The sequence below is a fragment of the Hordeum vulgare genome, chromosome 2H (assembly GCF_904849725.1).
Source record: "Hordeum vulgare subsp. vulgare chromosome 2H, MorexV3_pseudomolecules_assembly, whole genome shotgun sequence".
NCBI lineage: Eukaryota > Viridiplantae > Streptophyta > Magnoliopsida > Poales > Poaceae > Hordeum > Hordeum vulgare.
The window spans coordinates 68,196,843-68,268,931 of NC_058519.1; the positions used below are offsets into that span (position 1 = coordinate 68,196,843).

The window sequence follows — 72,089 nt, forward strand, 5'->3', positions numbered from 1 at the left end:
CAAGCTTAACCCGAGTGTTCCGCGTGCGCAACTGTTTTGCACCCGTTGTATGTGAACGTTGAGTCTATCACACCCGATCATCACGTGGTGTCTCGAAACGACGAACTGTAGCAACGGTGCACAGTCGGGGAGAACACAATTTCGTCTTGAAATTTTAGTGAGAGATCACCTCATAATGCTACCGTCATTCTAAGCAAAATAAGGTGCAAAAAAGGATTAACATCACATGCAATTCATAAGTGACATGATATGGCCATCATCACGTGCTTCTTGATCTCCATCACCAAAGCACCGGCACGATCTTCTTGTCACCGGCGTCACACCATGATCTCCATCAACGTGTCGCCATCGGGGTTGTCGTGCTACTCATGCTATTACTACTAAAGCTACGTCCTAGCAAAATAGTAAACGCATCTGCAAGCACAAACGTTAGTTATAAAGACAACCCTATGGCTCCTGCCGGTTGCCGTACCATCGACGTGCAAGTCGATATTAACTATTACAACATGATCATCTCATACATCCAATATGTCACATCACATCATTGGCCATATCACATCACAATCATACCCTGCAAAAACAAGTTAGACGTCCTCTAATTTTGTTGTTGCATGTTTTACGTGGTGACCAAGGGTATCTAGTAGGATCGCATCTTACTTACGCAAACACCACAACGGAGATATATGAGTTGCTATTTAACCTCATCCAAGGACCTCCTTGGTCAAATCCGATTCAACTAAAGTTGGAGAAACCGTCACTTGCCAGTCATCTTTGAGCAAAGGGGGTTACTCGTAACGATGAAACCAGTCTCTCGTAAGCGTACGAGTAATGTCGGTCCAAGCCGCTTCAATCCAACAATACCGCGGAATCAAGAAAAGACTAAGGAGGGCAGCAAAACGCACATCACCGCCCACAAAAACTTTTGTGTTCTACTCGAGAAGACATCTACGCATGAACCTAGCTCATGATGCCACTGTTGGGGAACGTCGCATGAGAAACAAAAAATTTCCTACGCGCACGAAGACCTATCATGGTGATGTCCATCTACGAGAGGGGATGAGTGATCTACGTACCCTTGTAGATCGTACAGCAGAAGCGTTAGAGAACGCGGTTGATGTAGTGGAACGTCCTCACGTCCCTCGATCCGCCCCGCGAACAATCCCGCGATCAGTCCCGCGATCTAGTACCGAACGGACGGCACCTCCGCGTTCAGCACACGTACAGCTCGACGATGATCTCGGCCTTCTTGATCCAGCAAGAGAGACGGAGAGGTAGAAGAGTTCTCCGGCAGCGTGACGGCGCTCCGGAGGTTGGTGATGATCTTGTCTCAGCAGGGCTCCGCCCGAGCTCCGCAGAAACGCGATCTAGAGGAAAAAACTATGGAGGTATGTGGTCGGGCAGCCGTGAGAAAGTCGTCTCAAATCTGCCCTAAAAGCCCCATATATATAGGAGGAGGGAGGGGGACCTTGCCTTGGGGTCCAAGGGACTCCCAAGGGGTCGGCCGAGCCAAGGGGGGGAGGACTCCCCCCCCAAACCGAGTTGGACTTGGTTTGGTGGGAGGAGTCCCCCTCCCTTCCCACTTCTTCCCTCTTTTTTTTCTTTTCCTTTGATTTTCTTCTCTTGGCGCATAGGCCCCTTTGGGGCTATCCCACCAGCCCACTAAGGGCTGGTGTGTCTCCCCAAAGCCTATGGGCTTCCCCGGGGTGGGTTGCCCCCCCCCCCCCCCCGGTGAACTCCCGGAACCCATTCGTCATTCCCGGTACATTCCCGCTAACTCCGAAAACCTTCCGGTAATCAAATGAGGTCATCCTATATATCAATCTTCGTTTCCGGACCATTTCGGAAACCCTCGTGACGTCCGTGATCTCATCCGGGACTCCGAACAACATTCGGTAACCAACCATATAACTCAAATACGCATAAAACAACGTCGAACCTTAAGTGTGCAGACCCTGCGGGTTCGAGAACTATGTAGATATGACCGGAGAGACTCCTCGGTCAATATCCAATAGCGGGACCTGGATGCCCGTATTGGATCCTACATATTCTATGAAGATCTTATCGTTTGAACCTCAGTGCCAAGGATTTGTATAATCCCGTATGTCATTCCCTTTGTCCTTCGGTATGTTACTTGCCCGAGATTCGATCGTCAGTATCCGCATACCTATTTCAATCTCGTTTACCGACAAGTCTCTTTACTCTTTCCGTAATACAAGATCCGGCAACTTACACTAAGTTACATTGCTTGCAAGGCTTGTGAGTGATGTTGTATTACCGAGTGGGCCCCGAGATACCTCTCCGTCACACGGAGTGACAAATCCCAGTCTCGATCTATACTAACTCAACGAACACCTTCGGAGATACCTGTAGAGCATCTTTATAGTCACCCAGTTACGTTGCGACGTTTGATACACACAAAGCATTCCTCCGGTGTCCGTGAGTTATATGATCTCATGGTCATAGGAACAAATACTTGACACGCAGAAAACAGTAGCAACAAAATGACACGATCAACATGCTACGTCTATTAGTTTGGGTCTAGTCCATCACATGATTCTCCTAATGATGTGATCCCGTTATCAAGTGACAACACTTGCCTATGGCCAGGAAACCTTGACCATCTTTGATCAACGAGCTAGTCAACTAGAGGCTTACTAGGGGCAGTATTTTGTCTATGTATCCACACAAGTACTGTGTTTCCAATCAATACAATTATAGCATGGATAATAAACGATTATCATGAACTAAGAAATATAATAATAACTAATTTATTATTGCCTCTAGGGCATATTTCCAACAAGGACTTGTGGCACCACCTGTTGGAAATATGCCCTAGAGACAATAATAAATTAGTTATTATTATATTTCTTTATTCGTGATAATTTTTTATTATCCATGCTATAATTGTATTGATTCCGGACCATTCCGGAAACCCTCGTGACGTCCGTGATCTCATTCGGGACTCCAAACAACATTCGGTAACCACACATATAATTGAACTATACTAAAACATCATCGAACCTTAAGTGTGCACACCCCGCGGGTTCGAGAACTATGTAGACATGACCCGAGACACTCCTCGGTCAATATCCAACAGCGGGACCTCGACGCCCATATTGGATCCTACATATTCTCCGAAGATCTTATCGGTTGAACCTCAGTGTCAAGGATTCATATAATCCCGTATGTCATTCCCTTTGTCCTTCGGTATGTTACTTGCCCGAGATTCGATCATCGGTATCCACATACCTATTTCAATCTCTTTACCGGCAAGTCTCTTTACTCGTTCCGTAATACAAGATCCTATGACTTACACTTAGTCACATTGCTTGCAAGGCTTGTGTGTGATGTTGTATTACCGAGTGGGCCCCGAGTTACCTCTCCGTCACACGGAGTGACAAATCCCAGTCTTGATCCATACTAACTCAACGGACACCTTTGGAGATACCTGTAGAGTCACCTAGTTACGTTCCGACGTTTGATGCACACAAGGTATTCCTACGGTGCCAGTGAGTTATATGATCTCATGGTCATAGGAACAAATACTTGACACGCAGAAAACAATAGCAATAAAACGACACGATCAATATGCTATGTTCATAGTTTGGGTCTAGTTCATCACATGATTCTCCTAATGATGTGATCCAGTTATCAAGTGACAAAACTTGCGTATAGTCAGAAAACCTTGACTATCATTGATCAACTGGCTGGCCAACTAGAGGCTTGCTAGGGACATTGTTTTGTATATGTATCCACACATGTATCTATGTTTTCATTCAATACAATTATAGCATGTATAATAAATGATTATCTTTAAACAGGAAATATAATAATAACTATTTATCATTGCCTCTAGGGCATATTTCCAACAGTCTCCCACTTGCACTAGATTCAATAATCTAGTCCTCACATCGCCATGCGATTTACATTGTAATAAATCTAACACCCATATAGTTCTCGTGTTGATCATGTTTTGCCCGTGGAAGAGGTTTAGTCAGTGGGTCTGCTACATTCAGATCCGTGTGTACTTTGCTGGAAGGACGTGGATGTCGCCTAGAGGGGGGGGTGAATAGTCGCTTTAAAATAATTAAGGTTTAGGCTTGAACAAATGCGGAATAAAACTAACGTTTAATTTGTCAAGCACAAAACCTACAAACAACTACGCTCACCTATGTGCACCAACAACTTATGCTAAGCAAGATAAACAACTAAGTGATAGCAAGATATATTACAATAAACAATATGTCTATCACAAAGTAAAGTGCATAAGTAAAAAGGTTCGGGTAAGAGATAACCGAGGCACGGGGAGACGATGAAGTATCCCGAAGTTCACACCCTTGCGGATGCTAATCTCCGTTGGAGCGGTGTGGAGGCACAATGCTCCCCAAGATGCCACTAAGGCCACCGTAATCTCCTCACTCCCTCGCACAATACAAGATGACGTGACTCCACTAAGGAACCCTTGAGGGCGGTCACCAAACCCGTACAAATGGCAAACCTTGGGGGCGGTCACCGAACCCGTACACGTGGCAACCCTTGGGGGCGGTTACCGGTACCCGTACAAATTGCTCGGGGCAATCTGCACAACCTAATTGGAGACCCCGACGCTTGCCCGGAGCTTCACACCACAATGATTGAGCTCTGAGACACCACCAAGCTTCTAGGACGCCAAAGCATCCACGAAGAACAATATCTAGGGTACTAACTACCAAAGGTAATAAGCTTCTCAACTTCTCACTTCCACGTATCACCGTGGAGAACTCAAACCGATGCAACTAATGCAATGGCAAGAACACACGAAGTGGTCAAGTCCCTCACACTCAAATCCCTCCACAACAACGAAAGCTATGGAGAAATATGAGAGGAAGAACAAGGAGCTCACAAAGAACTCCAAGATCTAGATCCAAGGGGTTCCCCTCACATAGAGGAGAAAGTGATTGGTGGAGATGTGGATCTAGATCTCCTCTCTCTTTTCCCTCAAGAACAAGCAAGAATCATTGGAGGGATTGAGAGTTAGCAAGCTCTAAGAATGTCAACAATGGAGGTAGAACAAGAGCTCAACAGATGGATTAGGCCAAAGGGGAAGAAGACCCCCTTTATATAGTGGGGGAAGGAATCAGACCGCTACCCCCACTTACAGCCCGAGTCCAGCGGTACTACCGCCGAGTCCAACGGTACTACCGCTGGCTCCAGCGGTACTACCGCTCACCCTCCAGCGGTACTACCGATGGCTGCAGCGGTACTACCGCTGACCCTGCAACGGTACTACCGTTGAGCCCATGGTAGCGCAAAGATACTACCGGGCCAACCACCGCCAAGAAAGTCTTCGCAAAAAGTCCGATGTAGTACAACCGCAAAGATGACGGTACTAAAGTCCTCGAGCGGTACTACCGCTGGGACAGCGGTACTACCGCCAGCTCTAGCGGTACCACCGCTAGGGCCAGCGGTACTACCGCCAACTCTAGTGGTACTACCGCTAGGGTCAGCGGTACTACCGCGCGCCACTGAAATAGCCATAACTTTCGCATACGAGCTCCGAATCGAGCAAACCCAAGCTTGTTGGATTCAGGACGACAAGAGCTATCCAAACAACGAGTTGATAGTTGTTCGTTGATCATCCTAACTTGGCTCCAATAACCACATGGTCTCAACACCTTCCTTATAGGTGAGCCGAGCATCCAACGCATCTCCAATTGTTCCTGGAACAACAAAACAAACAAAATGGTGCCCAAGCTCATTGGGACCAAAGAGTTAGAAACCAACAATACATAGGACAAACTCCACATACATATGTGCATATAGATATGAATTTGAATTTCATGCACACGTTAGCCATTTTATGACAAGGTGGAGTTTCCCCTATATATTGGGTCAAAGAAAGAAAGCATGCCAAAGGAAATACATATAGTAAATATGCATGCTCAAGGCTTTCAAGAATCCAATCAACATATAGTTGATAAGATGCCAAAAGGCAAGGTATCAAGTGATAATAAGACAGCAAATGAAAAACTATCACTTGAGGGATATCAATTAAAATATACAACAAGGAATGAGATATCCATTCACACATGCCAAATAAAAGGAAACAAGATACTAATTGAAAGAAAACAGACATGAGGTATCTAGTTTCCAAAAGAGAGCTAGGTTCCAACAAACCAAACCCTCGACAAATTTTCAAGATGGCACAAAGCATCATAAAGAGCAAGACTTGCCTCCCATCAACCCACACTTGATGGGGATCAAAAGGTTTTATGATGGGCGAATAAAGAGAGTGTTCTAAAGAAAATAGGATAGCTCCCCCAAGGGTTGTGCATTATATAGAATTTGCATTTAAATACAAAATGCACAAGATGGGATCATCACTTTATCTATATCTATAAAAACACTAGACAAGTTAAAATAGATCCACAAGAGGCAAGGAAGATAAACGAAACACAAAATCCAATGTAAAGACGATTAGCAATTCCTACCACATGATGGGAATACCAATTGTCAAGGACAAGATGTATTTTTGAAATGATACTCATTGGTAGATCGCAAATATATCCAAGATCATCTTTACCTATAAAATGCAAGCAAATGACACTTGTAGAGCAAACATGCCACCTAGGAACAAGATAATTTACAATATCAACACTAAGTGGCAATACCTCAAATGTACACATTCTCTAGGCTTGTAATATGCACATAGCATATTACTCCCCCATAACGTGATAACCCAACAATATTAACAAGTGGCAAACGAAAAACCAACAAGAGATAATTAATGGACCATTTAGAATTTGAATTTCTCATGAGTAAGACATACGACATAGAAACTAGATAATCTTGAAATATCAATACTAAGTGGTATTCCCCATGTATACACATTTATAGGATCGTGAGGTGTGCAAAGCACATCACTCCCCCATAATGAAATAATCCATTAATCTCTCACAAGAGCTAACAAAGATACAAACAAGATGCAATAAGGCTCAATACAAGACTCACATGTACATGATATGCAAACCAACATACACATACTCGATTACTCAACATAAGCTAGTTGGAACCACAACATGTACAAACACATGCAAAGTACAAAACCACAACATGCAAAGGGGCAAGCAACTAACAATGTAAACAGTTTAAGTACAAGTTACCGTAAGGCGGCACATTGGATATAAGATAGAAACTCGATAATCCCAATGACTTGGCTTGAGAAAATATGAATGATGAAGACCCCTTAATTCTTCATTATGTAACCAAGTCTCTAATGTCCTCCATAAACACCCATTGATCAAGTTTGAGCTTGTTGGTCCCCAACAACGTTGGGTCCTAAGAGGTTAGTCACAATAGGATTGGCAACCCAAATGGTGCTTTTCTTAACACCACTTTGAGTGCCAACAAACTTGGCAAACACATTGCCAACCTTATCCTTCCCAAGAGAATAGATATCATCAATAATGATTGGGTTGGATAAATTACCTCTTGTGCAAGAAGAAGCGAAGTGACCCTTCTCACGACATAAGTAGCAACATCTACCCTTTAATTTCTTCCCTATTGATTTCTCAATATGAGGAGTGTTGGCTTGGGTCTTCTTGGGAAGGGGCCTTTCTTCAACTTGTAATTGAGTATGTGAGTGCACTTGTGGCTTCTTCCCTTGTTGCTTGTGACTTTGGGGCTTCTTCTTTAGTGGGCCCTCCAGTGGTACTACCGCTGACCCTGAAGCGGTACTACCGCTGAGCCCATGGTAGCGCAAAGATACTACCGGGCCAACCATCGCCAAGAAAGACTTCGCAAAAAGTCCGATGTAGTACAACCGCAAAGATGACGGTACTAAAGTCCTAGAGCGGTACTACCGCTGACCAGGGGCGGTACTACCACTGGGATAGCGGTACTACCGCCAGCTCTAGCGGTACCACCGCTAGGGCCAGCGGTACTACCGCCAACTATAGCGGTACTACCGCTAGGGCGAGCGGTACTACTGCTAGGTCCAGCAGTAGTACTGCTCGCCACTGAAATAGCCATAACTTTCGCATACGAGCTCCGAATCGAGCAAACCCAAGCTTGTTGGATTCAGGACGACAAGAGCTATCCAAACAACGAGTTGATAGTTATTCGTTGATTATCCTAACTTGGCTACAATAACCACATGGTCTCAACACCTTCCTTATAGGTGAGCCGAGCATCCAACGCATCTCCAGTTGTTCCTGGAACAACAAAATAAACAAAATGGTGCCCAAGCTCATTGGGACCAAAGAGTTAGAAACCAACAATACATAGGACTCTATGAAACCAGCAATACATAGGAAATCTTAAGACCATGCAGATATGAAAATGCCAATGATATAGAGATGTGAGTCCTCTATGAAATGAAGAACCGGCAAAAACTCCAAACATCAAAAACATCATAGTAGATGCATATGGACTCTGTTTTCGATGAACTCGAGCTTGTCATGAAGATGACCATAAGCTCTAAAACTCACAAGGAGAAACCCCAAACAAGAACCAAGAAGTATGATGCACGGATGCAAATGGTTTGAGCTCTCATCGAACGATACGATCAAGCTACACACTTGAGAGCCCCCCTTGACAGTACAACAATCTATCCTAAACAGAAAACCTATCAAGGGCAAACCTATACCTTGCACCTCGTCCTCTTGAGCTAGATGATGATGACCTTGGCTTCCTCAAGATGGACCACCTTTCTTGATTGCGTTGGCTTGATGAAGACTAGTTGATTGCTCCCTCATACTTACTATGGGTGAGCCACTCTTTAGCATTTCTTCACAAGTCCATTGCCACCACAATGGACGGCAAGCTTCAAGCATGATATCTTCGTGCTGATCCACTTGAACTTGCACACCGCAATCTTGATGACGATCACCACTTGACGTCATCCTTCATGGGTTGTATGAGATCTTCCTCTAGACGCAAGCCCATGGAAATACACCTAACCACTACATAGAACTCTCACAAAGACCATGGGTTAGTATACAAACACGTAATGGACAATGCTTACCATACCATGGGATCACTTGATCCCTCTCGGTACATCTTGTACGCTTTGTGTGTTGATCATCTTGATTTACTCTTTGTCTGAGATCTTGATCAACCTTGTGTCTCTATGACCATTCTTTGGATAATACCTTGAATACCATCTTGGTCATCATATAAACTCCTTGAACCCAACTGATGGACTTCAAGAAGTGCCTATGGACAAATCCTATAAATATAACTTAAGGCAACCATTAGTCCATAGGAATTATCATCAATTACCAAAACCACATATGGAGATATATGCTCTAACATTTGCAAATATTCACGCCCTCTCCTTCAACGTAGTCGCGGATGAGGTTGAAACGACGTTTGATGTGTCTGGTCTTCTTGTGAAACCTTGGTTCCTTTGCTAAGGCAATGGCACCAGTGTTGTCACATAACAGATTTATTGGATTTAGTGCGCTCGGCACAACTCCTAGATCTGTCATGAACTGCTTCATCCAGACACCCTCCTTTGCTGCCTCCGAGGCAACCATGTACTCCGCTTCACATGTAGAATCTGCTACGACGCTTTGCTTGGAACTGCACCAGCTTACCGCACCCCCATTAAGAATAAATATGTATCCGGTCTGAGACTTAGAGTCATCCGGATCAGTGTCGAAGCTTGCGTCGACGTAACCTTTTACGACGAGCTCTTCGTCACCTCCATAAACGAGAAACATTTCCTTAGTCCTTTTCAGGTACTTCAGAATATTCTTGACCGCCGTCCAGTGATCCACTCCTGGATTACTCTGAAACCTGCCTGCCATACTTATGGCCAAGTTGACGTCTGGTCTAGTGCACAACATTGCATACATGATAGAACCTACGACTGAAGCATACGGGATGGAACTCATTTGTTCTCTATCTTCCGCAGTTGCTGGTCACTGAGTCTTACTCAATTGTATACCTTGTAATACCGGCAAGAACCCTTTCTTGGGCTGATCCATTTTGAACTTCTTCGAAACTTTATCAAGGTATGTGCTTTGTGAAAGTCCTATCATGCGTCTCGATCTATCCCTATAGATCTTAATGCCTAGAATGTAAGCAGCTTCTCATAGGTCCTTCATAGAGAAACTTTTATTCAAGTAATCCTTTATGCTCTCCAAAAACTCCACGTTGTTTCCAGTCAGCAATATGTCATCCACATATAATATTGGAAATGCCACAGAGCTCCCACTCACTTTCTTGTAAATACAAGATTCTCCAACCACTTGTATAAACCCAAATGCTTTGATCACCTCATCAAAGCGCTTATTCCAACTCCGAGATGCTTGCACCAGTCCATAAATGGATCGCTGGAGCTTGCACACTTTGTTAGCATTCTTTGGATCAACAAAACCTTCGGGTTGCATCATATACAACTCTTTCTTAAGAAAACCGTTAAGGAACGCCGTTTTGACATCCATCTGCCAGATTTCATAATCGAAAAACGCAGCTATTGCTAACATGATTCAGACGGACTTAAGCATCGCTACCGGTGAGAATGTCTCATCGTAGTCAACTCCTTGAACTTGTGAAAAACCCTTTGCCACAAGTCGAGCTTTATAAACGGTCACATTACCGTCTGCGTCTGTCTTCTTCTTAAAGATCCATTTGTTCTGAATAGCCTTGCGGCCTTTAGGTAGTACTTCCAAAGTCCACACTTTGTTCTCATACATGGATCCTATCTCGGACTTCATGGCCTCCAGGCATTTGTTGGAATCCAGACCCACCAATGCTTCTTCATAATTCGCAGGTTCATTGTTGTCTAACAACATAATTGATAAGACAGGATTACCGTACCACTCAGGAGCAGTACGTGATCTTGTCGACCTGCGAGGTCCGATAGGAACTTGATCCGAAGTTTCATGATCATTATCATCAACTTCCTCCTCAACCGGTGTCACAACGACACGGGTTTCCCCTTGCCCTGCGCCACCATCCAGAGGGATTAGAGGTTCGACAACCTCATCAAGTTCTATCTTCCTCCCACTCAATTCTTTCGAGAGAAACTCCTTCTCAAGAAAAGCTCCGTTTTTAGCAACAAACACTTTGCCCTCGGATTTGAGATAGAAGGTATACCCAACTGTCTCTTTTGGGTAACCTATGAAGACGCACTTTTCCGCTTTGGGTTCCAGCTTTTCAGGCTGAAGCTTTTGACATAAGCATCACACCCCCAAACTTTAAGAAACGACAATTTTGGTCTTTTTCCATACCACAGTTCGTATGGTGTCGTCTCAACGGATTTTGATGGTGCCCTATTTAGAGTGAATGCAGTTGTCTCTAATGCATAACCCAAAACGATAACGGCATATCGGTAAGAGACATCATAGATCGCACCATCTCTAACAAAGTACGATTACGAAGTTCGGACACACCATTACGCTGTGGTGTTCCACACGGTGTCAATTGTGAAACGATTCCACATTGTCTTAAGTGAGCACCAAACTCGAAACTCATATATTCACCCCCACGAGCAGACCGTAGGAACTTGATCTTCTTGTTACGATGATTTTCAACTTCACTATGAAATTGCTTGAACTTCTCAAACGTTTCAGACTTGCGCTTCATCAAGTAGAGATAACCATATCTACTAAAATCGTCGGTGAAGGTGAGAAAATATCGATATCCGCCGCGTGCCTCCACACTCATGGGACCACATGTTGGAAATATGCCCTAGAGGCAATAATAAATTAGTTATTGTTATATTTCTTTGTTCATGATAATTGTTTATTATCCATGCTATAATTGTATTGATTGGAAACTCAAATACATGTGTGGATACATAGACAAAACACTGTCCCTAGTAAGCCTCTAGTTGACTAGCTCGTTGATCAAAAGATGGTCAAGGTTTCCTAACCATAGACAAGTGTTGTCACTTGATAATGGGATCACATCATTAGGAGAATCATGTGATGGACAAGACCCAAACTATGAACGTGGCATATTGATCGTGTCGTTTTATTACTATTGTTTTCTGTGTGTCAAGTATTTGTTCCTATGACCATGAGATCATATAACTCACTGGACCGGAGGAATACCTTGTGTGCATCAAACGTCACAACGTAACTGGGTGACTATAAAGGTGTTCTACAAGTATCTCCGAAGGTGTCCGTTGAGTTAGTATGGATCAAGACTGGGATTTGTCACTCCGTGTGACGGAGAGGTATCTCGGGGCCCACTCGGTAATACAACATCACACACAAGCCTTGCAAGCAATGTGACTAAGTGTAACTCACGGGATCTTGTATTACGGAACGAGAAAAGAGACTTGCCAGTAACGAGATTGAAATAGGTATGCGGATACCGACGATCGAATGTCGGGCAAGTAACATACCGAAGGACAAAGGGAATGACATACGGGGTTATATGAATCCTTGGCACTGAGGTTCAACCTATGAGATCTTCGGAGAATATGTAGGATCCAATATGGGCATCCAGGACCCGCTATTGGATATTGACCGCAGGGTCTGCACACTTAAGGGTCTGCACTCCTCGGCCAATATCCAATAGCGGGACCTGGATGCCCATATTGGATCTGACATATTCTCCGAAGATCTTATCAGTTGAACCTGTTGGAAATATGCCCTAGAGGCAATAATAAAATGGTTATTATCATATTTCCTTGTTCATGATAATCGTCTATTGTTCATGCTATAATTGTATTAACAGGAAACAGTAATACATGTGTGAATAAATAGACCACAATGTGTCCCTAGCAAGCCTCGAGTTGGCTAGCTCGTTGATCAATAGATGATCATGGTTTCCTGATCATGGACATTAGATGTCATTGATAACGGATCACATCATTGGGAGAATAATGTGATGGACAAGACCCAATCCTAAGCATAGCACTAGATCGTGTTGTTTGTATGCTAAAGCTTTTTTTAATGTCAAGTGTCTTTTCCTTCGACCGTGAGATTGTGCAACTCCCGGATACCGTGAGAGTGCCTTGGGTGTATCAAACGTCACAATGTAACTGGGTGACTATAAAGGTGCACTACGGGTACCTCCGAAAGTGTCTGTTGGGTTGGTACGAATCGAGATCGGGATTTGTCACTCCGTGGACGGAGAGGTATCTCTGGGCCCACTCGATAGAACATCATCATGAGCTCAATGTGACTAAGGAGTTAGTCACAGGATGACGTGCTACGGAACGAGTAAAGAGACTTACCGGTAACGAGATTGAACAAGGTATAGGTATACCGACGATCGAATCTCGGGCAAGTTCTGTACCGACAGACAAAGGGAATCCTTGACATCGTGGTTCATCCGATGAGATCATCGTGGAACATGTGGGAGCCACCATGGGTATCCAGATCCCGCTGATGGTTATTGGTCGAAGAGTGTCTCGGTCATGTCTGCATGATTCCCGAACCCGTAGGGTCTACACACTTAAGGTTCGATGATGCTAGGGTTATAGGGAATTGTTATACGAGGTTACCGAAGGATGTTCGGAGTCCCGAATGAGATCCCGGACGTCACGAGGAGCTCCGGAATTGTCCGGAGGTAAAGATTGATATATAGGATGGATGGGTTTGGATGCCGGAAATGTTTCGGGCACCACCAACAAAGTGTCGGGACCATCGGAAGGGTTCCGGAGGCCCACCGGGAGGGGCCACAAGCCCCGGAAGGCTACATGGGCCAAGTGCGGGAGGGAACCAACCCCTAGGTGGGCTGGTGCGCCCCCCCACACTCAGCCCAGGCGCACCAAAGAGGGAGGGAGGAGAAACCCTAGGCGCTGGTGCGCCTAAGGCCCACCTAGGGGTGCGCCACCCCCTCTCCTCCGTGGCCCCCCTTCCCATCTAGGGCTGCCCCCCCCCCCCTCAAGGGGTAAACCCTAAAGGGGGCACCACCCCTCCCTTCCCCCTATATATAGTGGGGTTTTTGGCCTTTGGAGATACAATTTTCCATCTCTCTCTCGGCGCAGCCCTGCTCTTCTTCTTCCTCCTCTCCCATGGTGCTTGGCGAAGCCCTGCCGGGAGACCTCGTCTCTCCATCGACACCACGCCGCCGTGCTGCCGGAGATCTTCCCCAACCTCTCCCTCCTTCTTGCTGGATCAAGGTGCGGGAGACGTCACCGGGTTGCACGTGTGTTGAACACGGAGGTGACGTGGTTCGGAACTAGATCGGAATCACACCGTGATCTGAATCGCCGCGAGTACGACTCCATCAACCGTGTTCTAGCAACGCTTCCGCTTAGTGATCTTCAAAGGTATGAATATGCACTCATGTCACGCCCAAGATGTGACCCTATCCTCAATTTGGCACGAGGGCCTCGTCAGGGATAGAAGCGCATCTCGTCGTGTCGCAAGAATGGATATCGTCACAAATACATGTACTGAAGAGAAGAGATATATATAGAGTTGGCTTACACTCGCCACAAGCTACATCAGAGTCACATCAGTACATTACGTAATCATCAGGAGTAAGAGCAGGGTCCGACTACGGACGAAAACAAACGAGAAAAATAAGAACGACATCCATCCTTGCTATCCCAGGCTGCCGGCCTGGAACCCATCCTAGATCGAGGACGAAGAAGAAGAAGCAACTCCAAATGAACAATCAACGAGCTCGCGTCAAGTAACCTTTACATGTACCTGCAACTGGTGTTGTAGTAATATGTGAGCCATAGGGGACTCGGCAATCTCATTTCCAAAGGTATCAAGACTAGCAAAGCTTACTGGGTGAGGTATGGTTAAGTGGTGAGGTTGCAGCAGCGGCTAAGCATATATTTGGTGGCTAAACTTACGAGTACAAGAAATAAGAGGGGGAAGATCTACGCATAACGGACGTGAGCTACTGATGATCAAGTGAATGATCCTGAACACCTACCTACGTCAGACATAACCCCACCGTGTCCTCGATCGGAGCAGGGGCTCACGAAAGAGGCAGTCACGGTTACACACACAGTTGGCCAGTTTTTAATTAAGTTAACTTCAAGTTATCTAGAACCAGTGTTAAACAAAGTTTCCACGTTGCCACATAACCGCGGGCATGGCTTTCCAAAAGATTTAACCCTGCAGGGGTGCTCCAACTAGTCCATCACAAATTACCACAAGCCGCATAGAAATCCTTAATCACGAAGCTCGCGATCTCGTCGGATTCCCTATTGGAAAACCTCAACTCTGAGATTACCCAAAGCATCACCGGAATCCCGATGCACAAGATATCTCGTCAAAGGTAAAACTAATCCAGCAAGGCCGCCCGACGTGTCGACGAACCCGATAGGAGCCGCGTATCTCGTTCTCGGGACACGACGGATGGAAAAGCCTACAGGTACCAAACCTCGAGTTGCCCCGTGGTGGCCCCGCAGTCTGTCCTTTTGGGACCAACACCATCAGCACTGCCCCCCTGTTTATGTAAAATTACTCCTCGGGTAGCGCTAACTCCCTATGCATTTCAATTTATCAAAATTATTATGTTGGGCAATGTAGAACCAAAGTTGGGCCTTGCCAGACCAGCTTTAATCTAAAACGAATTATCAAGGGGGTCCCCATAACAACCCTGATCGTGTTAGGAGCGTACATTTATTGAACATAACACCGGTAGCCGAAAACTAAGGGGGAAAAGGTGGAACAAAACACTAGTCTAGAAAGGCCGAGCCTTCCACCTTTTACCAAGTATATAGGTGCATTAAATTAAATAGAATTAATATGGTGATATAACAAGGGACCCATGTTGTCACATGGAAGCATCAGCACCTGCAACTAGCAACGCTAACAACATGGATAAGCAAGCGGTAACATAGCCAATCAGTGGTTTGCTAGGTCGAAAAGGTTGAAGGTTATCATGGAATTGTTGAGAGGCTGGTATTTAACATGTGGTAGGCAACGAGACATAATTGATAGAAGCGATAAAACTAGCATGGCAATGATAGTAATGGTATCTGGGGAAATGATCATCTTGCCTGAGATCCCGCTTGGAAGAAGAATGACTCCGTGAAGTCGGCGAACCAACGTAGACGGACGGGTCCTCACATTCCGACATGCTTGCGGAACTCTATCGAGACGAAGCAAACCGGAAACAAAAATCAACACACGATATTCACCACACGATGCATTACACATATGATGCATGAATGGTCTAATGCAAGGCATGACAATCACAACAATCAAACACTACACATTAAGTGAAGCTCGATATGCAACGAGTTGCATATTGACGAAACTCCACGTTTAATTATTTAGTTCACTCCCGATTATTAACACGACAATATTAAAATGTTGTTAACATGGCAAGGGGTGAAGCACAAATTAATCTACCTAGCTAGGCATTTTAAATGGGACCGGAAACGACATATAGCATCTCCGAAATGACCCCACGTGTTAAAACTTAATTCTGTCCAGATTTGTCCTAATCAAATTTTAGGTTTGTTAAACGGAAAAACAAAGTGGTTCACGTGAAACTACATGTCGTTCTGCTCCATTAACATATAAGGCACATCTCCAACGGAGCTACAGATCACAAGTTACGAATTATACCGTTTCTAGCACATCCGCATGCAAACCAATGCACACAGCATGCTAAACAGAACTAAATATGCATGAGAGTTGGAAAATCTTAATCTACGTGAAATTCTAATCATTCGATATATACAACTTGTTGCGATCCGGTGCACGGTTTAAAAGATATGGAAGTTTTAATACTATAGTTTCTAATCGACATAGAGAGAGAAATATATATATATATATATATATATATATATATATATATATATATATACTTGGACCAGAAGCAATATAGTGCAGCGGCCCAGGAACGAATGAGGCCTAGTGGCTGCGTGTGCAAAAAGAAGGCAAAAACTGAGGCGTCTGGGATTTGCTCGAGATGAGGCATACCCTGGCGTTAGTCTGACGAAACTAAAAAACGAATCAGAGCTAAGCCATGTCGGGGACGGGGTTGTAGGGCAGAGGGGCGTCCCAGGTCTGGCATGGCCATGGCGGCGCCGGGTCCGCCGGATCGAGGCGCGCGGTGTCCGGAGTGACTGGACTGCGCGGAGATGGACGGTGGCGCCATGGCATCTCCTGTTACCTGAAGAAAGAAGAAGAGAGAATCAGAGGGGAAACAGGGGGAGGGAGCAAGATGATGAGGAGAGAGAGGAAGAAGGAGCAGGGCATGGGGCGACCCGGATCGGTGCTGGAGCTGCAGCTCAAACAGGGGCGTGGGAGAGCTGTGAGAATCTCCATGGCGCTGCGGCATGGAGGACGTGCTTTGGCGGGGCTCGGCTGCTCTGGGCTGCTCGTCGGAGCCCTGGCCGGCGAGATCGTGCTGGTGCTCGAGAACAAGCCCGAGCGAGGCTCCGACTGCACGACTTGGGAGGCCGAGGAGCACGCTCCTGCTGCCATGGGCTGTGGAGAGGAGGAGGGCGCGAAGCATGGAGGAGCTACGGCTCGCGCGCAGGGTCTATGGAGACAGGAGCTGCGGGGGGATCGAGGTCGTGGCTCTTAGATTGAGGGAGGATGGAGCTTGCGGGCGAGCTGGTTGGGGGAATTAGATCTGGGATGATTCCGAGGAGAATTTTTCCAATGGGTGGTGGCGGCTGAATCGGGATTGGGGATGGGAGAGTTTATAATTTCGGGTTGCTACACGTATATATATACACGAGGTATGTTAGGTTAGGGCTATCTCATCCATTCGATTGAAATCGAACGTTCGAGATTATTAGCTTAGGGAGTCCAGTGGACAAACCGATGACGGTTTGCGGTAAAACGGGGTTGATCCGGACCCAATGGTTACGACCGTGTGTTTCGGGTGCCAGGAGGTTTTCGGACTAGGCTGCGCGTAGGGTCGGTGCACTGTGCAGAGGGGCTGGGCGGAGATGAGAGGGAAAATGGGCGACCCGGCAACGATTTTTAAAACACCGACAACCGTCCGACGATAGACCGAATACAGTGCCGCTACGATCGACCGTTCGGGTACCAGACGGACTCCGATCACAATGAAATTCGACAGGCGGCCTAGCTAGAACTAATAAAGACCGCGCGTCAAATCTCAACCCGATCAGAGGAAGTTTTCAACACACTTTTAAAACTGGGTTTTGACGATGCCGCGGGCGCGTGCGTGTGCGGTCGGGCTCAGAACGGACAACGACGAGAACCGGCAACTAACAACGGATGCAAGTTTTGAAAACTGGCGGCAACAGGGTGCCGATGCAATGCTGATGATGCGCAAAATAAAATAGACACATGACGAAAACGGAATAGAAGGGGGATCTTCTGGAACGCCGGCATCGGGCTGTCACAACTCTCCTACACTACAAGAAGATCTCGCCCCGAGATCCAAGAATGAAAGGGGGAAGAGGATGAGAAAGAACGAGTGGTAAAAACTTAGTCGCTTCTTTGACAAACGAGTGAAACCAACGATCCTTGAAGGTAGCAAAGAGATGAGGAATGATATGAGAAAGAAGCAAGAATTCACGGAAAATTTCGGCAGCACTTCGGTAGGAAAATGGGACAAATTTTTTGAAAAGGTAGGAGAAATAGACAATATTTATAACAAACAACTAAGTAGAGCAAGGGAACACCATGATCTTGGTAGAACAACAAGATTGACCCAAAAGAGCAACATTACAATGCCTCCGGAACAATAGAATAGGAACTAGCTCATACGGAAGAAGAGAATGAAGAGAGAATGACAACTACTAACTCCAATGAACTTGGCAAGCATCCTTGCAGAAGAAATGAACGTAATTGTTGGAAAACAACAACGAAAGAACAAGATAGTAGTGGGCTTATGAAAACCATCTCAACAAATATGAGGTGACAACCAACCACTAAAAGAAACAAGGATAGTTGAAAGCAAAGATAAGAAAACTTCATACACCAAGAGGGTACATTGAGAACTAGGATTAATGGGAAGCACCATGATAACAACAATCCATAGGAAAAGCTTTAGGTGAATCCAAACCAAAAATAGCTCAATGAAGAAATCATGGGTTGAAATACCTCATGATCAAAGAATTGATGGATTTAATTGTATCATTCTTGAAAGGAAAAACTCTTCGAGGCTCCTACACTAACAAGAATGCTATAATACCACCTCAAAGGATGAAGGAAGAACAACTGCACATATAAATACAAGAGAAAGGATAGTTGAGGTTCTCCAACAAGAATCTTGAAGAACACTTGAGAATGGATAGAAACCTTGATGAACCACCATGAAGGACCTCCGTATACAAATGAATGGTGCAACGATATGAAGGTAGAAAGAATAAGATTATGACCTTACCAAGATTTAGATGAAGCAACACGAAGATATACTTGACAAAACTTGGAACTCCGGAAAAGAAAAGATAAGAACACTTGAGAAAAGAATTGATATCATGAGCCCTCCGGAATAGGAATACAAAATACTACGAACAAGAATAAGAATTATGTTATGCTTATCCTTCATCAAGTTAAATTGATGACAAGCAACGGATCTAGCATACCACTTATTATTCTTGAAAGAGACTTGAAGAGATAGATAGGTAAGCACCACTTGAGGCATAATTGAAGGAAGCACCGGTAAGAATTGAAATGAACGAGGCAACCATGAATGAATGGAGATACATGAGAATAAAGAGATCATGATCCACCTGAAATAAAACTAGAACAAGGCACCGGATAAACGAGAGACAAACGAAGAGACAACAATTGAGAAGAATTGAGGATGAAAGCTGAAAGCTGAGAACGAAGAATCTTCTGAAATGATGGCCTTCGGAGGATTGAGAATGAAACAAGAAATGAATCACTCATGATTGAAAACAAATGAGAGGATACATGAAGATGAGATGACAGTCTTCACAAGAATGGAACAAGACTAAGAGAAACACTCCTTCGAATTTGCAAGCTGAGAATGAAGACGAGAAACAACACCAAGAATAGCTGAGACACTCCGGAATAAAGAAGAATGAAAGGTTGAGCCAGTATGAGAATTAATTCAAATTGATCTTGAAGAAGGAATAAGACTGATGAAATTCATACTTACGTCATAGTTGAAAAGAATTAAAGATCTTCGGAAAAGATTACAAGAGCTAAAAGATCCTGGGAAAAACCTGTGGGTCATGGGCCCACTCAAAGAAGCCACCGTAGAAAAGGATTGCTAGAAAGAGAGATATTGCACCGGTATGAAGAGAACTATATGAGGTTAGCACCTCGAAATAATTGAAAAGATTGGAAACAAGAACTACTGAGATAACTTCAACGCTCCGGATAGAAAAGAGAGGAATAAATAACAAGATAGGATGATAAGAACCTCCAACATAGGAAAGTATTACAAGGATAAATAGGATATGATGAACACGGACAATTGAATTAAATTCACCGGAAAAGATGACAAGAATGAACAAATATGACACGAATCTCGTGAGAATCTTCACAATGAAACACCGAAAACAAAATGAAAGACAAGAGAGCAGAAGCATTGATGAAAGGAAAAGCACTTGGATGAAATCCAAACACTCAAGAAAAGGGCGGGAGGGCGGGGAAAAACAAAGAGAATTTGGGACAGATGAGACGAACTCCGGAATAAAATGAGAGAATGATCTTGCAAAATTGGAGAGGGTTGAATTCACTTGGAGAGAAACACACCGGTTGGAAAAGAATTGATATGACGACTCCGGTTGATAAGAAATAACAAGAAAATTGATTTGAGCAAAAGAATTTGCATTCTCACATAAAATATATGAGAACACCTCTTAGGAAAGATCTGAAATCACCACTTGACATCGAAGCAACTTGAATTACCACATTCAACAAAAAAAAGGGTGCGGCTTATGAAACAAGCCAGAACAAACTCATGAGAAATATTTCGTCCGATATTTTCGTGGACAGGATCGCATGGGCTCGATTTTACAGTAGCCATCAAGTGCAAGGCAGTGCACCCGACATACGAAGCGTCCCCGGGTCGTAGCAAGCTACAAGGACTCTTTAAGACACAACGTGTACCGCTGTAAGTCGACCGTGAACAAACTAATCCACTAGATGTCGAACCCCAACCTAACATCATGTATTTGTTGGAAGATTGTCCTATAAGCAACTACTTGAATTCCCACCTATGAATTCCCGAAATATCTGGTCATGCAATCTGGTACACGGATACAAGGAGTAATAACACACAACTCCTATACTAACCCGTCACTTGTATCACATCCGTCAACACACGACCAGAATCTCGGACCTTCATCTACAAGAGACCCTTGTGATCACAACGATACTAAGTATGGCAGTACTCCCGAACAATCTGCACCAGTACTGGGGACATCGGGGTTATCTCGCCACTACTAGTATTGAAGCAATTACGAACATCCTTCGTTCTGAGATACTAAGAAACCTGAATGATAACAATTTGCTCAAGAATCCCCTGGAGCTCAACTCCCCTGAAACTCAAAGCAGATAGGAGGCACCAAGACAGAACTCCGTCACATCGGCATCATATAGATTCCAAAAATATCCGCGTGATCCTAAAAAAACATTGAGCGAGAAAAGGAGTAGAATAAATTATTACGTCAAGATTCCTCACCAGAGCATAGAAGAGGAGAAAAAAGAATCCTACTCTCCGTTATATAACTAGACTCAAAATAGTTTTTCACTAGACTCGACTCGGCCAAGTTCGATCAATCAAGGGGGCTCCTAGGTCGGTACTGCTATGATACCAACTTGTCACGCCCAAGATGCGACCCTATCCTCAATTTGGCACGAGGGCATCGTCAGGGATAGAAGCGCCTCTCGCCGTGTCGCAAGAATGGATATCGTCACAAATACATGTACTGAAGAGAAGAGATATATATAGAGTTGGCTTACACTCGCCACAAGCTACATCAGAGTCACATCAGTACATTACATAATCATCAGGAGTAAGAGTAGGGTCCGACTACGGACGAAAACAAACGAGAAAAATAAGAACGACGTCCATCCTTGCTATCCCAGGCTGCCGGCCTGGAACCCATCCTAGATCGAAGACGAAGAAGAAGAAGCAACTCCAAATGAACAATCAACACGCTCGCGTCAAGTAACCTTTACCTATACCTGCAACTGGTGTTGTAGTAATCTGTGAGCCACAGGGGACTCAGCAATCTCATTTCCAAAGGTATCAAGACTAGCAAACCTTACTGGGTGAGGTATGGTTAAGTGGTGAGGTTGCAGCAGCGGCTAAGCATATATTTGGTGGCTAAACTTACGAGTACAAGAAATAAGAGGGGGAAGATCTACGCATAAAGGACGTGAGCTACTGATGATCAAGTGAATGATCCTGAACACCTACCTACGTCAGACATAACCCCACCGTGTCCTCGATCGGAGCAGGGGCTCAGGAAAGAGACAGTCATGGTTACGCACACAATTGGCCAGTTTTTAATTAAGTTAACTTCAAGTTATCTAGAACCAGTGTTAAACAAAGTTTCCACGTTGCCACATAACCGCGGGCACGGCTTTCCGAAAGATTTAACCCTGCAGGGGTGCTCCAACTAGTCCATCACAAATTACCACAAGCCGCATAGAAATCCTCAATCACGAAGCTCGCGATCTCGTCGGATTACCTAGTGGAAAACCTCAACTCTGAGATTACCCAAAGCATCACCGGAATCCCGATGCACAAGATATCTCGTCAAAGGTAAAACTAATCCAGCAAGGCCGCCCGACGCATCGACGAACCCGATAGAAGCCGCGTATCTCGTTCTCAGGACACGACGGATGGAAAAGCCTACAGGTACCAAACCTCGAGTTGCCCCGTGGTGGCCCCGCAGTCTGTCCTTTTGGGACCAACACCATCGGCACTGGCCCCCCTGTTTATGTAAAATTACTCCTCGGGTAGCGCTAGCTCCCTATGCATTTCAATTTATCCAAATTATTATGTTGGGCAATGTAGAACCAAAGTTGGGCCTTGCCAGACCAGCTTTAATCTAAAACGAATTATCAAGGGGGTCCCCATAACAACCCCGATCGTGTTAGGAGCGCTCATTTATGGAACATAACACCGGTAGCCGAAAACTAAGGGGGAAAAGGTGGAACAAAACACCAGGCTAGAAAGGCCGAGCCTTCCACCTTTTACCAAGTATATAGGTGCATTAAATTAAATAGCATTAATATGGTGATATAACAAGGGACCCATGTTGTCACATGGAAGCATTTGCACCTGCAACTAGCAACGCTAACAACATGGATAAGCAAGCGGTAACATAGCCAATCAGTGGTTTGCTAGGTCGAACAGGTTGAAGGTTATCATGGCATTGTTGAGAGGCTGGTATTTAACATGTGGTAGGCAACGAGACATAATCGATAGAAGCGATAAAACTAGCATGGCAATGATAGTAATGGTATCTGGGGAAATGATCATCTTTCCTGAGATCCCGCTTGGAAGAAGAATGACTCCGTGAAGTCGGCGAACCAACGTAGTCGAACGGGTCCTCACATTCCGACATGCTTGCGGAACTCTATCGAGACGAAGCAAACCGGAAACACAAATCAACACACGATATTCACCACACTATGCATTACACATATGATGCATGAACGGTCTAATGCAAGGCATGACAATCACAACAATCAAACACTACACATTAAGTGAAGTTCGATATGCAACGAGTTGCATATTGACGAAACTCCATGTTTGATTATTTAGTTCACTCCCGATTATTAACACGACAATATTAAAATGTTGTTAACATGGCAAGGGGTGAAGCACAAATTAATCTACCTAGCTAGGCATTTTAAATGGGAACGGAAACGACATATAGCATCTCTGAAATGACCCCGGGTGTTAAAACTTAATTCTGTCCAGATTTGTCCTAATCACATTTTAGGTTTGTTAAACGGAAAAACAAAGTGGTTCACGTGAAACTACACGTCGTTCTGCTCCATTAACATATAAGGCACATCTCCAACGGAGCTACAGATCACAAGTTACGAATTATACCGTTTCTAGCACATCCGCACGCAAACCAATGCACACAGCATGCTAAACAGAACTAAATATGCATGAGAGTTGGAAAATCTTAATCTACGTGAAATTCTAATCATTCGATATATACAACTTGTTGCGATCCGGTGCACGGTTTAAAAGATATGGAAGTTTTAATACTATAGTTTCTAATCGACATAGAGAGAGAAATATATATATATATATATATATATATATATATATATATATATATATATATATATATATATATATATATACTTGGACCAGAAGCAATATAGTGCAGCGGCCCAGGAACGAATGAGGCCTAGTGGCTGCGTGTGCAAAAAGAAGGCAAAAACTGAGTCGTCCGGGATTTGAACCCAGCACCTCTCGGCTACATGCATGGAACGGGTGACCACTAAGCTAAACTACACATTGGCAACATAAGCATTTCTGCACTGAGAGAAGTGAATCACAAGAGAATCTAAGCCAACAAAATAACAAAAGGAATATGGGCTGGCTGGGATTCGAACCCGAGATCCCTCTGTTGGAAACAAAGCACCCAGCCGGTTGCGCTACGAAGAGCATCTGAACAAAAAAAAGGGGTTTGCTCGAGATGAGGCATACCATGGCGTTAGTGTGACGAAACTGAAAAACGAATCAGAGCTAAGCCATGTCGGGGATGGGGTTGCAGGGCAGAGGGGCGGTCCAGGTCCGACACGGCCATGGCGGCGCCGGGTCCGCCGGATCCAGGCGCGCGGTGGCCGGAGTGACTGGACTGCGCAAAGATGGCCGGTGGCGCCATGGCATCTCCTGTTACCTGAAGAAAGAAGAAGAGAGAATCAGAGGGGAAACAGGGGAGGGAGCAAGATGATGAGGAGAGAGAGGAAGAAGGAGCAGGGCATGGGGCGACCCGGATCTGTGCTGGAGCTGCAGCTCAAACGGGGGCGCGGGAGAGCTGTGAGAACCTCCATGGCGCTGCGGCATGGAGGACGTGCTTTGGCGGGGCTCGGCTGCTCTGGGCTGCTCGTCGGAGCCGCGGCCGGCGAGCTCGTGCTGGTGCTCGAGAACAATCCCGAGCGAGGCTCCGGCTGCACGACTTGGGAGGCCGAGGAGCACGCTCCTGCTGCCATGGGCTATGGAGAGGAGGAGGGCGCGAAGCATGGAGGAGCTACGGCTCGCGCGCAGGGTCTATGGAGACAGGAGCTGCAGGGGGATCGAGGTCGTGGCTCTTAGATCGAGGGAGGATGGAGCTTGCGGGCGAGCTGGTTGGGGGAATTAGATCTGGGATGATTCCGAGGAGAATTTTTCCAGTGGGTGGCGGCGGCTAAATCGGGATTGGGGATGGGAGAGTTTATAATTTAGGGTTGCTACACGTATACATATACACGAGGTATGTTAGGTTAGGGCTATCTCATCCATTCGATTGAAATCGAACGTTCGAGATTATTAGGTTAGGGAGTCCAGTGGACAAACCGATGACGGTTTGAGGTAAAACGGGGTTGATCCGGACCCAATGGTTACTACCGTGTGTTTCGGGTGCCGGGAGGTTTTCGGACTAGGCTGCGCGTAGGGTCGGTGCACTGTGCAGAGGGGCTAGGCGGAGATGAGAGGGAAAATGGGCGACCCGGCAACGATTTTTAAAACACCGACAACCGTCCGACGATAGACCGAATACAGTGCCGCTACGGTCGGCCGTTCGGGTACTAGACAGACTCCGATCATGACGAAATTCGACAGGCGGCCTAGCTACAACTAATAAAGACCGCGCGTCAAATCTCAACCCGATCAGAGGAAGTTTCGAACACACTTTTAAAACAGGGTTTTGACGATGCCGCGGGCGCGTGCCTGTGCGGTCGGGCTCAGAACGGAGAACGACGAGAACCGGCAACTAACAACGGATGCAAGTTTTGAAAACTGGCGGCAACAGGGTGCCGATGCAATGCTCATGATGCGCAAAATAAAATAGACACATGATGAAAACAGAATAGAAGGGGGATCTTCTGGAACGCCGGCATTGTGGGATTGTGGGATGAAGCGGCCCGGACCGACCTTACACGTACGCTTACGTGAGACAGGTTCCACCGGCAGACATGCACACCGTGCATAAAGGTGGCTAGCGTGTGTCTGTCTCTCCCACTCTAGTCGGATTGGATTTGATGAAAAGGGTCCTTACGAAGGGTAAATAGCCTTGGCATATCATCGTTGTGGCTCTCACGTAGGTAAGAAGGCGTTCTTTCTAAAAACCCAAATTAGCCACGTAAAACTTGCAACAACAATTAGAGGACGTCTAACTTGTTTTTGCAGGGTTTGACATGTGATGTGATATGGCCTAAGTTGTGATGTTACATGTGTGATGTATGAGATGATCATGTTATTGTAATAGGATTCACGACTTGCATGTCGATGAGTATGACAACCGGCAGGAGCATAGGAGTTGTCTTAATTTATTGTATGAGATGCAACACCATGTGTTTACTACTTTTACTTCAGTGCTAACGGTTAGCTATAGTAGTAGTAGTAGTAGTAGTAGTAGTTGGCGTGACGAATTCACGGAGACACGATGATGGAGATCATGATGATGGAGATCATGGTGTCCCGCCGGTGATAATGATGATCATGCGATGCCCGAAGATGGAGATCGAAAGAGCAAAGATGATAATGGCCATATCATGTCACTATGATTGCATGTGATGTTTATCATGTTTTTCATCTTATTGCTTAGAATGACGGTAGCATAATAAGATGATCCCTCTTAAAAATAATCGAGAACGTATTCCCCTAAGTGTGCACCATTGCGAAGGATCGTTGTCTCGAAGCACCATGTGATGATCGGGTGTGATAGATTCTAACATTCGCATACAACGAGTGTAAGCCAGATTTACACACGCAAAACACTTAGGTTGACTCGACGAGCTTAGCATGTACAGACATGACCTCGAATACAAGAGACCGAAAGATCGAACACGAGTCGTATGGTTGAATACGATCAGCATGAAGTTGCTCACCATGACGACTAGTCCGTCTCACGTGATGATCGGACACGGGTTAGTCGACATGGATCATGTATCACTTAGATGACTAGAGGGATGTCAATTTAAGTGGGTGTTCATACTTAATTTGATTAAATGAACTTAATTGTCATGAACTTAGTCTAAAGGTTGTCTTTATAAATATTGTAGATGGCCAACGTGATTAAATGAACTTAATTGTCATGAACTTAGTCTAAAGGTTGTCTTTATAAATATTGTAGATGGCCAACGTCAACCTCAATTTCAACGCATTCCTAGAGAAAAACAAGCTGAAAGATGATGGTAGCAACTATGCGGACTGGGTCCGCAACTTGAAGCTCATACTCGAAGCAGCTAAAAAGGTTTATGTCCTTGATGCGCCGCTAGGTGACCCTCCTGCTCCCGCAGCAGCCCAGGACATTCTGAACGTCTGGCAAACGTGGAGTGATGACTACTCTCTGGTTAGGTGTGGCATGTTATAAAGTTTGGAAACGGGGCTTGCTGCGGCAACACACAACAGTGCCAGAGATTGACACGTTGACGGAGGCTGGGCTTGCGTTGGTTTTTCCCTTCAAGAGGAAAGGGTGGTGCAACACAGGAGCAGTAAGTATTTCCCTCAGTTTGAGAACCAAGGTATCAATCCAGTAGGAGAATCTCGTCAAGTCCAGTGTACCTGCGCAAACACAAACAAGCTTGCACCCAACGCTATAAAGGGGTTTTCAACCCCTTCAAGATTGATTGCAAAGTGAGATCTGAAGGCGAAAAGTGCAACGAAGTAAAAGAGTAAGGCTGAAAATATGGTGTGGAGTAGACCCGGGGTCATATTGTTCACTAGAGGCTTATCTCAAAATAGCAAATATTACGGTGGGTGAACAAATTACTATCGAGCAATTGATAGAACCACGCAAAGTCATGACGATATCTAAGGCAATGATCATACATATAGGCATCACGTCCGAGACAAGTAGACCGATACTTTCTACATCTACTACTATTACTCCACACATCGACCGCTATCTAGCATGCATCTAGTGTATTGAGTTCATGATGAACAGAGTAACGCTTTAAGCAAGATGACATGATGTAGAGGGATAAACTCAAACCAATGATGAAAACCCCATCTTTTTACCCTTGATGGCAAAAACACGATGCGTGCCTCGCTACCCCTTCTGTCACTGGGTGAGATCACCGCACGGTATGAACCCAAAACCAAGCACTTCTACCATTGCAAGAATCATAGATCTAGTTGGCCAAACAAAACCCACAACTCGAAGAGAATTACAAGGATATTAAATCATGCATAAGAGAGATCAGAAGAAACTCAAATAAGATTCATAGATAATCTGATCATAAATCCAAAATTCATCGGATCTCGACAAACACACCACAAAATAAGATTACATCGGATAGATCACCATGAAGATCATGGAGAACTTTGTATTGAAAATCCAAGAGAGAGAAGAAGCCATCTAGCTACTAGCTATGGACCCGTAGGTCTATGGTGAACTACTCACGCATCATCGGAGAGGTCATGGTGTTGATGAAGAAGCCCTCCGTGTTCGAATCCCCCCTCTGGCAGGGCACCAGAACGTGCCCCAGATGGGATCTTGCGGAGACAGAAGCTTGCGGCGGTGGAAAAGTACTTTCGATGATCTCCTGATTTTTTCTGGAATTTATGGGAATATATAGGCGAAAGACCTAGGGCAGGGGAGGCCCAGGGAGCCCACAAGCCTGGGAGGCGCGGCCCCCCTGGTCGCAGCTAGGGGGATTGTCGGGTCCCTGCAGACCCCCTGCCTTGGTTCTCAAGCTTCCCCATCTTCTTCTGTTTCATAAAAATTCTTTTTGGAAGTTTCGTTCCGTTTGGGCTCCGTTAAAAAATCCTCCTCTGAAAAGGGTCAAAAACACAGAAAAAAACTGGAACTGGCACTTGGCACTGAGTTAATAAGTTAGTCCCAAAAAAGATATAAAAGGCATACAAAACATCCAAAGTTTGACAAGATAATAGCATGGAACCATAAAAAATTATAGATACGTTGGAGACGTATCAAGCATCCCCAAGCTTAACTCCTACTCGTCCTCGAGTAGGGAAGTGATAAAGACTGAATTTTTGATGTGGAATGCTACCTAGCATAGTTGTCCTTTGCAACTTCTTTCATGTGACATGAATGTTCAGATCCGTAAGATTCAAAACAATAGTTTGCTATTGACATGAAAACAATAATACTTCAAGCAAACTAGCAAGGTAATCATGAACTTTCAAAATAACAAGGCCAAAGAAAGTTATCCCTACAAAATCATATAGTCTAGCTATGCTCCATCATCCTCACACAACTAATGTAAATCATGCACAACCCCGATATTGGCCAAGTAATTGTTTTCACACTCTTACTTTCTCAAACTTTTTATAACTATCACGTAATACATGAGTGTGAGCCATGGATATAGCACTATAGGTGGAATAGAGTGTGGTGGTGGTTGTGAGACAAAAAGGAGGAGATGGTCACATTGACTTGGCGTATCAAAGGGCTATGGAGATGCCCATTAATAGATATCAATGTGAATGAGTAGGGATCGCCATACAAGGGATGCACTAGAGCAATAAGTATGTGAAAGCTCAAAAGGAGAACTAGTGGGTGTGCATCCAACTTGCTTCCTCACGAAGACCTAGGGAAATTTTGAGGAAGTCCATCATTGGAATATACAAGCCAAGTTATATAATAAAGATTCCCACTAGTATATGGTGGTGACGAAATGAGAGGCTCTCAATCATGAAGAACATGGTGCTATTATGAAGCACAAGTGTGGAAAAAGATAGTAGCATTGTCCCTTCTCTCTTTTTCTCTCTTCTCTTTTTTTGGGCACTTGGGCCTCTCTTTTTTTGTTTGGGCTCTTTGGCCTCTTTATTTATTTATTTATTTCCTCACATGGGACAATGCTCTAATAATGATGATCATCACACTTTTATTTACTCACAGCTCAAAGCTTAGAACGATGATGACTCTATAGGAAATGCCTCCGGCAGTGTGCCGGGATGTGCAACGATCTAGCTTGGCGTAAGATGTTCAAACATCTCCCTAGCTATATTCCGATCATGCAATGGAAATATGAGAGTGACGACACAAGTCATGAGATGTAACGGTGGGAGTTGCATGGCAATATATCTCAGAATGGTTATGAAAATGCCATAGTAGGTAGGTATGGTGGCTGTTTTGAGGAAGGCATATGGTGGGTTTGTGCACCGGCGAAAATTGCGCGGCACTAGAGAGGCTAGCAATGGTGGAAGGTGAAAGTGCATCTATACCATGGACTCACATTAGTCATGAAGAACTCACATACTTGTTCCGAAAGTTTTTATTAGTAATCAAAACAAAGTGCTAAACGCATACTCCTAGGGGAAGGGTTGGTAGGTGTTAACAATCGCGCGATCCCGACCTCAACACAAAGGATGACAATCAATAGATCAATTATGCTCTGACTTCCTAGCATAGCGGTTCACCATACGTGCATGCTACGGGAATCACTAACTTCAACACAAGTATTTCTAGATTCACAACACCCTACTAACATAACTTTTAATATTACCAAATCCACGTCTCAAAACTAATTGAGAGGAATCAAGACTTCTCAATGAAGATGGAGATTTTTGCATCCTCTTTGGGTACCTATCACCTTTGGGACTACTTTCATAGCATAAGCCAACTACCAAGTCATGCACCGCCGTTCTCTAAAAGATCTAAGTGAAGCACATAGAGCAAAATTATCTAGCTCAAAAGATATAAGTGAAGCACGATGAGCATTCTAGCAAAATCACGATGAGTGCATGTCTCTCTCAAAAGGTGTGCAGCAAGGATGATTGTGACACAACAAAAAGAAAATACTCCTACGATACAAGACGCTCCAAGCAAAACACATATCATGTGGTGAATAAAAATATAGCTCCAAGTAATGTTGCCGATGGATTGGAGACGAAAGAGGGGATGCCTTCCCGGGGAATCCCCAAGCTTAGGCTATTTGGTGTCCTTGAATTTGGCTTGGGATGCCTTGGGCATCCCTAAGCTTGAGCTCTTTCCACTCCTTATCTCTTTGTCCATGAGAACATCACCCAAAACTTGAAAACTTCACAACACAAAACTTAAACAGAAACTCGTGACATCATTAGCACAAGAAAACAAACTACCACCCCTTTAGGTACTGTAGAAATCTTGATTTCTATTTATATTGGTGTTGGGATACTGTATTCTCACTTTTCCATCGCTAGTACCCTCCCCCCCCCCCCCCCGATACTATCCATAGTTTCATCAAAACAAGCAACCAACTCAACAAAAACAGAATCTGTCAAAAACAGACCAGTTTGTAACAATCTGTATACTTCGTATACTTATGGTACCTCAAAAATTCTGAACAATTACGACTGCCTGGGAAAAAGGCATATCAACCGGCAGCAAAAAGAATCAACTCAAAAGCTCTTTCTGAATAAAAATGAAAAATCATCTCATGAGGGAAAAGTTTCTTTCTTTTTCCAGCAGGATCAAACAACCATCACCAAGACTAGTCATAAAGGTTTTGCTTGGCTCAAACACAAAAAGAAACACAAAAAAAACACAATCACAACAGAATTATTATGGTGCGGACGCAACAAAACGGAAAGAAAAATATAAATTCATTGGGTTGCCTCCCAACAAGCGATATTGTTTAACGCCCTTAGCTAGGCATAAAAGCGATAGAATCACGTATCGTCGTCTTTGGTGCTCAAACCATAAGTAGCCCTCATCATGTATTCATAAGGCAGTCTTATTTTCTTTCTAGGAAAGTGCTCCATGCCCTTCTTTAAAGGAAATTGAAATCTAATATTCCATTCCTTCATATCGATGATAGCGCCGATAGTCCTTAGGAAAGGTCTACCAAGAATAATAGGGCATGTAGGATTGCAATCAATGTCAAGCACAATGAAATCCACGGGTACGTAGTTCCTATTTGCAATAATAAGAACATCATTGATCCTTCCCATGGGCTTCTTGATAGTAGAATCCGCAACATGCAAATTAAGAGAACACTCTTCAATCTCATTAAAACCCAGAACATCACATAAAGACTTTGGAATCGCGGAAACACTAGCACCCAAATCACACAAAGTATTGCATTCATAGTTTTTGATTTTGATTTTGATAGTACGTTCCCACTCATCATGAAGCTTTCTAGGGATAGAGACTTCCAATTCAAGTTTCTCTTCAAGAGATTTTATCATAACTTCGACGATATGATTGGTAAAGGCCTTGTTTTGGCTATAAGCGTGTGGAGAGTTTAGCATGGATTGCATCAAGGAAATGCATTCAATCAAGGAGCAACTATCATAATTGAATTCCTTGAAATCCATAGTAGTAATTTCATTACTACTCAAAGTTTTAATATCTTCTACTCCACTTTCTATGCCTTTAGCATCAAGATAGATGGACTCCGAATCTTTGGGGCGTTTTTCAACCAAAGTGGATTCATATCCAGCCCCATCATCATTGGGTTTGACACAAGAAAACAAAGATTCAATGGGAGTCACACCAAGCACTTTAAGATCTTCGTGATTCTTATCACGAGAACACACCTTTTTAAGCCATTCTTGTCTAGCACGAATTTGGGCGGTTCTTTCTTTGCTCTCACTCATGGAAACACACATAGCTTTAAAAGTTTCATCCATATTGATCTTGGGAGGAGCACATCTAAGTTTCAAAGCATCAATATCACTAGACATTCTATCAACGCTCTTAGCCAAATTGTCAATTTTGAGTAGTTTTTCCTCTATGGGCGCATTGAAAATCTTTTGCGAGTTGATAAACTCTTTGATATTACTCTCTAGATCAGTGGGTAATCTATTGTAATTTCCATGAGTATTGTTGTAGGATTTTCCAAAGTTATTAGAGGGGTTACTAGGAAAAGGCCTAGGAACATAGTTTCCTCTAAAAGCATTGTTGTTGCCAAAATTATTCCTACCAACAAAATTAATGTCCAAGCTAGCGTTGCTACTCTCAATCAAGGAAGACATGGGCATATCATTAGGATATAGAGGAGCACTTATACTAGCAACCAAATTCATTAACTCATCCATCTTAGCACTCAACGAGTTAATTTCTTCTATAGTGTGTACCTTCTTACTAGTAGGTGACCTTTCAGTGTGCCACTGAGAGTAGTTCGTCATGATATTGTCTAGGAGTTTTGTGGCTTCTCCTAACGTGATTTCCATGAACGTTCCACCTGAGGCGGAGTCCAAGATATTTATAGAAGCGAAATTCAAGCCAGCGTAGAAGATTTGTATAATCATCCAAAGACTCAAGCCATGAGCGGGACAATTTCTTATCATCAATTTCATTCTCTCCCAAGATTGTGCAACATGTTCATGATCAAGTTGCTTAAAATTCATGATATCATTACGGAGAGAGATAATCTTAGCCGGTGGCAAATACTTGGATATATAAGCATATTTGCACTTATCCCAAGAATCGATACTATTTTTGGGCAAAGACGAAAACCAAGTTTTTGCTCGTTCTCGCAACGAGAAAGGAAAAAAGCTTCAATTTAATCACATCATTATCCACATCTTTCTTCTTTTGCATATCACAAAGCTCAATGAAGGTGTTAAGATGGGATGCGGCATCTTCACTAGGAAGGCCGGAGAATTGCTCTTTCATAACAAGGTTTAGCAAAGCGGCATTGATTTCGTATGACTCCGCACTAGTGGCGGGAGCGATCGGAGTACTAATAAAATCATTATTATTAGTATTCGAGAAGTCACAAAGTTTGGTGTTTACAATCATGGTGACTTTAGCAAGCAAGCAAGCACACAAGCGAACAAAGAGCAAGCGAGAAAAAAGGGCGAACGAAAAGGCAAATATTTTTTTGTAATTTTTTGTTTTTTCAGAAGTGGGGGAGAGGAAAACGAGAGGCAAAAAAATAAATGCAAGAGATGAGTTTGCGACACTTACTTGGATGAGTTCTTGACTTGATCTTCCGCGGCAACGGCGCCAGAAATTCTTCTGCTGCGGCAACAGACAACAGTGCCAGAGATTGACACGTTGACGGAGGCTGGGCTTGCGTTGGTTTTTCCCTTGAAGAGGAAAGGGTGGTGCAGCAGAAGAGCAGTAAGTATTCCCCTCAGTTTGAGAACCAAGGTATCAATCCAGTAGGAGAATCTCATCAAGTCCAGAGTACCTGCGCAAACACAAACGAGCTTGCATCCAACGCTATAAAGGGGTTGTCAATCCCTTCAAGATTGATTGCAAAGTGAGATCTGAAGGCGGAAAGTGCAACGGAGTAAAAGAGTAAGGCTGAAAATATGGTGTGGAGTAGACCCGGGGGCCATAGTGTTCACTAGAGGCTTCTCTCAAAATAGCAAATATTACAGTGGGTGAACAAATTACTGTCGAGCAATTGATAGAACCGCGCAAAGTCATGGCGATATCTAAGGCAATGATCATACATATAGGCATCACGTCCGAGACAAGTAGACCGATACTTTCTGCATCTACTACTATTACTCCATACATTGACCGCTATCCAGCATGCATCTAGTGTATTCAGTTCATGACGAACAGAGTAACGCTTTAAGCAAGATGACATGATGTAGAGGGATAAACTTAAACCAATGATGAAAACCCCATCTTTTTACCCTTGATGGCAACAACACGATGCGTGCCTCGCTACCCCTTCTGTCACTGGGTGAGGTCACCGCACGGTATGAACCCAAAACCAAGCACTTCTCCCATTGCAAGAATCATAGATCTAGTTGGCCAAACAAAACCCACAACTCGAAGAGAATTACAAGGATATGAAGTCATGCATAAGAGAGATTAGAAGAAGCTCAAATAAGATTCATAGATAATCTGATCATAAATCCACAATTCATCGGATCTCGACAAACACACCACAAAAGAAGATTACATCGGATAGATCACCATGAAGATCATGGAGAACTTTGTATTGAAGATCCGAGAGAGAGAAGAAGCCATCTAGCTACTAGCTATGGACCCGTAGGTCTATGGTGAACTACTCACGCATCATCGGAGAGGTCATGGTGTTGATGAAGAAGCCCTCCGTGTCCGAATCCCCCCTCCTGCAGGGCACCAGAACGTGCCCCAGATGGGATCTTGCGGAGACACAAGCTTGCGGCGGCGAAAAGTACTTTCGATGATCTCCTGATTTTTTTCTAGAATTTATGGGAATATATAGGCGAAGGACCTAGGGCAGGGGAGGCCCAGGGAGCCCACAAGCCTGGGAGGCGTGGGCCCCCTGGCCGTGGCTAGGGGGCTTGTGGGGTCCCTGGAGACCCCGTGCCTTGGTTCTCAAGCTTCCCGATCTTCTTCTATTTCGGAAAAAAATCTTTTTGGAAGTTTCGTTCCGTTTGGACTCCGTTTAAAATCCTCCTCTGAAAAGGTTCAAAAACACGGAAAAAACAGGAACTGGCACTTGGCACTGAGTTAATAAGTTAGTCCCAAAAAAGATATAAAAGGCATACAAAACATCCAAAGTTTCACAAGATAATAGCATGGAACCATCAAAAATTATAGATACATTGGAGACGTATCAGGGCTCCAAAGGCGTTTTGAGCAACACGGTGCATATGAGATGTTCCAAGAGCTGAAACTAGTTTTTCAAGCTCATGCCCGTGTCGAGAGATGTGAAGTCTCCGACAAGTTCTTTAGCTGTAAGATGGAGCAGAACAGTTCTGTTAGTGAGCATATGCTCAAAATGTCTGGGTTACACGATCGTGTGACTTCACTTGGAGTCGAACTTCCGGATGACGCTATAATTGACAGAATCCTCCAGTCTCTCCCACCAAGCTACAAGGGTTTTGTGTTGAACTACAACATGCAAGGGATGGAAAATACCATTCCCGAGTTGTACTCGATGCTGAAATCCGTAGAAGTAGAAATCAAGAAAGAGCATCAAGTGTTGATGGTCAATAAGACCACCAGTTTTAAGAAGGGTAGGGTAAGAAGAACTTCAAGAAAGACGGCAAAGCCGTTGCCGCGCCCAGTAAGCCAGATACCGGGAAGAAGAAAAAGAATGGACCCAAGCCTGAGACTGAGTGCTTCTATTGCAAGGGAAAAGGTCACTAGAAGCGGAGCTGCCCCAAGTACTTAGCGGACAAGAAGGCCGGCAACGTTAAAGGTATATATGATATACATGTTATTGATGTGTACCTTACAAGCGCTCGTAGTAGCTCCTGGGTATTTGATAATGGTGTTGTTGCTCACATTTGCAACTCAAAGCAGGAACTGCGGAATAAGCGGAGACTGGCCAAGGACGAGGTGACGATGCGCGTCAGGAATGGCTCCAAGGTCGATGTGATCGCCGTCGGCACGCTGCCTCTACATATACCATCGGGATTAGTTTTAAACCTTAATGATTGTTATTTAGTACCAGCTTTGAGCATTAATATTGTATCAGGGTCTTGCTTAATGTGAGACGGCTACTCATTTAAGTCAGAGAATAATGGTTGTTCTATTTATATGAGTGATATGTTTTATGGTCATGCTCCGCTGGTGAATGGTTTATTCTTGATGAATCTCGATCGTGATGTTACACATATTCATAGTGTGAGTACAAAAAGATGTAAAGTTGATAATGATAGTCCCACATACTTGTGGCACTGCCGCCTTGGTCATATCGGTGTTAAGCGCATTAAGAAGCTCCATACTAATGGACTATTAGAGTCTCTTGACTTTGAATCATTTGACACATGCGAACCGTGCCTCATGGGCAAGATGACTAAGACTCCATTCTCAGGAATAATGGAGAGAGCGACCGACTTATTGGAAATAATACATACTGATGTGTGTGGTCCAATGAATGTTGAAGCTCACGGTGGGTACCGTTATGTTCTCACTCTTACCGGTGATTTGAGTAGGTATGGGTATATCTACTTGATGAAGCACAAATCTGAGATGTTTGAAAAGTTCAAGGAATTTTAGAGTGAGGTTGAGAATCAACGTGAGAGAAAAATTAAGTGTCTACGATCTGATCGTGGAGGAGAATATTTGAGTCACGAGTTTGGCACACCTAAGGAAGTATGGAATTGTTTCACAACTGACGCCGCCTGGCACACCGCAACGCAACGGAGTGTCTGAATGTTGTAATCACACTTTATTAGATATGGTACGATCTATGATGTCTCTTACCAACTTACCACTATCATTTTGGGGATACGCATTAGAAACTGCAGCATTCACTTTAAATAGGGCACCGTCTAAATCCGTTGAGACGACACCGTATGAACTATGGTTTTGCAAGAAACCTAAGCTGTCGTTTCTTAAAGTTTGGGGCTGCGATGCTTATGTGAAGAAACTTCAACCAGAGAAGCTCGAACCCAAAGCGGAGAAATGCGTATTCACAGGAACCCTAAGGAAACTATTGGGTATACCTTCTATCTTAGATCTGATGGTAAAACCTTTGTTGCCAAGAACGGATCCTTTCTTGAGAAAGAGTTTCTCTCGAAAGAAGTAAGTGGGAGGAAAGTAGAACTTAATGAGGTAATTACACCCCCTCTCGAACCGGAGAGTAGCGCAGCGCGGGAAATTGTTCCTGTGGCGCCTACGCCAACTGAAGAGGAAGTTAATGATGATGATCATGAAGCTTCGGATCAAGTTGCTACTGAACCGCTAAGGTCCACAAGGCTACGCTCCGCACCGGAGTGGTTCGGCAACCCTGTGATGGAAATCATGTTGTTAGACAACGGTGAACCTTCGAACTATGAAGAAGCAATGGCGGGCTCGGATTCCAACAAATGGCTTGAGGCTATGAAATCCGAGATAGGATCCATGTATCAGAACAAAGTATGGGCTTTGGTGGACTTGCCCGATGATCGGCGAGCCAAAGAAAATAAATGGATCTTCAAGAAGAAGACTGACGCAAACGCTAATGTGACCGTTTACAAAGCTCGACTTGTCACAAAGGGTTTTCCACAAATTCAAGGAGTTGACTATGACTTTCTCTCCCATACGAAGCTGAAGTCAGTCTGAATCATGTTAGCAATTGCCGCTTTTCATGATTATAAAATTTGGCAAATGGATGTCAAAACAGCATTCCTTAACGGGTATCTTAAGGAAGAGTTGTATATGATGCAACCAGAAGGTTTTATCTATCCTAAGAGTGCTAACAAGGTATGCAAGCTCCAGCACTCCATCTATGGGCTGGTGCAAGCATCTCGGAGTTAGAACATTCGCTTTAATGAGGTGATTAAAGCGTTTGGGTTCACACAGGTTTATGGAGAAGCCTGTCTGTACAAGAAAGTGAGTGGGAGCTCTGTAACTTTCCTCATACTATATGTGGATGACATATTATTGATGGGGAATAATATAGAGTTGTTGGAGAGCATAAAGGCCTATTTGAACAAGAGTTTTTCAATGAAGGACCTTGGAGAAGCTGCATACATATTAGGCATCAAGATCTATAGAGATAGATCGAGACGCCTCATAGGTCTTTCGCAAAGTACATACCTTGACAAGATATTGAAGAAGTTCAATATGGAAAACTAAAAGAAGGGGTTCTTGACAGTTTTGCAAGGTATGAGATTGAGTAAGACTCAGTCATCGACCACGACAGCAGATAGAGAGAAGATGAGTATTGCCCCTACGCTTCAGCCGTAGGCTCTCTAATGTATGCCATGTTGTGTACTAGACCTGATATAAACCTTGCCATAAGTTTGGTAGGGAGGTACCAAAGTGATCCCGGTCTGGAACACTGGACAACGGTCAAGAATATCCTTAAGTACCTGAAGAGGACTAAGGAGATGTTTCTCGTTTATGGAGGTGATGAAGAGCTCGTCGTAAAGGGTTACGTTGATGCTAGCTTCGACATAGATCCAGATGACTCTAAGTCACAGACCGGATACGTGTATGTTTTGAATGGCGAGGCAGTGAGCTGGTGCAGCAGAAAGTAAGAAGTCGTGGCAGCATCTACATGTGAAGCAGAGTACATAGCTGCTTCAGAAGCGGCTCATGAAGGAATTTGGATGAAGGAGCTCATCACCGACCTTGGACTGGTCCCAAGCGCGTCGAGTCCGATGACACTCTTCTGTGATAACGCTGGGGCCATTGCCATAGCCAAGGAGCCCAGGTTTCACCGGAAGACCAAGCACATCAAACGCCGCTCAACTCCATCCAGGACCATGTCCAGAGTGGAGTAATAGATATTTGTAAAGTGCACACAGATCTGAATATTGCAGACCCGTTGACTAAACCTCTTCCTCGAGCAAAACATGATCAACACCACAATGCTATGGGTGTTCGATACAACACAATGTAACTAGATTATTGATTCTAGTGCAAGTGGGAGACTCTTGGAAATATGCCCTAGAGGCAATAATAAAATGGTTATTACCATATTTCCTTGTTCATGATAATCGTCTATTGTTCATGCTATAATTGTATTAACAGGAAACAGTAATACATGTGTGAATTAATAGATCACAATGTGTCCCTAGCAAGCCTCTAGTTGGCTAGCTCGTTGATCAATAGATGATCATGGTTTCCTGATCATGGACATTAGATGTCATTGATAACGGATCACATCATTGGGAGAATAATGTGATGGACAAGACCCAGTCCTAAGCATAGCACTAGATCGTGTTGTTCATATGCTAAAGCTTTTTTAATGTCAAGTGTCTTTTCCTTCGACCGTGAGATTGTGCAACTCCCGGATACCGTAAGAGTGCTTTGGGTGTATCAAACGTCACAACGTAACTGGGTGACTATAAAGGTGCACTACGGGTACCTCCGAAAGTGTCTGTTTGGTTGGTACGAATCGAGATTGTGATTTGTCACTCCGTGTGACGGAGAGGTATCTCTGGGCCCACTCGATAGAACATCATCATGCGCTCAATGTGACTAAGGAGTTAGTCACAGGATGACGTGCTACGGAACGAGTAAAGAGACTTACTGGTAACGAGATTGAACAAGGTATAGGTATACCGACGATCGAATCTCGGGCAAGTTCTATACCGACAGACAAAGGGAATTGTATACGGGATTGATTGAATCCTTGACATCGTGGTTCATCCGATGAGATCATCGTGGAACATGTGGGAGCCACCATGGGTATCCAGATCCCGCTGATGGTTATTGGCCGGAGACTGTCTCGGTCATGTCTGCATGATTCCCGAACCCGTAGGGTCTACACACTTAAGGTTGGATGACGCTAGGGTTATAGGGAATTGTTATACGAGGTTACCGAAGGATGTTTGGAGTCCCAGATGAGATCCCGGACATCACGAGGAGCTCCGGAATGGTCCGGAGGTATAGATTGATATATAGGATGGATGGGTTTGGACACCAGAAATGTTTCGGGCACCACCAGCAAAGTGTCGGGACCACCGGAAGGGTTCCGGAGGCCCACCGGGAGGGGCCACAAGCCCCGGAAGGCTACATGGGCCAAGTGTGGGAGGGAACCAGCCCCTAGGTGGGCTGGTGCGCCCCCCACACTCTGCCAGGCGCACCAGAGAGGGAGGGAGGGGAAAGGCCCACCTAGGGGTGCGCCACCTCCTCTCCTCCCTGGCCGCCACCACCCCTCTCCCATCTAGGGCTGCCGCCCCACTCAAGGGGGAAACCCTAAAGGGGGCTCCACCCCTCCCTTCCCCCTATATATAGTGGGGGTTTTGGCCTTTGGAGATACGGTTTTCCATCTCTCTCTCGGCGCAGCCCTGCTCTTCTTCTTCCTCCTCTCCCATGGTGCTTGGCGAAGCCCTGCCGGGAGACCTCGTCTCTCCATCGACACCACGTCGTCGTGCTGTGGAGATCTTCCCCAACCTCTCCCTCCTCCTTGCTGGATCAAGGTGCAGGAGACGTCACCGGGCTGCACGTGTGTTGAACGCGGAGGTGTCGTGGTTCGACACTATATCGGAATCACACCGCGATCTGAATCGCCGCGAGTACGACTCCATCAATCGCATTCTAGCAACGGTTCCTCTTAGCGATCTTCAAAGGTATGAAGATGCACTCACCCCTCTCTCGTTGCTAGTCTCTCCATAGGAAGATCTGAATATGGCATAGGAAAATTTTGAATTTATGCTACGTTACCCAACAGAACCTTGGTGTCAAGGATTCATATAATCCCGTATGTCATTCCCTTTGTCCTTTGGTATGTTACTTTCCCGAGATTCGATCGTCGGTTTCCGCATACCTATTTCAATCTCGTTACCAGCAAGTCTCTTTACTCGTTCCGTAATACAAGATCCCGTGACTTACACTTAGTCACATTGCTTGCAAGGCTTGTGTGTGATGTTGTATTACCGAGTGGGCCCCGAGATACCTCTCCGTCACACGGAGTGACAAATCCCAGTCTTGATCCATACTAACTCAACGGACACCTTCGGAGATACATGTAGAGCACCTTTGTAGTCACCCAGTTACGTTGCGACGGATGATGCACACAAGGTATTCCTCGGGTGCCAGTGAGTTATATGATCTCATGGTCATAGGAACAAATACTTGACACGCAGAAAACAACAGCAATAAAACGACACGATCAATATGCTATGTTCATAGTTTGGGTCTAGTCCATCACATGATTCTCCTAATGATGTGATCCAGTTATCAAGTGACAACACTTGCATATAGTCAGAAAACCTTGACTATCATTGATCAACTGGCTAGCCAACTAGAGGCTTGCTAGGGACATTGTTTTGTCTATGTATCCACACATGTATCTATGTTTTTATTCAATACAATTATAGCATGGATAACAAACGATTATCTTTAAACAGGAAATATAATAATAACTATTTATCATTGCCTCTAGGGCATATTTCCAACAAGTTCTTCCATCACCGCACCAAACTAACTACAAGTTCATACTAACAAGTTCAGAGGGTGAAAGCAAGGTCACCAATGCAGTTGTGCTTGCTACAGCGCACCCTGCACCCGATGGAGTTGTCATGGTTGTAGATTTGGACCTTGAGACCGAGGCCGGAGATGCACAGCATGATGAGGTTGTCCGGGATGATCATGTGGCGATGGTAGAAGTACTGCCAACCTCGGCCAAGCACCATCTGCCCCTCGAAGTTCTGGATTTGAACCCATAATTTGCACCACTTGTTTGTCAAGAGCCCGACGACGTGCAAGAGCTTGAATGTCACCCACTCCTTCATAACCTCCATGAACTTTGGAGGGATGACGAGCATGGTGAGATCCTCCTCGTTTCTGATTTGCACGTAAAAGAAAATCGGCTCTCGAGACCCCTCCTCGTGGTTGGTCCTAAGAGCTCATCCCATTGAACACGGCAGGCTCATGAAGGTGACCCTGCCAAGTAGGTTCATCCTCTTGAGTCAGCGGTTCCTAGGGATGAAGTCCACGCTAGCCTCGGCATCGGCGACGACATGGGCTCCTTCTCTGTCCCTGTCCCATTTCGTCTTCATCACCTTGTCAAGTAAGATGAGATCGATTAGTATAGGGCATTGGCAGCATGCTACATTTGTACTATTATCTAAAGTAGCAAACACATTGGTCCTACCTACCATGCAAACATAGCATGCCCATTCCAGCACCAATCTAGCTAGCATGCCCATGAACTCTAAGCATGAACGCCAAACACAGAACAAGCATCATGAACGCCTATCTAGCTAACTAGCATCATGAACACTAAGCAGGAACATCAAAGACAACGCCAATATAGCTAGCATGTCCATGAACCCTAAGCATGATCATCAAACACACAACAATCTAGATAACATGCACATGAACACCAAGCAGGAACATGAAAGACAACATCAATATGGCTAGCATCATGAACACATTGTTGCACATGAGCACTAAGCATGAACATCAAATACAATACCTATCTACCATGCCGATGAACACATTGTATATCATGAGGACTAAGCACTAAGCATGAACACCAAACACACACAAATCTTGCATGCCTATGAACACTACTAAGCATGCACATCAAACACAGGACAAGCATGAGCACTACCCTGCCTATAAATAGTATCGCACAAGAAGGGATCGAATCCAATCGATTTGATTAGATTAGATTGGAGTCGAATCAAATCCAATCGATTCATTGGCATGCTAATGATGAAAACTCTAATCTACACATCTATGAGCAGAGGGGAGATTTGGTTCTTACCTGAGTCGGTGGAGCTCTAGCGTACGCCGACCGGGGAGGAAACCCCGACCGGAAGGAGATGGTGGCAAAGAGGAGGAAGAGCCGCCAATGCCAACATTCGTCGGCATTGGCCCTGTGCTCGTGCGCTCGGTCGAGGAGGAGGGCACCGTCGTCCATGGGCCTGGCGCACTTCCTGGAGAATACCCTCATATGGGGATTAAAAAAATCACGTGTAGGAGTTCCAAGCAGCGGCGCCATGGCCGCCCCCTCTGGCGGCGCCATCGAACTCGGGGCCACGAGGTCCTGAAACGGTGGCGGAGCCGTAGGTGCCGACATCGCATTGGCCGGACGAGGCAGCCTGGTGTAGAGAGGAGATGGCGCGCGGAGCCCGCATGAGATCGACCCCAAAGTTCTCCAAATCGGCAACCGATTGCTCGTGGATGCGGTTGTTGCCGATGGTGATGGGGATCAGCGGACGATGTGGCGGCGGGCGACTCATAAGAGGAGAGGAGAAGAGAGGAGAGCAGCGGGTGGTGAGAGAAGAGTGATGAAGCATGGAGTGAAATGGAGTGGACGGTGACACGAGAGAGAGGGGAGTTATGAGATATTTCATCTGTCTCTCATGCTCCCCGAGGCATGCATCGAAGAGCCACGCATGGCCGCGCTCATCCTGGGTGTGAAGAAACTGTTGATTCGGCAGTAGCTCGTGGGCCTGGCCCGAGACTGCTTTAAGTTCTGTGCGGGTCGAGATGTGGGTGTAGCCGAGGCAACCAAATACCTATTTTCATCTCGCGCGGGCCTGGCCCGGGACTACTTTAATTTCCGTGCGAGACGAGACGTGGATGCAGCCCAAACAACCAAATAGCTCATTTTCGCCTCGCGCGGGCCTTGTTGACCCAAATACGAGAAACCAAATGTGTTCATAACTTTTGAGCTCAAACAAACCATGCGTAACGGGACCTTCTATGTGACGCTCTTTGTGTCAAGGAGTCAGCGTTCCACAAAGGGTGTGGCTCGCGTGGGCCGACCCATCTAATGTTAGCAAGGTGAAAAAAATACTAAATTCTAAGAGCGCCTCCTCCTAGGTTGCAAACCCCACACCTCTAAGTCCTGCGCGCGCTATGCTAGCCACTGCGACAAGCAAGCTCTTGTCCTCTATTTGCAGTTTTGCACCGCAATACTTAAAGAAACAGGGCGAAAACGACGCAACACTTGAACAAAATGTAAAACGACTACATTTTTTAAATACAAATAGTTTTTCAAATGTCCCAAACATTGTTTGAAAAACAGGAACACTTTTTGAAATGATGATTTTCTTTTCAAAACGCAATTTTTCGAATTTGTGAACTAATTTGAAAACATGAACTATTTCGAATTTGTAAACAATTTTGGAAAGCTAAAACATTTTTTGAACTTCCAGAACATTTGTTGAACTGGCACAAATATTGACGTTCGTTTGTGCACAGAATTTGAAAGTGGGAACATTTTTTAAAATCCATGAACACTTTCAAAACATGATTGTTTTCAATTTTGTGACCAAAATTTGAATGTGGGAACATTTTTTTGAATTTGCGATTCTTTTTTAAAGATGAATATTTATCAAAATTCTGAACACGGATTGAAATAGGGAACATTTTCTGAAAATAAATAAATTAAATGCAAACATTTGAAAATTTCAAAGTTTATAGTTTGGAACATTTTTCATACAAAGCAAAAAAAATTGAAATTCTAAACTTTTTGGAAGTTCTGCACAAAATTTCAAAAACAAGAACATTCTTATAAAATATGTATAATATCTAAGAAAAGCTAACATTTTTATATTTATGACCATTTTTTAATTATTAAAAAGTTTTAAAACATGAACAGTTTTTGAAAACAACATATATTTTTTGAAACTCCCCGGAATAAAATCAACAACACAAACATATTTTGAAATTTGTGAACACTTTTTAAAAACTAGAACATTTTTTGCAAACGTGAAATTTTTTGAACCTCCAGAATTTGAAATGAAAGGAAAGAAACGAAAAAACGAAATAGAAAGAAACAGGAAAAGAAAGAGGAAAACGAGACAAAAAAAGGAAAACGAAAAAAACAGAACAAAAAATAATTTGTTGGAGAACATTTTTTTAATTTGCAAACAAATTTTAAAAAGATGAACCATTTTTGGAGATCACAACAAAAGTTGAAATTTTCGAAAAATATTAAAGCAAAAGTTCAACTTGAAAAAATAAATAATAAAATAAAAAAGGAAACAAAATTATTAAATTCTGAGTTTTTGAATTTAAATAAAATAGAAAAATAAAAAAAGGAAACAGTAGGAACATAAACAAAAAAAGAATAACAAAAAGAAAAAACCCCGGTTTTGGAACATTGTATAAGGTTCCTAAAACCGGAAAAGAGTCTCCTCTCCCGATACCGTGAAGGACGAACGAATTAACCTTGCCAGCCAGCTCAACGCTCGCTCGCTCGCCTCCCGTGCGAAACGCGATAACCTGACGCAGAATGCATTGTATAGGATTTTCCGTCCGTAACACCCATCAGAATACATTTTAAAGTCAGCAACATGTGAACAATATGGTAACTTGGTAACAATCGGAGCTCGGAAAAATTAGCTAAAACTGTCCAAATGAGTTCGGATTTTTAGACGATCCATACGAGTTTTGATTAAAGATGGCATCTGTCGGGTTTAAGTACGGGTGAAGCCACCTTATATCCTTATCCGTCACTTCAAATCTTACCCATCACCCATATCCATATCCATCAACGGGTATATATTTTTCCATACCCATCACCCATCAGGGTAAATGGATAGCCATGGATAAAATTACCTAGATTGCAATACATCAATTTAAATATTACATAGTCATAAATAACAACTTATAATGATAATGTACAAAAAACAACATTTCATGAGGACAACACGTACTCGTAAATAGCAACACATTTTAGACATGGGCTAGCTGCGGGATTTATGCACATATAATACGTTTAGTATGTGGATAAATAATATTTAAGACCCATTTTCTATATTTTATGTGGGTACATGGTTACACATGTATGGATTATACTAAACTATACCCATATCCATTATACCGATGGGTTTTATTTTTATTTATTTATATATTCATGGGTATTTTTTGACCCATACTCATACCTAATAAGGTTGTTATCCGGCGGATACACGGGTCCCTACTTTTTTTGGGGCACATATTTCCATCCCTAGTTTTGATCCTGATAATTGCCGGAGAATAGTGCGGTAACTCACACAGCATAGCATGGAAACTTGAGAGCATACACAAATGGCGACACCCAAATAAGATAAGCTTTGAAGCCAATAACAGCATGTAAACAGTATGATAGCTCAAATATTACTTGACGATGATAACTTGATAGCTCAGAATAAAAATAGCAATCCTCATATCTTCTATCGCTCCGGAAAAGTAGGATCGGGAGGCGACGAGCGTTCCCTAGCGCGCCGCCGGTGACACCACCGGTTCCCTCTCTCTCCGTCGGCCGCTCCGGCGGCCGGAGAGAGGGGGAACCTCGGGTCTGTTCGCTAGGTGGATGTGTTGTAGGGTTAGGGTTGAGGAAGACGTTGTCGAGGCCGTTGCGGTGGTGTCGCGTCGAAATAAGTTTCTCCGGGCTCCGTTCGCGGTCAGGTGAGGCTTTTGCCTTCGCCTAGGAGCCAGCGGGGTTGGAGATCCCCGGATCTCGTCGAGGTCGCGGGCTATGGTGGCTGCAGGTCCATTGGCACTGGTCGTTTGGGTCCTCAGATGGGCGATGGATGTTGGGAGACGAAGACCCTTCTTCTTCCTTGTTGGTATGATTTGTTGCTGCTGTTCTTCTCCTTCCTCTGCGCTGATGCTGGTGGGAGATCCTGCTTTGTCCGGGCGGATGGCCCGGCCGCGGTGCTGGACCGGTCGGATGACTCGAGTTCTCTTCTTTCCGGAAGGGACACTTTTCGCGGTACTCAAAGCCAAAGATGGCGACGGCTGTTGCAGGTGTGTTGGATTGATGTCCATGCCCTCTCAGCGCTGGTGTCAAGAAAGGAGGAAGCAGCATGGCGGCAATTGTACCGTGGTCGAAGATGATGACCTGCTTGCGACTGGTTGCAGATCCTTCTGCTACATGGGTCTTCTTTCAAGATTCAGGGATGAAGACACAGGGCTCTGAAAATCTTCTTGTTATAGTTATCTTAGGTACTCTAGGTGTTCATGATTTTCCGTGTTTGCGTTTCAGTATGCTTGTAAGGGTCAACTTCTTTGTGCTGATTCGTAATATGAATGAAAAAACTCTCAAAAAAAACTCAGAGGGTGTTTGTTTCCACGGACTTATTGGTTTTGGGACTTAAAAAAGTCTCTATAAGTCCCACCTAAACCAAACACTAGGGACTTATTGGGACTTATTATGGTTAATTGAGACTTATGAAATAAGACTCTCTAATAGGAGCTTATTGGGACTTATTCTGGTCCCATTACGCTCGCACCGCCCTGCCCCAATCGCTCGGGACTCCAGGACGCTCGCACCTCCCGCCGCCGGCTTCCCCAATCGCCACCGCCCACCCGCCGGCCCGCCCAGTCGCCGCCCCGCCGCCCGCTCGCCCAGTCGTCGCCGCCCCGCCGCCCGCCCGCCTAGTCGCCGCCCGCCCGCCGCCCCGCCCCGTCGCCGCCCGGCAGCCCGCCCCGTCCCCGCCCGCCCCGTCGCCACCCGGCCGTCGGCCGCCCGCCCCGTCGCCGCCCAGTCGCCGCCCGCCCCGTCGTCGCCCCGCCGGCCGCCCGCCCCGTCGCCGCCCGGCCGCCGCCTCGTCTCCCTCGGTTCGTCTGGTCCGACCGCCGCAACATGGACTTATAAGTCCCTGTAAACAAACAGGTAGGGACTCGGGACTTATAAGTCCGTGTAAACAAACATGTAAGGACTTATGACTTATAAGTTGGGACTTAAAAAAGTCCTAAGACTTATGAAACAAACAGGGTCTCAGAATTAGATCGCGGAAACGTTCCAAGAGGGTCTCTACGTTTCATCGCACCGGCAACTACGTTTGAATAGCCCGATAACTCCCATATCGTAGCACCCTAGCATGGGCATCAATGGTGGATGTGGATCATCAAGGATTAAAGGTTCAATGCTTATGTTTCTCTTCTAACATAAGAGATCTGCAGCTTGAAGGCTCGAAACTACTTGCTGCTACTACTACTACTTAGTGCACGCATGCTTATAGTTATTCACAGACTTGGCCTACTAGAGTAGTGTACGTTGTTGCTGCAGTGAAGATCGATCGCCCAGTCAGACCATCGCCCTGGCTTGCGGCTGCGGGGGATTCAGCTCCCCTCCCGCCTGGACGATCGCCGGGCCTGCAAGGAGATGAGCAATTCAGATGCGGTTAAATCAACATTCAGATTTCAGGGCATGAAACATAGGACGTTCAGGATTCAGATCATCTCTTGCAGTGCACATCCAGCAATTAGAATCCTTCCTTGAATTAGAATTTGAACACGACGGAAGCAACATCCTTCCTTGAATCCTTGGCACGGATCGATGGAGAAGATTGCAAGTACCTGGTACTGGTGCGACTGGGGCGTTGTTGATGGGCCTGATCCTCCTCCCCATGCAGCAGCAAATACCCTCGATCAGCACGTAGAAAGCTGCCACGGCCAGCCAGGCGCCGACTATCCCGAACACCGCGGTGAGGACGGGATAGTCGTTCATCAGCTTCCCTGCAGCCATTGCGTTTAGTCCATCGTGATAAGATCAAAGTATTTCCCGCAACGAATGCAAGTACTATACGTGATCAAGTGGCATTACAAAGGATATGTCATGGCAAGGTTTTGAGAGACTAGATATACTCAACGATCACATGACAAGAGTTAACAAGAATAAGCACAACACAACATCCTTGAGTTTATATACCTAGCCAAAGAAAATAGTCTCACAACCATACGAAAGTTAAACATATCCTAGATAGCATGACATCCACAAACACATAGTCTCAAACGCTTATATACATGCTAGTAATAGATTATAGCGAAGACGAAGAAGAGGAGAGCGGGCAGTGTGCTCTGCTCACCGATCCTGTGCAGCAGCGGCACCCGCGCCGGCGCGGTGGCAGTGGCGGCGGCGGTGGCGACGGCGACGTCGAAGCGCAGGTAGCAGTCGAAGCCGACGACAGCGCCCGCCACGCCGTCGCGCCACGCGTCGAGGCCCCAGCAGCAGGTGTCCCCCGCCCGCGCCGAGTGCCGGGGGCACCAGGACCAGCCGGCGGCGCAGGTCTCCGCCACGCGCGCCGAGTACTGGACGCACCAGGCGCACTCCGCCGCCGTGCGGTCCGGCGCGCACTGCGCCAGCACGCGCACCGTGCTGTTCTTCCTGTAGTCGCTCGCCGCGGCCCTCCAGTCCACCGCCACCTGCATCCTCGCGTTGGTGGCCGCGACCGGACCCATGCGCCATGCCAGGTCGGCGAGGCTCTGCAGCTCGTAGGAGGTGCTGGCGACGACCGCGTCGGCGCCGGAGATGACGCGCGCGCGGAAGCCGTCGTAGCGGGGCGAGGAGGCGTTCGCGTCGGCGTAGGACGCGAAGCAGCCGTCCGTCCAGACGCCGGCGCGCCGGCCGCGGGCGCCGCAGGCGTCCGCGAGCGTCTTTGCCGCGGCGGACAGGCACGCGCGGCACTCGGACGGCCCGGCGTGCCCGAAGCAGAGGCCGCGGCCGGCCGCTCCGGCGGACCGCAGGGAGGCGAAGCCCGTGGGCGCGGCGGCGGAGGGGAGCTTGGCGAGGAGGGCTCGGACGTTGGCGCGGAACGCCGTGGGGTTCTTGGCGCTGCTGGCGTTGGCGGCTGCCTGCGCCGGCGCCAAGTGGCACTGGACCAGGGTGGGGGTGACGCGCGGGCGGTCCTCGGAGGCCGCCGAGGCGGCGACGAGGACGAAGAGGAGGAGGAGGAGGGAGGGAGGCGTGGAGCGCGCCATTGCCGGTCTCGCTCCGTGCGCGCGCTGGTGGGAGCCTTGGCGAGTGGCGACGGTGGTGCTTGTAGCAGCGCAGGAGGACTGGAGCAGAGGGAGCGCGTAAATAGTGCAGATAGAGCAGCTGCGAGCCTTCCGCGTAGCTTCCTCCGGTACGGCGAGTCCGAAACTGGCCATGGATGATGCTCCGAGTGATGACAGTGGCGCCTGTCTTTGCTATTCCGGGCGTCTCGTCAGGTCATCACACACCACCTATCTTTGACCCCTTTCACCATGCATGCAATGGCAGCGTGAGAAAACAACAAGGGCTTGGGAAGAGATTCTGACTACTGCAGAAAAGAAAAACACTCAAGATCAGAAGAAATCACATCAGAAAATTCTCTTTCAGATGGCTCCTCCTAGCCAATCACATTCTCTTTCAGATGGCTCCTCCTAGCCAATCACATACAAACCTCAGATTTGTCCATATAAGAGGGGCGCGGTATCTGGAGGGAAGCTAGCCGTTGGATGAAAGATGGGCAGCCCAGATCAAACACTATAGCAACATACCGTAGTCGACACTGTGTGCGAATCGCTGTAGCTCGTGCACTGTACGTGAGTTTATGTAGAAATGTTACTGTATCTCGGACGTTCTTTATAAAGATCCATCCATTCACCTTTGAAGGGGCAAGGCACCATATTGTAACTTGTCCAAAAAAGCCACGGAATCTCAGCCCATGCAAAAGCATCTACAGGCCCTTAAATGTTTAAGGACGCGGACATCTTATACTAGATTTTTAAATCTATACAAAACATGCAAACATAAAAATCTACATACTACGTTGTACAAACTAACTACTCCTCGTCGGAGATTCTGACGATCTCCGTGTCCTCTGGTGAATAAAAGTAGGGCAGACGTAGCTCCGCCCCTCCGGCGCCTCTGATGAGGCCCCCTCCGACTGCTCTGTTGCGGCTTTTTCTGTTGCTATCTTCACGTCAAGCTCGTCGAAGAGGATGTCGGTCTCCACCTGCCTCTGTCGGATGAGCGTGTTGCTCCGTCATATCCTCGGCTTGGGCAACGACGAACTCCGCCTCCGCCTCCGCCATGTTCAAGCCCGGAGCATGGATCTCCGCCTCGTCCTCCTCCGTCTCGTCCTCCTCCATCGCCTCCAACAGCTCCTCCTGCTCCTCCGTCGTCTCCAGCAAGTCCGAAAGGAGACCCGCACCTCCTCCTCCGTCGTCTCCAGCGAGTCCGAAGGGAGACCCGCAACAATGCGGGCGACGCGTCGAGTCTGGATCACCGCCTCGATCTGCATCCGACGCTTCGGTATGAGCATAGCATAGGTAGTGATCCTACAACGGACCATACTGACGTCGAAGAGTGGAGCGAGGAGGCGGATGAGCTCGGTGATGACGGAGGTGGATGTGCTCCAGTTGTAGATGCTATAAGGTTGGCCATAGTGGGAGTAACTAAGAGGGTGTTTGGATACGTTTTAGTCCCATGACTAAAAATAGTGGGACAAAAACTTGCTAGCCTCACCCATGCTTGGATTCAAATACTAAAGAGACTAAAATCAAGTTAATGAGCATTTATTATCCTTCAAACCCTCCAATCCAGAACTCGCCTGTGTTAAAAGGAGAAAAGTTAAATGGGGAGAGAGAGGACTAATCCACATTTTAGTAGGGGTACCCCTGACTAAAAAAATTTAGTCTCAAGACTAGTTTTAGCCACTCTTTAGTTAGGGGTGCTTGAAACTTTAGCCTCTTAAAGAGATTATTTTTAGTCAGACTAAGGCCCTGTTTGGAACCACCCAGATTATATAATCTGGTTTTTATAATCTATTGTATTTCCAAACAGGACAGTTTATATTGTAGATTTTATAAACTAGATGACCAGATTATTATAATCTCATAATCTGCTCTACCCCAGCTAAAATGAGATTATGGATTACAAATGACGTGTTACCCTTGTAAACTTCAAGAGAATTACACAGTGCCACCGTCACTTTCCTATTTTTCCTTGTAAACAGAGGGCAAACATGTCATTGTACAATTTAAAAGCTGGTTTACAGTTTATATAATCTTGCCTCCAAACATGCCCACCTGGATTATTTTTATAAACCAGATTATATAATCTATGTTCATAATCCAGATTATTATAATCTATTATGATTCCAACCAGGGCCTAAAATAAGTCCCATGGATCGAAACATCCTCTAAGGTAGTATCATGTATTGGGACTAGCAAACATGCTAATGTGGCAGACAATTAAAGAAGAGAGAGAGGGTTAGAGTAACATAGGTACTAGATACCATAACATGTTAAATGTTACTCCCTCCGTCCGATAATAAGTGTACTTTTTCCTTTTCTGTCAGTCAAACTAGTTCAACTTTGACTAACTTTATTGAAAAAAATGCTAGCATTTATGACATCATATAAGTATCAATAGATTTGTCTTTACATGAAGTTTCCAAATATATCATTTTCATGTCATATATGTTGCTACTATTTTATATAAAGTTGGTCAAATTTTAAAAAGTTTGACTAAGTACAAATCTATATGTACACTTATTTGCGGACGGAGGAAGTATGCTACTAATGTGTCATGCATATCAATAAATAAGGTCATCTATGATACTCCCTTTATCTCAAAATAACGGTCTCAACTTTGTACCAGCTCTAGTATAAATTTGTACTAAGCTCAAGACACTTATTTTGGGACGGAGGGAGTACTATTTTATGATACTATGCACTACAAAGATACTCCCTCCGTTGCTAAATATAAGTCTTTTAAGATATTTAACTAGGAGTCTACATACGGAACAAAATAAGTAAATCTACACTTTAAAGTATGTCTATATACATCCGTATGTAGTCCATTAGTGAAACCTTTTAAAGACTTATATTTAGGAACGGAGGAAGTAGTACTACTATATAATACTGCCCACTATGGCCAGCCTAAGCATAAGCACTTAAATTGCGTTGCCTCGGGTTCTGCATCCTTTCTACGGCATCTGCATCATGAGCATTGCCAGCAGAATACATGTCCCCCAACATAGCACACAAATTTCATTGCAATGGAATTTCAATTCCCCTGAACCGGGAAACTGCACTCCCATTAAAATGACTGATCACCAAATCGACCCGTTGTTTCAAAAATCTTGAAGAAATCAGAAGAATAAAACCAAGGATTTTAGAAGACATGTCATCAAAAAACAACCAGGAACGCGCACGACATCAGAATTATAGAACATCTGTCACCATCCCTTCTTAACATGAACTGCACTTCGTTACTGTGTAGCAGCACCACAATCACAGATTCACAGGCATACATATTCAGGAATTTCCTACACCCCTACCCTATTCCCTACTCCTGCACTGATACGAGATGCTACAGCCACAGGCTCTGCAAAACAGGGAGGGAGCCCTGCCCTTGCGCTCATGCATGTTCACCACACGGGACAAAATTACATGCACTCAGCATATGCTACCGTGGGGCAAAACCACCACTCTATCAGACTATGGCTGAAATCCGAGCATGATGCGCAGCTCCTCAAGGCGCAGCTCCTTCTCCTCCTTGGAGCTCCCTTTCTTCCTGAACGCGCCGCTGATCAGCCGCTTCTTCCTCTCCTGCAGCTCCAGGACCCTCTCCTCGATGCTGTTCTTCACGATCAGCCGCACCACCTTCACCGCTTTCTTCTGCCCGATCCGGTGCACCCGGTCCATGGCCTGCTCCTCCGTCCCGGGGTTCCACCAGGGGTCGAACAGGTACACCGTCGACGCCGCTGTTAGGTTCACTCCAGCGCCTGCGGCCTTCAGGCCGGCCAGCAGTACCGTCGGGACATCGGGGCCGACGACCGCAAACTGCTTTATGACATCTGACCTCTTCTTCACGCTCATGGTGCCGTCAAGACGTAGTATTTTGAAGCCTGCTCTTTTCAGTGGTCCTTCGAGCAGAACCAACATCTTCTGGAACTGGGAAAACACGACAGACTTTGATGAAGGGTCTTCATTACGTGAACGATTCAGTAGCTCCAGCAGGGCTTGCACCTTGGAAGAGAGAGGTTTGTCAGAGTCAAGACTGCCCGAGTCATCGTCATCAGGATGCTGTACCGCCGGAGCAATAAAGAGGTCTTCTTTCGATAGCGAGCGCCGACATATCGGACAACGGGAACTAGCGCTCTTGAGGATTTTCAGGATGCAGGTTTGGCAATATATGTGAGTGCAGCTTGTTATAATAGTTTTAGATGGAGGAGACAAGCAAATTGGACAGTCAAAGTCCTCTCCATCAGCAACCAATGAGGCAAGCTTCTTCAACAACTCGGGGCTATTGGACACATCTGCAACAAAGGTAACAGATTTCTCTATAAGTACAAACAAAGATAGTTCCAAAGTGAAAAGTACAAGAACAATGACAGACATAATTGTGTTGCAGCACGACACGGTAATTCAGGGATAAGAAAAACTGAACAGGGACAGGAACAACTGATTTCATCATTCCTTATTTGTTACAGTGGCAAAAGAACAATATATTATCAACAATAAAGCTGAAACAATATATTCCTGCTCAATGCAAACTTCATTTTTAAAGAACAATATTATTATTGAGTCAAGCAATTCCTGCTCAATGCAAACTTCATTTTGAAGAACAATATTATTATTGAGTCAAGCAATTCCTACAATCAACCTAGGTTATTAATAAGCACTACCCCTAAATATTCAACGTAACCTGTATGGGATTTAAGACAGAAGTCTGATTTAATATTTTCTGCATGATAACACCTAAAGTAAGATTTTTTGCCACCCTGGTAGTGACAACAAATTTTCTGCAAGGTGTGAGAAATTTTTGGCTATGCAATGGTCTAGGGATATTACTGCAATAAGCAAATTCATTTGGTAACTTACTGAGATTTATCAGCAAAGCCACCATGACTACTGTGTACTGTGGACCTGTGGTAACTGATAACAAGTTCTAGTGAAAAAATAATCATAATCCCTTTGCAAGGTAACTACTCACTCTGTACCTTATAACAAGACCAAAAACCTTGCACTATACTCCCTCCTCCACAAAATGTTGGGTGCATTAGCATTTGTATGCAATCCCATAATATTAGGCACATACTGCTTCCTCTCTCTCTCTCACCTACAGTAAGGATCCCTATTTTCATGGATCCCTCTCTCTCTCTCTCACGGGAAGGAATTGACGGGGACTTGGTCAGAGTAGATCATGCATGCCTTATTCTCTGCGAACCTGTACAATTCCAGCTGCGCTAATATTCGTGCTACAAACTAGTACGCCTAACAATATGGTAAGGAGGGAGTAACAAACTTAGTGAATGACTACCAAGTCACTTACTAACATTGGTTCATCTTGAACAGATAAACAAATAGCATTTAAGTACTTGCTAGTTGGACACAGTACAACAGTATGTTTTCTGAGCAAGTAAAAGACAAAACTTCATTCAGATAGTAATATACTATAACTCACATAGTCACATGTGATACTTCTTTAACAGCAAGATGATTAAATTAAAATAATTACATTTAAAGTGACAAATTTGGCAACTGAAATACAATTATGTCTATACTATATCATCATAACAAAAAAGCATGAATACAAAACAGAAGTCTATACCTTCAAGGGTGTTAGCAGGAAGCCATGATTTAATGTCAAAAGGGCACAGTGCTACATCATTGCAGAGCTGGCGTAGCCTCAGAATCAGAAAAAGCACGGTTGAGTAATTACGCAATATCGAATCTCTGTCACCAAACTCCATCATTTTGTTTCTCCCTTCCGATTCCATCTGATCATAACACTCCCTTTCCTCTGCAGAAAGCTCAATGTAACATGCTACAACAGTTTTAGGTGGAATGGCAACCACACTCTTGCTTCCACACTCTGTTTCTTTGGTTCTGCGCAATGAGATAGCACCTAGTAGGTTCTGCAATACACAGAGAAATTTTTTACCTTGCAGAACTGAAAGATAGCATCAATTGTTTGAGATCCCATTCAAACACCATTATACCAGCACTAATTGTTTTACCCAGATGAGAAGTGCCAAAACTAAATAGCACAATTGACATAATGGAAAATAAGAGATGCATGTAAGCGCGCTATGATGGGCTGATAGCAAGTGGTAAGAGAATTTGATGCGCAAGAGCCTATACAAATGTCAGGAACAAAACCTATAGAAGGAACTGTACTGCAAGCAAACAGCATGAGTGATAACTTTCTAATCCTAGGAGCTGGTTTACTGGTTATCACCTTCAATGTTCAAAATCATTTGATGCAACTTGCTATAATTCCTAGTTCTCTACAATTGTGAAATGACGAAAATGCTGTAATGAGAAGAAAGGGACAACCGTCTTACTTGTAATCGTGACAAGCCAGCCTTATTCCCTTTCTCCAGGGGGTGCTGGATTAAGCTCTGCCAGTAGCTCTTGACTGAGAAAGGCTCAAACTTCAAAAACGCCATAAGCGGGTACAAATCCAATGAGCTGTTCTGAATTGGCGTCCCTGTGACTACCCAGCGCCTCTGTGCATTCAAGGCAGTCACCGCCCGAGTCTGCAGAGCTGCAGAGTTCTTGATAATATGGGCCTCATCCAGAATGACCCGGAACCATTCAATATCGTTCACAGGTGAGCCCTCCTGGTCAAATTCCGTACCCAAGACGCTGTAGGTGGTAATCACAATGTCATACTTCAACAGCACATCCTTATCTTTTGTTCGCTGCCCATGGTACATATACACCTTCAAGCTGCCTGCATTCGTATGCTCCTCCAGCTGTGTCACCCAAGACGAGAACACCGAGGGCGGGCACACCACAAGTGTCGTCCTCGATCCCGCCTCCGTGTCATCGATCTTCCTCCTTTTGGTCCCTTTGGCCTTCCCCCCTCCGACATTGCGAGCTTTACTTCGCGCAATCAATGACAACAGCGTGAGCGTCTTGCCAAGCCCCATATCATCGGCGAAAATCCCGCCTCTCAGCGGTTGCGGCCGCTGCTTGGTACTCTGGCTGGTGAGCACGTTCTCGTAGCCCCCAGCTTTATCTTCTTTCCAGAATGGCGGCAGGTCGCAGGACTCCTCCCTGTGCACCAGCCACCCCAAGGCTGCCTTCTGGTGCTCGAAGAGGTCTGAGACCACGACATCCTCTGGAGGCTCCATGGGCTCAATCCGGCTCCCCCCTTCCTTCCCCACACGCGCGAACAGCTTATCGACATCCCGGCCGGATTTCTTGGCCTGTTCCTGCACGAAGGCGGACCCGGACAGGGAGAACTCGATGTGGTCCGGGTCGATGAGGACGAGGCCGCTGCCGTCGATGGCCTCGCGGACGATGTCCGCGGCGGCCGGGCGGGCGAAGAGGTGGATCTGGCAGGGAAGCTTGTAGAAACTGGTGCCGGCCTTGGAGGACCGGCCGTCGGGCACGACGACGAGGGTGTTGGCGACGAGGTGGGAGTCGAGGAGCGGGGCGAGGACCTTGGCGGTGCGGCCCTCGATGTGGCCGACCTGTTGGCCGCGGCTGTTGTGGACGGCGATGGCGTTGCTGTCGAAGCGGTTGAGGGGCTCGCGGACGAGGGAGGGCCTCTCGCCGCCGCTGAGGGTGCCGGTGTAGTACTTGAGGCCGACGATCTTGGCGACGACGAATCCCACGAGGTAGGGCTCGTTGTCGTCGTCACCGCCGCCCCCGCGGGAGGAGGAGGAGGAGGCCATGGCGGCGGCTGCGAAGGAAGGAAGGGAGGGGTTTGAAACTGAAAAGGCGGTGGAAGCGGAGTGGTGGCGAGAGGTTTGGGGTTAGGGTGAAGGAGTGGGGAAATTTTACTGGCCGCGGAGGATGGATGGATTGATCATTGATGGATGTCTGTCGTAGAATAATAAGATGGAAGAAACTATTTTTTTTAAACCGCACACTTATATTAACCAATAAACAGAGTATAATAGCAACTCCAACGGATCTATCCAAACTGATGGCGATTTTGTCCACTTTTCGTCGGTTTGAGGCGGCCTGGCGAACACCAAGGTTCGCTTCGGCGTTTGGGTCGACGCATGTGTCCGACGCTGGTCCGACCCATTTTTGCTGGTGCGTGAAAAAATAATAATCACTACATTATAAATGAAAAAGGAAAAAAAAATTAGGCATCCTCGTCGACCGCGGCAAGGTCGGGCTGCGTCGGACCGGGGCGGGATGTGTCAGCGCGGGCAGTGCTGGTGTCAACGGTGGCGCAGCACGGGCGCGCTCGTTCGCGAGGCACAACACCATCTTAGCATGGAGGAGCGGCCTCCTCCAGGAGCAGCGCGCGGGGATAGACAACGAGGGGTGTTGTGGGCGAAGCCGGGCGCAGCACGGGCGCGCTCGTGCGCTTGGCGCATTGCCCTCTTAGCCTGGAGGTAGGCGACCTCCTCCGGAAGCAACGCGCGGGCATGGACGATGAGGTTGTCGCCGTTGTCCATGGCTGCTGGCTAGGGTTCTCGACACAGATGGCCGAACCTCACTGCACGCTCAGATTAAAAAAGGTCGATCACGGTCGCTCACACGTGGGCCTAAGGAGGGTCGCCGTCGTAAATTATGTTGACCCGGGTGGTTGGGGCGGACACCGAGGGGGCGCGCGTCTGCTTCGCGTCCGCGTCGAAGCATTTCAGTTCCAAATTTGGGTCGAAAATGAGTCTTCGCGTCCGCGTTATGGCAATGGGTCGGTGCATTGGGCCATCTGTGTTGTCTCCGCGGCCCCAAACGGACGGTGGCGAACAAAATGGGTCGCCCCATTGGGGTTGCTCTAATTATGTACAGATGCGGAACCTACTACACATACATGATAGGACATATGTCCTGAAAACTTTGCTGAAAGAACCCTAAAAAGGATATTACAAATAAGTTCTTAGGAGTTCTTGCAGAAAACCAAAAAAGAAACCATCGACCACCGACGTCGTCTTGACGCTCGTCGAAAGAAGCGATGGATATTCAACATCTCATGATCCAAGCCAACACCATAGCTAGAAAGGCGTTGCGAGTTGATGATCGGGCCTGCAAAACAGGCGTTTGTCGATGTAGCATGTCAACCGAGGAATTTCCCACATCGTCTTGGATCCAAATCTGTTGCTTCCCACCGTCCATGTCAGGGGGAGAACACTAGAGCCGCTGCCAACGCTCCTCCAACCGTTCTCAAGGAATACCATCTTCTCCTTTTTGTTTGTGACACATATACAAACAGCAAGCAAACACAAGGGGCTTAAAGCTCGCCACTTTGAACGAACAATAGGCAGACAAGGCCATCGGCTCTTCGACGTCGTCATGGAGAACGTCGCCGTGGTGAGAGACATGTTGAAGCCATCTTATTCGACGCAGCACCATTCTCACTAAATTGGCGCTCCTAGACGAAGACGAACCCCTACTTCTACAAACCAAGAGAGTAGTAGGAGCCCACCCCCTCCACCCGCTGCCAGAGCAGCACACGGAGAGGGGTATGAGTAGTATACTCACCGGCGTTCACATGGTAGAAAACCATCGTTGCGTTGCCTGGGAAGAGCGGAACCACTCGAGAGAGGAGAGGGCAACTGGAAGAAACTGTTGGGAAATCGGGTCCACCGCAGGTGTGGCGGCGGGCGCGTGCGGAGCGCACGGCTTAGCCCCTTCCGGTTCCACACTTTATGTTAAGTGGGTACTTATCCCTTGAGGGCATGTATAATGATGCTATCTTAGGAGTGCCATGTAGGATAAATGATGAGATGGAGGAGACAGAACTCATAAGAAAATGTTTGTCTTCTCTTATTTAAGAGAGAACAAGAGGTGACCTCTTAGCACAATAGGTCTCATCATGTTTTTTAGGAATAACTAGTTATTGAAGATAAGGCTAAGAGGGGACCCATTGTAAGACATTTTTTATATCTCTAAATTACATGCAAGACTTAAGATAAGATCATCTTATTAACCACTGTACATGTCGTGACCCCCTACCCCTATATAAAGACATGAGGAGCAATCATCGTAACATAGATCAATCATTAATAAAAAACAGTCTCCTCCCTACTTCTTGTTTCTTCTACCTTTGGTGTGATTGACTATGACATTCTCTCCGCTCCGCAACCTTGGACCGGACTCGTCACAGGAGTTGCAGAACACGTTATCAACACGCTTCGCTCCACCAACTCTTCATCGAGCCTGTGTCAAACCTGCACCAAGCACGCTTTCGTCGATCCCGCATAAGTATAACATTCAATCCCTTTTCTTGCAAAAATGGATTCCCCGTGTTATCACGATTCTGTTTTTGCGATTAGTTTATTATTCAGATCAAGTTTACCTACAGTGTGGATTTTTCTCGCAAGATCGCGGCTGACCAGATGTCGCCGGCACAATGTCGATCGATCTTGCACAACGAGAAACTTGTTGACTACACCCTAGGGAGACGGTGATTACATGTACTTCAGATGAGCACGGCGCCGCCGCAATGTACCAGATGTACACGCATTGTGACATCTCAATGACGCATGATCTGTTCTATCCCGAGCCGCTACCGTACGTGTCACCATGAGACGCGTGCATGCGATGAACGCGCTCGCCGTCGTCGAGGCCGCGCCGCACTCTGAGACCCTGCTGGTCCAAGCGCACGCGCGTGCCACGCCCTCACTAAGATGAGATCGAGCCCGCCCTGCCGATGACGTGCGTCACCGCGCCCCACTGGCCGACCAACCGGCTGCGAGCCTCCTGCTCCTCCTGCCGCGCATGCCGCTCGCCTCGGTCGCGCCTGCCACACCCACCTCTAGCCTCGTCCCGCCGCGCGGGCTGCTCGCCTGGCCGAGCGGTGCTCGCCCTGGCCACCTGCCATGCTGGCCACTCGCATGGCCGAGCCCGGTCGCTCACCCTAGCGAGCTGCCACGCCCTGCTAGCCGCCCGGGTGCCCGCTGCTCCTGCCCCAGACGCACGTCACCCCCGCCGCCACTGCGTTCCGCCGAAGACGTCTTGAGTCGCCGCGCCGCTGGCACCAGCATCCACGAGGCGTTTGGTTGCATCCGCCGCCATCCAACATCGGCGCTAGAAAAAACTAGCATCCCGCTGGGCGGCGTGGGGGGCTGGCTGGCCAGGCCTGCTGGCTGATGGGCCCCGGTGATACGTCTCCGTCGTATCTACTTTTTCGAACTCTTTTGCCTTTGTTTTGGACTCTAATTTGCATGATTTGAAAGGAACTAACCCGGACTAACGCTTTTTTCAGCAGAATTGCCATGGTGTTGTTTTTGCGCAGAAATAAAAGTTCTCGGAATGACCTGAAAATCGGAGGTTTTTTCTGGAATTTATGAAAAATACTGGCGCAAGAATCAGTGGAGGAAGTGGAGCCGTGAGCCCACAAGCCCACCAGGCGCGGGCCCCCCTGGCCGCGCCTCGCACGCTTGTGGAGCCCATGACGCTCCACTGCCTCCAAATCCAGCTCTATTTAGTCTGTCTCGCCCGAAAAAAATTCAAGGAGAAGAGTTCATCACGTTTTACGATACGGAGGCGCCACCACCTCCTGTTCTTCATGTGGAGGGCAGATCTGGAGTCCGTTTGGGGCTCCGGAGAGGGGAGATCATCGCCATCATCATCATCAACCTTCCTTCATCGCCAATTCCATGATGCTCTTCACCGTTCGTGAGTAATCTCATCGTAGGCTTGCTGGACGGTGATGGTTGGATGAGATCTATCATGTAATCGAGTTAGTTCTGACGGAGATTGATCCCTAGTATCCACTATGTTCTGAGATTGATGTTGCTACTACTTTGCCATGCTTAATGCTTGTCACTAGGGCCCGAGTGCCATGATTTCAGATCTGAACCTATTATGTTGTCGCCAATATATGTTTGTTTTTTATCCTATATTGCAAGTTGTAGTCACCTACTATGTGTTATGACCCGGCAACCCCGGAGTGACAATAGCCGGAACCACTCCCGGAGATGACCATAGTATGAGGAGTTCATGTATTCACCAAGTGTTAATGCGTTGGTCCGGTTCTTTATTAAAAGGAGAACCTTAATATCCCGTAGTTTCCATTAGGACCCCGCTGCCACGGGAGGGATGGACAATAGATGTCATGCAAGTTCTTCTCCCTAAGCACGTATGACTACATATGGAATACATGCCTACATTAGATTGACGAACTGGAGCTAGTTACATATCTCTCCGTGTTATAACTGTTGCATGATGAATAGCATCCAACATAATCATCCATCACCGATCCAATGCCTATGAGTCTTTTACTACTGGTCCTTGCTACGTTACTTTGCTGCTACTGTTGTCGTTGCTACTGTTGTTACTCTGTTGCTACTGTTGTTACTTTGCTTCTATTGGTTACTGTTGCTACTGCTGTTACTTTGCTGCTACTGGTTACTATTGCTACTGCTGCTATCACCCTACTTTTCTGTAGATATTAAATCTTTCAGGTGTGGTTGAATTGACAACTCAACTGCTAATACTTGAGAATATTCTTTGGCTTCCCCTTGAGTCGAATCAATAAATTTGGGTTGAATACTCTACCCTCGAAAACTATTGCGATCCCCTATACTTGTGGGTTATCAAGACCTTTTTCTGGCGCTGTTGCCGGGGAGGCACAACTATATTCTCTGAGTCACTTGGAATTTACGTCTGCTGGTCACTATGAAGAATCTGAGAGATCCAAGAACTAAAGTCTTGCCCTCAACTACGAGGACAGGTAAGGAACTGCCATCTAGCTCTGCACTTGATTCACCTTCACTTTTGAGTAAGTTTGCGACATCACCTCCTGCTAGAAATCTTGATATGTCGCCTTTGCCTGATGATGCTATGCTTGATACTGCTTTGCCTGATGATGCTATGCTTGATACTGCTTTGCCACTTGGTGCATTCCTTGATGCACAAATTGCTAGAGTTGCTTCTAGATGTGATGATACTTCTAAAACTGCTGATACTATTGAAGTAGAACCTGCTATTTTGCCTGCTAGAACTAGCTCTCCTAGAAATGAATTGCATGATATGCCTGAGCGTTATGTTATGGAGGGAGAGATAGCTAAGGACTTTCTTGCATGTAAGGATAGCTATGATGTTGAGAAATTACTGCTCAAGTGGAAAGAAAAACCTTTGAACGCTAGGATGAAATACGACCCAAAGTTTGCTACTTCGCCTATCTTTGTGACCGATAAGGATTATGAATTCTCTATCGACCCTGAGTTAATCACTCTGGTCGAATCTAATCCTTTTCACGGTTATGAGTCTGAAACAGTTGTAGCCCATCTTACCAAACTGCACGATATAGCCACCCTATTCACTAGTGAGGAAAAGATCCGCCACTACTATATCCTCAAGTTGTTTCCTTTCTCGCTAAAGGATGATGCTAAGACCTGGTTCACTTCTCTTGCTCCTGGTTGTGTGCATAGCCCCCAGGATATGGTCTACTACTTCTCTGAAAAATATTCCCCTGCCCATAAGAAGCAAGCTGCCTTGCAGGAAATATACAACTTTGCTCAAGCTGAAGAAGAAAGTCTCCCACAAGCTTGGGGGAGGGTCGCCCAGCTACTGAATGCTTTGCCTGATCACCCTCTTGAGAAGAATGAAATACTTGATATCTTCTATAATGGACTTATAGATGCTTCTAGAGACCACCTAGATAGTTGTGCCGGTTGTGTTTTTAGGGAATGAACTGTAGAACAAGCTGAGATTCTATTGAATAATATCTTGTGCAATGAGAATGCTTGGACTATTCCCGAACCACCTCCTAAGCCAACTCCGAAGAAAAGAGGTATTTTATTCCTCAGTCCTGAAGATATGCAAGAAGCTAAGAAATCTATGCGAGAGAAAGGCATTAAATCTGAAGATGTCAAAAATATACCACCTATCGAAGAGATCCATGGTCTCGATAACCCGATACAAGTAGTAGAAGTAAATTCTATGCGTAGGTTTGATGAGAGTGATATTCCTTTTGATAAACCTGCTAGCTTATGCCTGGATGAATTTGATAACTTTGTTGCCAAACAACAAAGTTTCAATGATTATGTTAGCAGACAATTGGAACAGAATGCTCGTATGCTTAATCATTTAAGTGCTTGTGTGGACAGAAATGTCAATGATCTTAAGCTTCTGAGTAAACATGCCTCTATGGTTACTACTCAAGTAGAACAAGTACTTAAGGCTCAGAATGACTTGCTCAATGAGTTGAATGACAATTCTGTTAGAGTCGTCACTAGAGGCGGTAGAATGACCCAGGAACCTTTGTATCCTGAGGGTCATCCGAAGAGAATTGAACAAGATTCTCAAGGAGTTAGCACTGATGCACCTAGTCATCCTAGGAAGAAGAAGAAAGATGATAGGAACCTACACGCTAGCAACCCTGTTGCTCCTACACCTGAGAGTCCAAACGATGTCTCTGCCTCTGATGCTGAAACACAATCTGGTGATGAACATGAGCCTAATGATAATATCAATAGTGATGTTCATGATGATGCTCAACCTAGCAATGATAAGGATGTGGAGATTGAACCAGTTGATCTTGATAACCCACATCCTAAGAATAAGAGATACGATAAGAATGACTTCGCTGCTAGGAAGCATGGTAAAGAAAGGGAACCATGGGTTCAGAAACCCATGCCCTTTCCTCCCAAACCATCCAAGAAAAAGGATGATGAGGATTTTGAGCGCTTCGTTGAAATGATCAGACCTGTCTTTCTGCAAATGCGTTTGATAGATATGCTCAAAATGTCTCCATATGCTAAGTACATGAAGGATATTGTGACTAATAAGAGGAGGATACCTGAGGTTGAGATTTCCACCATGCTCGCTAATTATACCTTCAAGGGTGGAACTCCTAAGAAACTAGGTGATCCCGGTGTGCCCACTATACCTTGCTCCATTAAAGGCAACTACGTTAGAACTGCTTTATGCGACCTTGGAGCCGGTGTTAGTGTTATGCCTCTTTCTCTTTATCGTAGGCTTGAACTGGATAAGTTGACACCCACTAAAATCTCTCTGCAAATGGCCGACAAATCAACTGCTTTCCCTATCGGCATTTGCAAGGATGTGCCTATTGTGGTTGCCAACGTCACTATCTTAACAGACTTTGTTATTCTGGATATTCCCGAGGACGATGCCATGGCGGTCATCCTCGGAAGACCTTTTTTAAACACTGCAGGGGCTGTTATAGATTGCAACAAAGGCAATGCCACTTTCCATGTCAACGGTAATGAGCATACGGTGCAACAATATCGAGTACGTTGCATCAATGCTATCGAAAAAACTTCATCGATTCTTATTGGGAGCTTTGAATGCCCTATTCCTCCTGTTAAGATGAAGTATGATTTGCTTGTTGGGGAGATACACATCCCCATTGAGGTAACGTAGTGACTAATCGAAAATTCTCCGTTCTCTTTTGCAATTCGAAAAGGTTTGTCGAGGAGACTTGATCAACCTCATTGACGGATTTCTTTCGATGACCATGAGATGGATGAATCGAGGAGTCACAAACCTCTGTTCCAAGCTTTCACCTTTAGTTGCTTAGAAGAAAAATGATAGATTTAGTTTAGTTTTCCCTGTTTTCTGTTTTAGTGTCCCGTAGAAAAGTACCCCGAAAATAAAAGTTCTCCGAACGTCGTGAAAATCAAGTATGATTTTTTCTGGAATTTTTGAAAAATATTGAGACGAAGAGCTAGTCTGGGGGCTGCACCAATGGGCCACAAGCCCTGGAGGCCCGGGCACCCCCCTAGTCGCGCCTACCAGGCTTGTGGGGCCAACGTGCACCCCCTCCACTCATTCTAGCTCTCATCTACTTCTCCTACCTCTAGAAAAAATCGTTTCACAGCTCAAACCCGTGTTCTTGCTCTTCTTGCTGGGATTTTCAATCTCCTTGCTCAAGCACCATTCACCAAACTATTTTGGGGAAATTGCTCCTTGGTAAGTGACTCCTCCATTGGTTCAATTAGTTTTTGCTCTAGTGCCTTATACTTCGCGTATTTTTGCTGCCTTGGTGACCCTGTTGTTGAGCTTTGCATGCTAATTTTAGCTGGTTCCAAGTAGTTTTGATGCGTAATATGGCCTCTAGGCACTTTTGGGAGTAGTTGCTACAAGTTTAGTTGAGCCTTGTTCACTTTTCCTTAGAGTCACTCAAAATTTTAGAAAAGGAAGATGTTCAGGAGAAACTATCATGGTGGTTCCTCAAACAAGAGAGGTCCCCGTCTCGCGATTCGGGAGCCTGATCCTTACCAACCAAGGAACGCACAGGTACAACCATGTGAATGGTCTTCTGATGAATTCATGATTGAGGCAGGTTTCAAAGACGAGTTTGATACACTTGTTCACAACGTCGGGCTTGAAGAATTCATCTCTGATAAATGTGAATAGTATACTACTCTCACTGCCTCTTTTGTTCATAGATTCAAATTTTCAGTTGGCCGTGACACATCCGTACTGTTTGATCTCTATGACAAATCGTATACCATGGATTTAGAGGATTTCAATAGAATTTGCAAGATACATGTTTGGGGTAGTCTCAATGATCCTCCTAAATCTTCGGTTAGAGATTTTTTTCTCTAGTATAACTGTTGGAGAAACTAGAGATATTACGTAGGCTACCATGGGGAGCATTCATTTTCCTGCCTTGCATTACTTTGCCCTCCTCATAGGCAGATGCATTAATGGCAAGATTGAGCATTGTCACCTCTGCGCACCCGACCTTAGTATTCTTAAGAGCGCAGTAACGGGCGATAAAAGTTTCAACATGGGAGCTATTATAGCAAGGAGGCTGAATAATAATGCTAATGAAGGGGATTTCTTTGGTGGGATCTATGCCACCCGCATAGCAAATTTTCTTGGAGTACCTATCCGCGAAGGAGATCCCCCGCTCCATACAGCTTTCCTTGATCGCACCGCTTTGACACGCTATCAGTTCCTTGAGAGGGATGATGAATCCCTCCTATACCGGTTAATATTTAACCGGCAGCGTGTTTTCCATATTACCCTTCCTGCTCCTGCCTTCTTTGACTTTCAGGTAAAACAGAGATATTACATAACCAGAGGAGAGGCAGAGGAGTATGAGAGGGAGGCAAAGGCTGCTCGTCTTCGTGAGGCAGCTATTCAGGAAGTGGCTGCAGCACTCCCATATAACCCCCATTATGATTTTGGGTATCGCCCGGACCATCCATGGGAGTAGACCAACTTAGGCCAAAAGCCTAAGCTTGGGGAGTACGTGTTTCTCACCGACTTTACATTCTTGCTTATGCTTTCACTTTGTTCATCGGTGTTCACACTTTGCCACTGTATCATCCATGCTAGTTTATTTCTTTTCTCGTTTTCTTTTTGTGTGTCTATCTAGTTTGATAAAACCCAAAAAGATTTTCTTTTTCTTCTTTTGCTTGTTGGGAGGTTTCCCGTGTAAATAGTTTTCTTTTTCTTTGGTTCAAGGTAGAAGACCATGGTTACAATGTTTAGTGGCTCTTGCATGCATATCTGTTTATCTATCCAAGAACCATATTACTTTGTCTTCTCCTTTGTGTTTGCTTGCAGATTCCAGCTTAGTCCAATGCATGAGCACTCTTATTATTGTTCACATCGTTCGATCGTGCAAGTGAAAGGCAATAATGACGATATATGATGAAGTGACTGAGCCTAGAAAAGCTGGTATGAACTCGATCTATTTTGTTTTTGTAAATATGACTAGCTCATCGTGCCTGATTCAGATTTTTTGTGAGAGAAACATGTTTGCAATGACAACTTAGAGATCATAGTTTATGATGCCATGCTTAATTAGCTAGGAGCTTATAATGGTTTGCCTTGGATGCCAACATGAATTTTGAGATGACTATGATGTAGTATGATAGGATGGTATCCTCCTTTGAATGATTCAAGTGGCTTGACTTGGCGCATGTTTACGCATGTAGTTGAAACAAAATCAACATAGCCTCTATGATATTCATGTTCATGGTGATTTATGTCCTACTCTTTCTTGCACTCATTGTTGGTTAATCTCAATGCATTTTGATGACTGTTGTCGCTCTCTAGTTGGTTGCTTCCCAGTCTTTTGCTAGCCTTCACTTGTACTAAGCGGGAATACTGCTTGTGCATCCACTTCCATAAACCCAAAGTTGTTCCATATGAGTCCACCATACCTACCTATATGCGGTATCTACCTGCCGTTCCAAGTAAATTTGCATGTGCCACTCTCTAAATCTTCAAGAAATAATCTGTTTTGCATGCCCGAACCGCTCATGTGGTGACAGGGGGCTATCCGTATATTCCATGCTAGGCGTGTTATCCTTGATATGTGTTTATTCACTATCATTCACGAGATAGGGGCCGGTAATTGGAATGCCCAATTCCATGCTCAAATCGAAAAGATAATTGCAAAAAAAACTCCCCTGGATTGATGTTGGTATGGACGGCACCCGAGTATTCGGCTAGTCGTGGAGTGTGATTGATCGGTGGTGGGGGAGTCAAAACTTTACTTTTCTGTTTGGGAACCGCCTATAGCATGTGTAGCGTGGAAGATGGTGAAAACTCTTAGTCATTGCGTTGACAATGAAAGCATGCCACCCAAAATTATTATCTCTGTTTTCAAAGCTTGAGCTCTGGCACCTCTGCAAATCAATGCTTCCCTCTGCGAAGGGCCTGTCTATTTATGTTCTTGTTGAGTCATCCTCCTCTTATAAAAGCACAAATTAGAGAGCACCTCTGTCATTTTTATGCTTTGCTTTTAACTGTGTTGAGTATGACCGTGACTGGATCTTCTTTGCCATGAATTACAATGTTTAGTCAGCCCTTGGTCTTTGAAGGTGCTCTGCATTTATGTTTTGCAGTCTCAGAAAGACCTAGTGAGATACCATATGTTCGTACTGCTTCATGATTGTTTTGATTGAAGTGTTGACGTTTGAGACTTATTATTATTTGCTCGCTAGTTGATTATGCTATTGATATGAGTTTACCGTGAGACCTACATGTCATTTGCTTGGGTGGTTTGTTTGTGATCTTGCTGAAATTCTGGTTATGAGTTAGACATAGTTGCAACAACAAGATCAAACAAATTTCGCCAAAATTTTTCTTTTGTCTCTTTCAGTTTGTCAACTCAATTGCTTGAGGACAAGCAAGGCTTTAAGCTTGGGGGAGTTGATACGTCTCCGTCGTATCTACTTTTCCGAACTCTTTTGCCCTTGTTTTGGACTCTAATTTGCATGATTTGAATGGAACTAACCTGGACTAACGTTGTTTTCAGCAGAATTGCCATGGTGTTGTTTTTGCGCAGAAATAAAAGTTCTCGAATGACCTGAAAATTTACAAAGAATTTTTCTGGAATTTATGAAAAATACTGGCGCAAGAATCAGCGGAGGAAGTGGAGCCGTGAGCCCACAAGCCCACCAGGCGCGGCCCCCCTGGCCGCGCCTAGCAGGCTTGTGGAGCCCACGATGCTCCACCGCCTCCAAATCCAGCTCTATTTAGTCCGTCTCGCCCAGAAAAAAATCAAGGAGAAGAGTTCATCGCATTTTACGATACGGAGGCGCCGCCACCTCGTGTTCTTCATCTGGAGGGCAGATCTGGAGTCTGTTTTGGGCTCCGGAGAGGGGAGATCGTCGCAATCATCATCATCAACCTTCCTTCATCGACAATTCCATGATGCTCTTCACCGTTCGTGAGTAATCTCATCGTAGGCTTGCTGTACGGTGATGGGTTGGATGAGATCTATCATGTAATCGAGTTAGTTTTGATGGGGATTGATCCCTAGTATCCACTATGTTCTGAGATTGATGTTGCTACTACTTTGCCATGCTTAATGCTTGTCACTAGGGCCCGAGTGCCATGATTTCAGATCTGAACCTATTATGTTGTCGCCAATATATGTTTGTTTTTGATCCTATATTGCAAGTTGTAGTCACCTACTATGTGTTATGACCCGACAACCCCGGAGTGACAATAGCCGGAACCACTCCCGGAGATGACCATAGTATGAGGAGTTCATGTATTCACCAAGTGTTAATGCGTTGGTCCGGTTCTTTATTAAAAGGAGAACCTTAATATCCTGTAGTTTCCATTAGGACCCCGCTGCCACGGGAGGGATGGACAATATATATCATGCAAGTTCTTTTCCCTAAGCACGTATGACTACATACGGAATACATGCCTACATTAGATTGACGAACTGGAGCTAGTTACATATCTCTCCGTGTTATAACTGTTGCATGATGAATAGCATCCAACATAATCATCCATCACCGATCCAATGCCTACGAGTCTTTTACTACTGGTCCTTGCTATGTTACTTTGGTGCTACTGCTGTCGTTTCTACTGCTGTTACTCTGTTGCTACTGCTGTTACTTTGGTGCTACTGGTTACTGTTGCTACTGCTGCTATCACCCTACTTTGCTACCGATACTTTGTTGCAGATATTAAATCTTTCAGGTGTGGTTGAATTGACAACTCAACTGCTAATACTTGAGAATATTCTTTGGCTTCCCCTTGAGTCGAATCAATAAATTTGGGTTGAATACTCTACCCTCGAAAACTGTTGCGATCCCCTATACTTGTGGGCTATCACCCGCCTGTCGGGCCCTCTTCTACACATTTAAAAAAGGAGTCGATCTAGGCGGCATTGGGTGAATCTGGCCGACAACTCATTTTTTCAGCCTGAAACAGTCTGTTTTTGCTAAAAACACAAATTTGGGCTTAAAATGTCTCGAGAATTCGTTTTGGCCTAGTTTTTACGTACTAGATGCGCCTAACATGCTATCTTCTGCAACATGATTTTATTATATGATTTTACTACTATGGATTAATTAATTAGCACTCTTAATCATTGAGTAAATCATATAATAAAATGTCTTAAATAATGAAATGTCATTTTTATTAAAGAAGTTTAGCAACATTGCATTTATGCAAAAGATTACCGGTTGTAATCTCATGATTTTTGCATAAATTGCACATGGCAGGAATCGTCAACAAGGGGTTTCTTGAGTTGGCCCCGACAGGGCTAAACTACCTCACATGGGCTTCGGACTGCGAGATCTTCCTCGAGGGCAAGAACCTTCTGAGGGTGATCGGTAAGGGGACCGTGCTGGCCCCCACTGACCCCAAGTTCGCACCCGAAAATTCCCAAGCTTTGCATTTCCTCCGTCATCACCTCTTCCCTACTCCGAAAGATGAGTATATGGTTGAGCGGAGTGCCTCTGGCCATTGGAGTGCCCTTAAGCAGCGTATTGAATGGTTGAAGTACACTGTCAAGCCGCGTGCAGAGGCGGAGTGGATTCATCTGAGGTTCATAGACTTCAAGACGATTGGGGAGTACAATTCCGCGATGCACCAAATATGTACGACTCTTCAGCTGTGTGGTACTGAGGTTACCAACAGCCAGAAGATTGAGAAAACCCTATCCACTTTCCACCCTGGCATGGTCCAGTCCTCACAGAACTACCGCCAGGGAAACTACACGAGGTATTCAGAGTTGATTGACGTCCTCCAGGTGGCGGACGCGGAGGACGAGGTTCTGAAAAAAAAACTTTTTCGTGCAACCACTTGGGGGGAGCTCTCGTTGGGAGGTGAACGCTCTCAAAGTCCGCAAGCCTCTCAAGAAAAAAAAGGGGCCGCAAGGGCAAAAATAAGGGCCCTCACCCCCCCGCTTCGGCTAAGCAGAAAAACCCAGGCAAGGGGGCAGAGCCCTTAGGACTACTTTCCGTGTGGATCGTTGGAGCATTTCGCCCACCAGTGTCGCGCACCACAGGAGGTCGTTGATGCGTACAAGGCTCGGAAGGCGCGTGATGCACCTCGCCTTGGTTCAGGAGGAAGCACCACCGGCGCCCCCTGGCGACACCTGTGATGATCCCCACACCTCCTCCTGCACCCATAGTGACGACCTTAGCCGTGCCCATAGCAGCAACTTTGGCGGTCTCTAACGACGCCGACGTTGCCATGGAGATTGAGCACATGGTCGCCCCTACGTTTCCACCACTGAATGTTGATGCTGCTACCGAGATGATGTCTATCAAGGATGGGATCACTAGTCTGGAGATTTAGGCTAAAGTCAATGGCTTCTTTGTCGAGTCTACTTAGCCTACCTCGTCAGTTATCATGATTCCGTGATTTGATATAATGCATTCGAATAAATTCGATTTGGCTGTAAGCTCTATGAGAGGACAAAATTATTCTTTATTTTTTGACGCTTGGATGAACTTTATCTCATTCATTTATTTCATTATATATACATGATAGTATA

General features: G+C 45.5%; 1 protein-coding gene and 1 long non-coding RNA gene across 2 annotated transcripts; both read right to left on the reverse strand.

Annotated features, from left to right (window-relative positions):
- Positions 1–48,137: 48,137 nt before the first annotated feature.
- LOC123429596 lies at positions 48,138–49,133 on the reverse strand. Its single transcript, XR_006622711.1, has 3 exons — positions 49,048–49,133; positions 48,539–48,697; positions 48,138–48,334 (listed from the first exon to the last, which is right to left on the reverse strand). It is a non-coding gene; the product is annotated as an uncharacterized LOC123429596 (long non-coding RNA).
- A 4,022-nt stretch (positions 49,134–53,155) lies between these two features.
- Positions 53,156–57,712, reverse strand: LOC123425059 (putative SWI/SNF-related matrix-associated actin-dependent regulator of chromatin subfamily A member 3-like 1). The gene is made up of 3 exons (XM_045108724.1): positions 56,284–57,712; positions 55,548–55,854; positions 53,156–54,252 (listed from the first exon to the last, which is right to left on the reverse strand). Exons 1-3 carry the CDS (start codon positions 57,622–57,624, stop codon positions 53,432–53,434), a joined length of 2,469 nt encoding a protein of 822 aa, XP_044964659.1. The 5' UTR covers positions 57,625–57,712; the 3' UTR covers positions 53,156–53,431.
- Between the last annotated feature and the right edge of the window lie 14,377 nt (positions 57,713–72,089).

Coding starts and splice junctions, on each gene's coding strand:
- LOC123425059 (XM_045108724.1), bottom strand. CDS start 57,624: ATGGCCTCCTCCTCCTCCTCCCGCGGGGGCGGCGGTGACGACGACAAC. Junction 55,855..56,283: donor CTGGCTTGTCACGATTACAA/GTAAGACGGTTG, acceptor TGTGTATTGCAG/AACCTACTAGGTGCTATCTC. Junction 54,253..55,547: donor TCCTGCTAACACCCTTGAAG/GTATAGACTTCT, acceptor CCTTTGTTGCAG/ATGTGTCCAATAGCCCCGAG.